Source organism: Amphibalanus amphitrite, unplaced genomic scaffold (assembly GCF_019059575.1).
Source record: "Amphibalanus amphitrite isolate SeventyFive unplaced genomic scaffold, NRLGWU_Aamphi_draft 001789F_arrow, whole genome shotgun sequence".
In the NCBI taxonomy this organism is placed as follows: Eukaryota; Metazoa; Arthropoda; class Thecostraca; order Balanomorpha; family Balanidae; genus Amphibalanus; species Amphibalanus amphitrite.
In genome coordinates this window covers 17,229-89,317 of record NW_024883282.1, presented here as the reverse complement: position 1 = coordinate 89,317, position 72,089 = coordinate 17,229, and the positions used below count along the sequence as shown (strand labels likewise).

The 72,089-nt window shown below is 47.7% G+C and overlaps 1 protein-coding gene across 3 annotated transcripts; it reads left to right on the top strand.

Moving 5' to 3' along the window:
• Positions 1–12,346: 12,346 nt before the first annotated feature.
• Positions 12,347–68,950, top strand: LOC122375172 (ras-GEF domain-containing family member 1B-like). Of its 3 annotated transcripts, none has more exons than XM_043354413.1 (15): positions 12,347–12,655; positions 13,213–13,359; positions 41,834–41,953; positions 52,073–52,194; positions 53,971–54,064; positions 54,550–54,673; positions 56,225–56,352; positions 57,001–57,117; positions 62,110–62,223; positions 63,201–63,344; positions 65,377–65,466; positions 66,327–66,448; positions 66,955–67,106; positions 67,626–67,698; positions 68,154–68,950. In XM_043354413.1, exons 1-15 carry the CDS (start codon positions 12,590–12,592, stop codon positions 68,173–68,175), a joined length of 1,635 nt encoding a protein of 544 aa, XP_043210348.1. In that variant the 5' UTR covers positions 12,347–12,589; the 3' UTR covers positions 68,176–68,950. The 3 variants fall into 3 exon arrangements, with proteins under 3 accessions (XP_043210348.1, XP_043210347.1, XP_043210350.1); XM_043354412.1 differs by having other exon boundaries at positions 12,369–12,655; positions 52,070–52,194; XM_043354415.1 differs by having other exon boundaries at positions 12,518–12,655; positions 41,834–41,941; positions 52,070–52,194.
• The last annotated feature ends 3,139 nt before the right edge of the window (positions 68,951–72,089 follow it).

Sequence of the window (72,089 nt, the reverse complement as noted above, 5' to 3'; positions counted from 1 at the left end):
GCTTGGTCAAAAACTCAACACAGGTCAGGGAACTCTCGAGCCCACGTGAGTAAGCGCATGGGTCTTGGCAACGTGGGAGGGATGAAGTTATGTCATGGTTTACACCATAACGCTGCCAAACTGTCCGTCAAACTTGGCAGCTCAGTGATTGGACAGGTTAACGGGTCTGCTAGCAGGAACATCGAGCATGATTTTTGGTGATTTCCTTGAAAGTGAGATGTTGGTGTAAGAACAACATCCTTCTTGCGCTCAAACTTCGGCAACGATGTTTCAGGCACGTTTTTGTGAACTTGCACCGAGCATGACGCATTTGTGCGGAGCGTCATTTTGAATGTGAAATCAGCAACTCTGCTGTATCCAAAACATACAAGTTCTGAGTGAAAACTGACTGCACGACGGATATAACATGAGTAAACACAGAAATCCTTCAACACGTACTCTCTCAGACAAGGAACATGGCATGTTGTATGTCAGCGTGCATTAGCGTGCACTGCTGATATGTTCAGTTACATCCGACGAATGTCCGTACTTCACGTTTTACAACATACATTCGTCTCGTCACGGCCTCAAAAGTCGCCACATCGTAGCAACAGAAGTACCGTGACATCCGCGACGATTGAGATGTCATAGCTTGACAAACCGTAACGATTATCACCGTGACGCGCCGTCACGTAGGTGACAGGAAGTCACGTAACTTTGTCACCAGCGCCCGCTATGTAGAGGGATAGCCTAGGGGTGACGCGATAGGGACAAATGCTGCGTCAGCTGTGCTGTCGCCAATTCATGTCTCCGCCGGATATGTAAACCTCGTGATGGCATGCTGCCAAACAAAACTACCGTGAGATATGTGATCTGGGGAGAACTGTACAGAACCTACCACCAAAGTCATATGTAGGCGCATTCCCATAAAATGCATTGCAGTCAGGCTAGCGTCAACATTCCTACTTCCGAGGCAACTTACTTCGAGCACCTTGTTTTTTCCTGTTGTCTTCCTATCGTACCTCATATTCCCTGTTGTAAAGTTCAGCTCCCTCCATCCTCGCATCGATTCTCCTTATACCCCACCTCAAGACACGCACAAAAACAGCCATCTCCGTCCCCGTCCCTGCTTTGGCTCCACCTGAAACCGCCACCAGACTCGTACCAAGTCCCCAATCGATCGTTTTGCTATCTTTATTGCCGTGTTCGGGCCGTTTTGGTGAGCGAGGTCAGCGACCAATCAGAGCGCTGGATATGGTTAATTTACAGCTGATTTTGGTGGCTGTTCAAGGGCCGGTAAAACGATACGACGTGATAGGAGGTGACATAGCGTTACGTGAGGGCGAAGTGCCAACTGGGGTAGCAAAAAGGGATCAGACAAAAAATGCAAGTGAGCTGAAGTTCAGACACTGCAAACTCGCAAGAATATAAGTCTGATAATGTATCATTTATAGGTATGATGTAAGGCTGAAGAGCTTAAGAAATAGTTTCAATATAAGAAGAAAAACGTGTCATTGTTATATCATAGAGACACTGTAAAATCATGGTCATCACACGTGTGAAATCCACAACATTAATGAGGCAAAAGCATCGACATCAAGAAAAATTGCAACCTTCTCAATGAAAATGGGCAGCTCAATCAAATTGATCAACAGACAACACCCACATTTTCTTCTCATACGTGGCATGGAAAGCCACAGTGAAATGTGCTCGCTCTGCTTTCCATCACCCTGCATGTCTGTCTGTCTGTCTATAAGCCTGCCTCTGTATGTGTGTCTGTCTGCGTGTGGTCTGCCGCTGCGTGAGCGTGTGAAGTCTGCCTTTTCTATAAACATACCCAGGGAGCGGCGATTTCACTTGATATCATTCAACACGTCCGAGCAGATAGCGCTGGTTTAGATGAAACTGATGTGACCTGGTTATCAATGATTGAAACTGCTCGTCAGATTTATGTATACAGCACCGGCAAAAGCGACTGTATGTTTGATTTTTTATCCATTACGGTATTGAAAATATGCAACTTGCAAGATTATTATTCAATGATTCGATGTTTACCTTAGTTTTGATGTTCGGATCTGAAGTTGCACTCATTATTGGCTCACTTACACCAATATCATGCATAACATTCCCTTGTTAGAAACTGTCCTAAGAAGACGACCTAAGAAACCGACCTAAGGGCCTCGGTGGCCGTCAATTGCCCTAGAGGGTGTTATACGATCACATGCGGTGAACAGCTGTATCGCTAACAGGATCCCTGGGGTCCTCAGAACTGATCAACATGACCTGGCGTGACCTCTAGACCCCTGGGAAGGGAAAGATGACGAGAGAGAAGGGTGAGGGAGGGAGGGGGAGAGAGGGAGGGGGAGAAAGAGAGAGAGAGAGAGAGAGAGAGAGAGAGAGAGAGAGAGAGAGAGAGAGAGAGAGAGAGAGAGAGAGAGAGAGAGAGAGAGAGAAGAGAGAGAGCGAGGGAGGGATGGGAAAAAGGGCGAGCTTGGCTGTCGATGGACTGTTGCCATATTTGTTTCACAGACTCGAACATGCTGCACTTGGCAGGGTTTTATTTGTGCATTTCTTGTCATGTTTTGACTGCGTTTTAGCACCATCCTGCCTGTTTTCTCACCGTCTCTTTTGCCGTCCAGCCAGGTGGCTTATTTCATATAGTTCGTGAGCATGGGAGGAAATCCTGGGTGGTCTGGGCTATTTGTAGTAGCACCTGGCTTTGAGCGTTGTTGACTTTTACTGAAAAAGCCTGTCTCTTTTAGCTGATTTGCTTAATAGATAACTTGATTGTAAATCAATGTTAACATACAAATATATAGTCTAGGATGTTTTTCCACGACAGATTTACGTGGAATAAACCCTGCTAATTGAACATGCTTTACCTTCACCAACCTCCCTCCAGACAAGCGTCATCTCCTTACGACACTTCCTCCTCCCTGTCTAGTGTCTATCGTCTGCGTCTCGTCTGTCTCATGTCTCTACCATGCCTCGCTATCCCAAGGTCACCGACCAGTAGTGTTTACTCGCGCAGCGCCTCTGAAGGACGAGCTGAACATGCTGTTTATGTTGCTGTCACGCCCTCCGCCGCGCTGTGGTGACACATGACATGTGTCTTCCTGAGAAATGTCAATCGATGGGGATTAGGGGGGATTTGGAGGGGGAGAAGTGATATGGCCCCGGAACAGCTGTCTATGTAGTCTAGGGTCTGTTTCGTGTCACCTGTTTTTGACGTGGGTGGTATCGGTCTGGATGTGAAGTTTTTTGTTTGGCTTTGATGTCAGGTTCGGTTGGTGTTATGCTGTGTTTATATAAGTGTTATGTCATATCCGTGAGTTCTGTGTTCTGTGGAATTGGTTGTATCGCGTTTTTTCCTGGTCTGTTGTGTTTTGGGGGCTGGATATACGTTTTGATATCTAGATTGTAATGAACAATACTCGTATGCCATTTATTGTCATCTCTAGATATGTATGTTTCCTACCGCTTCGTTTTCCGCCTTTTGTTTACTTGGGGTTCGCTATGATTATATTTTTCTCTCACAACAGCACATTTTCAAGTTCATGATAATGTTACAGTTTTGTCGTCTTACTAGCTTGAAGCATCTTGAAGTTTAGGAATGCCTGGGATGAATTGAGTGAATTACACTGATTTTTACACCTTCACAACACTTAGGGTGCCTTATAATCACCTTTACCTAGTTTTTAACACCAGTCTTCTTTTTCCTCCCTCAGGATGGACTCATCGGACGCCCAGGCGGCCGTTGACGGCATCTTCGGCGCCGGCAGAGCCCAAGTGGTCGACGTCCAGACCAGTACCGTGGTGCGCGAGGAGGAAGTCATATTCATCAACGGCGTACAGGTCAAACTGCTGGGAGACGAAGGAGCCGCTATACGACATGCTCTGACAACGGGGACGGTCCCAAATCCGAGCGTTCTCAGTCAGCTTCTCGTGAGAAATGGGATTCTGAACTTCCGTCCGGCGGCGTTTCAGTCGGCTACTGTTGAGACGGATCTGGATGTGAATTCGAGTGTGACCACGGCGGATTCACTCACTGTGCGGCAGAATGGACGCACAGTGGATCGGCGCACACAGCAGGCGCGCCATGAATGTCGCCATGCGGCAGGATCGGTGGATGTGTTGAAAGGCCGCGTGGCGCGACTGACGGTCGACGGTCGTGGTGCAGGTGATCTACGCGGCGTGAAAAACGAACGCAGTGGCGCAGACGCAAGACTCGCGCAGGCCTGTTGTGCGGGGACGAGTCGCGTGCCGCCTCCGCATGGGCCCCACACCACCCTGTACGGTAGAGTGGGGGAGAAAGGGGCCGCCGCCGCCGCCACCGCTAATGACTCGGGGTACATCAATGGTGACTCGGAGGGCAGCTCGTGTGGTGATGGAGGAGCCAGCGTCAGTGGGTCGTTCTGTGCGGATCATAAGGTAAGCTGGATGGTGTGCTGGATGTTCGAATTATGAACGCGTTTTAGGGGGAGGGTGCACCGTGCAGGCTCTTCGGGAGAATTGTCTGGTGAGTATGTGCCATGGTGCTGGTTGATTCTTGCATCAAAGAACTCCACGACTTGCTGATGTGAGGGGTTAACATCTGACCCATGCAAACACAAGCAACTCGTGCATTTCCGCGTAAAAAGACACCACAATATCCGCGTTGGGTCAGCAGATTTATTCGGCATACCTTTCTCAGGACTTGTGCTGACATGCCCGCTAGCTTATCCGTTGAAACATGGTCTAGCATTGGGCTCCTGACTCAGCAATACATCAGTCTACGAATGCATCGGTTGTCACCTGGATACCGTGTCATCTCGAATTCAGTGTCACGTATCGTGTCGTGACACTTGGCACGTGCCAATGTCATGACATCACCTAGGGTTGGGACGACAGCGATCAGATAGTGTCACTCAGGCAGACAGCTAGCTCGTATGTTTTTTTAACACCCATTTATATATTGAGTTTGATGTGGGCAGAAAACGAGAACTTCTCAAGTGCTACCACCGATTGATATTGTATTTACTGCTTACAAACAGGATCAGCTTCTAGCCTTATAACCTCCACTTAGTTCCTGCTTAACATCTTTTGAAGGAGGAAGGCTTGCCGAAGCATCCTACAGCATTGCTGTAATCAATTGGTGGCTCTATATTATTGGAATGTAACGTTGACATCTGAACATCGATTTATCAGCCCTGTCTCGAAACATCTCGGCATGGGCGCAAAATGACCTTGTAGTCGGCGCGCCCTTAAGCCCCAATAAGCAAACAAGAAACATCTCGGCGCTACACGTGGTACCTATACATACCCGTCTCAGCTGTCTGTCGGCCGAACGTGGGCCGAATATCACTGACTTCCGCCGGAAGCTGTCCGTTTCCGCCGGATGTGAGCATCATCTCCCGTCTGCTGCGAGAGATAACCAGTCGCTACCGGCCCCGAATTGCTCAGTGCCATCATAAAATTGATGGGTATTACGACCTCACATTCCTTGCAGTTACATTAAATGTATATTCTACTCAGGGATAAGCATTGAACACTCAGAACAGCCAAGGTTAGCTGCAAACTAAACCTCTCGTTTTGAAGGAAACATAAAATGGACGAATACGATGCTCGCAATCGAACTTGCAACAATTCATTTCAATTCTTTCTTCTTATTTCTTTTTATTCCTGTCTTCCGCAATGTGCACCAACCCTGGCCCATAGCACGACAGTTGCGCTTTGTATCCTCAGACTAGACATGTTTCTGTGGAGTGATGGAGGCCCGCCTAAGCATTGCATTGCATCACTCGTGCATGATAATAGTTCTGAGAAGCATTCGTGACGATCACTTTTGTCGGCTCACCAAAAGGTGTTGCCGTTGCCGACAAGCAAACAAGGTTCCGCTGTTCGAAGGAGCTTGCCCAAGCTTCTCATTGCTGTGATGTGTGTTTTATTCAGCGTATTTTATTCATTCGAATATTGAACAGAATGCAATCAGCAAACTAGATGCATATTTTCTCACTTTTTTATTACATATCCTGCCAGTTTCTCATTTTCGCTCTCCTCTCCTCTATTCCCCAACTCCTCGACCACCATCTAGCGGCTCTTGAGGCCTAACGAAGTTCAAATGACCGTTTATTGACCGTTTGTTGACCGTTTATTGACCGGTTGAAGACCAGTCAGTCCGACGAAAAGCTGACATCACCCAGATGGTATCGGGTTCACTCGTGTCATGCACATTGCACATTGCACGAGCTCCACTCCAGTGTCAGCTTGGCGTGGGGGGGGGGGGGGCGTTTTCCTCCCACTAATGTATCCTAGTGCTGAGATGTAAATCCCTACCGTACTGAGCCCAAACTAACTAGCTAAACAACTATGGGATGACACTTCGATTCCTCATTTCGTATTTACCCTACCAATCACCTGTAATCTCTCTGAGAAGTTCATTTACGAGTTTTGCAAATTGCAAGCCGCAAGGCTCTGTATTTTGCGTGACGTCGGTTGCAGAGACCACCGTGCACCTGGCCGCTCCTGTCTGATGTGGGAAACCGGGTCTGTCTGGCCACCTGGTGGATGCGCTGGAACTAGTACTTCATGTATGTCTGGCAGAGGACAGTACGGTGTAGTACGGCGAGACATGCTGTGATGGCGATGGAGGCGACCTCTATTCTTGTAGTACTGACAGATGGCACTAAAGGGCAGTGGTGATGTGGAACTGAGATGAAGCTATAGTAACCTTTGTCCGGCTGACAGTGGGAAGTGAAATCAAATATCCAGCGTCCATTGGGAATAGCAAATGCCATTGATTTAGATACTGGATAGCAGTCATTATGCTGTTCTCTCACTGAAGCACCCAGTCAAGCTTCTTACGTTACGCTCTCTTCTGCTACACTATAGTGTGTCTGAATTAATTACAATTTCTTCAAGTCCAAGCGAAAAGTGTTAAAAGTTTTTACATTTGCCGCTGAAATAAGACAATATTGTCTTTCCATCCTGTCATCCCCATGTGGCGTCTCCCTGTTAGGAAATATCCCAGTCCCGAATACGCCCCGCTCAGGAGTGGTCCAGCATCTGGGGTTGCGAGAAAACACGCCATTTTCATGCTAATCCGTTTCCGACCTAGCCCGTAATAAAGGCACCGCATTAACAGTGGCAGAGTCCTCGGCGGAAATGAGGCTATGGGGATGTCCCCCCCCCCGTCCGTCTTCCTGGGGAGGGCAAGGTCGTGTCTCACCATAGTGGGGTGCCGCGGAAGGACTTCCGGTGGGGAGAGGGGGAGCGGAGGGGAGTCGTTTACCTCCAAGGGGAGACATATTGTGTATGCTGACTGCTGTTGCTGAGCATTGTGCATTGCGCACCCGCTTTATTTATTTTGATATGCAATGCACCAGTTAATCCATATTTCATCACAGCACATACCTACGGTTAGCAATGTCTCCACTGGGAAATAAGGAGGAATTCCTGAAATTCTCGACGCCGGTTTGCATTGATCCAATCTGTAGCCAAGTTTAAGCCCGATCGGGGTCATGCCACTCGAGAGGTGCTCGCCAGAGCCTGAAGTGAGCTTTGCCGTGTGCTTGGGATTTTGTTCTGGCGACTGACCTGCGCAAAGTCTGCCTTTAAGTGGAAATGGATCCCTTCTCTACCTCAAGAGATCCTCAGAATTTCAGATAAGCGGTCTACTGTCTACAGGTTTATGGAGACATGAGAGAGGATAGGTTTTCGAGAGCTCCTTGTTATGTATATAGAGCCTTTGTTACCGGGTAAGCTGCATTTTGATTTTTTTCTTCTTCGTAACTCTGGAGCAAGTTACTGTAGTTTTTGAGTGAAGCAATAGGACGCAATTTGCTGGGCTCGCGGAACTATCAACTTAATACGATAATAAAAGCCACATACTAGCAGGCCAGCTCAATATCCTCCACTGATGGTAGGCCGCGAACCGTCAAATTACTGCACCCTTATGAAGCTGTTTGCCCTCCGCTGTGTACAAGACTCGATCTATTTACGAAAGTGGACCCAGGTGTGTTTTGTGAGTTACCATCCTGACTACCCTACATTTCCCGTAAATTAACACCCGTGCCGTGCGGTGCTACATGTGAAATGGCTTTCATCTAAATAATGGAGGCCCTCGGAGCCGATGCACTATAGAATGCATGGATCGACTGATTGGTAGTGATTACAGCCAGCCTCGCCGGCTACAATGTGAATTCAAGCCATTTCTGCTTGGGTGAACAGACTTGTAGCCGAGCCGAAGCCTTTGGGTTCGATGTTAGGGGCTGAAATCTGTGGAAGTGTTCATGGCTCTAGTCGTCTCATGTTTTTTTTTTATCTAGTTAGGGTTGGCAGATGATATAATTCTGCCGTTGTGGTGATTGAGATGCGTCTCATCTGTTATCTTACACTCTTCAGAATGATACAGCAATCATAACCAATCAGGATGTGATTGTTATATAGTTTGAGTTGGTAAATGTATTGCATTTTTACGATTTATGTTATCTGACCTATATTATTTATTTATTAAGTATAATTGGTAGACCGTTTCTTATTCCGGTTTCTTTTTTAGTAGAGATCGCTTGATAATGTTTCATCCTGCGATGATGCTGAAAATGCCCCTTGCACAGTTGGCACGTAGTAGCTTACTGATTAATGTTTGGGACACATTTATCCAGGTAAGGGGTAGAGCACTGCGTCTTTATTGAAAATTCTAATAAGCCCAGCACCTTCTTGAGTCCGCTATTTTCCTGCTTGTGTAAACGATCACGTGTAAGTTTTACGGGGAATGAATTGCATTTCCATTTCAAATGAAGCAACATTTGTCAAGTTGTACGACAACCAGTCATCGGTGTTCATTTTCGAAGTTTTGTTGGGTCCTTGTGGAGCCATTTTTAATGCTGAGACAATATTTCGCCTGTCACTTAGTGTCCGCGCAAACTATTCTTCATTTGCTATTTTGTCATTGGAAAGTTTTCGAGAAGCTGTGGCGAGTTAACGTATTTCAACTTGTGGTTATAAATGCTTTAGATCGGAGTCAATAGCTCTTATAAAATGCAATGATATAGGACGCGAATGATAGATACATCATTCACTTATTCGTGAATCGTGTCCATATTTTTCAGTTAACTTCATATGCTTCTTTACGGGGTGTAACTTGTGAGCTGTGGTATAACTTGTGTTATTCATAAATCGCCACCCTCCATTTTCTTGGCCTGTGATTGGCTCAAACGGTCATCACGACCAAAGTTTTCCTCAATAAGGACTCCAAAGCTGTAGGAATAGCTCCGTGAGACTCCCTTATGAACCGCAAACAGCTCATAACTGACATTCTGATTGCCCTATAAGGAGGAGTTTTTCACATTACGACCTGTGGTGAACACTACTATCTGTCTGGGGATCGTTTATCTCAGAAAATGGCCCAAGATAGTGGGTAAAATGTGTGTGCGCGAGAGGACGCGCTCAAACACATCAGTATAATGAACTCGGGAGCTGGGCAATAAGAGGTGTCGTATCTGGAAATGAGAATGCTTTCCGCAGTGATGTGGAGTAATGATACATCTCTCTGCAAGCTATGTTGAAGAATAACATTTTTTTTCGGAGAAGGTTCTCTTCGCTCTTTTTTTTACAGCTGAACGTGAGGTGGCACAATATGTTCATCTTTGATGTGTTGTTCAGAGCCGCTTTATTTTTATCTGAGCTCTTATTGCTGCGCAAATGGAGTAAGATAAGGCCTCTAAGATCCGATGGTATGATAAATGGATTGGTTACTGTGCTAAAAGTAGCGGGCTGAGTGAATTATCTACACATAATGCAAGTTTGCCGGATTTTGAGCATCTTTCCTTGCAAATGTGATACGTCTTTAGAAGAAATGTCGGGTATGCAAAGCTAGAACGTAAACCATGCAAACATGGAGCAGTATGCTTAATGCGCATGCATATGACACATAAAACTTCATTTGTTTTGAAGCATCGAGTGCGCATGCTGCCTTCCCAAAACAAAGTTGGCAATTATGGCAAGTTCATTAGTTTTTATATCGAACCTCTATTAATTGCTCCCAACGGACCTATGCCCAACAAATTCACCACCAAACACTCGTCACCATTTGCCTCCAATCGGCGCAACCCACCTGCACCGCTTTGATCAATCATTCAAAACATTTACCCCAGTCCGACAGTCTGGCGTGTCATTACGCCCGGACCCGGTGTCTGGCATTGCACCGGATAGGTGTAAACACGCGTCGCGTGGGTTTACACGGTCGGACGGTGTGCTTACACGGCGCGTTTGGCCGCGGGGTATTTCGGTCGCAGAGGCGGCGCCAGCACCCGGAAATGGGGAGGTCGGTGGGTGATGTGGAGAGGTGGGGTTAGGCGACATGTGGTTGGAGGTATTTTCGGGAAATTGGTAGGTATGATCAGACCTGAGAAACAGTGCATTATTTGACGATCTTGGCATTTCAACCTCAGGCGAATCCGAGGTCACAGAAAGCGTAACTCATGACCTCTCAGGGTTTACGATCCATTGAATAGTATCTTTTTATAATGGGCAGGTTTTCTGTTGGGAATGTATACCATAATGACTCCTACACATAGTTGTAGGACACATCAACTCTTGAGGCTCGTCAGTGTCGCTTGAAGGCCAAATCTCTCCTACCCTCAACCTCACCCACCTTGCACCCTGCCCACGCCTCTGCGATCGCCCAGCCGAAGCGGTTCATAGCCCAGTCGCTCCGACCGAGCTGACCTGACAGTGAGACAGGGGTGGTGTGGAGATCATCCCATGTGGAGAGATCATCCCATGAGACCCAGCGGTCACCCTCCCACGCACTATACCGGCATGAAGTGCGCGTGTGTGCGGTAGACAAGTGTGCTAAAGCGGGTACTCAAGTGCGTGCGTTGGGACGACAGCGTGTTTGTGGAAATGTGAAGAGGCGTGGAGGGTGTATAGCGGTGACATTGGAGGGTCCTTTCAGTGTCAGAGGCAGTGGTCCTCGTCCCTGATCTAAAGGACAATGGAAAGCTGACGTGTCTTTCCTGATGAGGTGGATGTGTTTTGATTCGAGGGAGCTTCCGAAACTGCGCTGTGCGTAAGAGAAATACCAATTATTCAAGAGGTGTTGGAACAACTCGAAGAGGAAATAAGCGTAGAAACAAGCTCTGATCACCACATTTACTCAGCACTGCGTTCATGTGCTCGCTGGGCTAGCTAAACTGAGATATGAGAAAGACTCGTTTCCTTGGATAAATAATCCTGTGTTTCTTTTGTCCATAACACGGTACCTCAAACTGTACTTATCTCGTTTGGTAATAGCCTGCCTCTCGTTCGGTACAGCAAAACAACTTTCACGGAGCAAACTATCTTTTTCACGAGGATCTCCCAAATGTTTGGAAAGTGGCCGCCGCAGCTGCCAGCATTATCCCATCCTTTTTCGGTGGTCCTCAATTCACGCAGCTGCTGTTGAGCGTTTTCTGATCAGGAGGAAGCGAGCTCAGCCTCAGATATTGGGCGGTATTTTATGTAAATCTCCCAGATCCACTCCTCAGATCTTCCCGGCCGTGCGCCGCCGATTTAGCCTGTTGCTCGGGTTTCCTCATACCGTTTGTTTTCCTCGGTGGAAGCCTCATCAGAGCTCGTGCTCTTTAGCCACTGATTGCCTCCGTGGCACGGGCAACATCCGTATTCGACGCAGTTTTCAGCTGGTTCTTAATGAGGCAATCAGCTAATTTGATCTCCGGCTCGACTGGTGGAATTAATTAGAGGTGTTTGCTTCGCTGGCTTTTGTTATATTTCTGTCCGAGATGCAGGAAAAAATGAGAGAAGGATCACAAATAAATGTCAGAGAAGCTTTAGGTAGAGTTCAGGAGATGCCGCCGTGTCGACGCATGGCTTAGAGTGCTCTTTGAAGTTTAATTTTTTATTACTCATATATCCGTTGCCTACATTTTTAGTCGCCTGGTAAACTTGAATCAAATAATTCCCAAGCTGTTCGCCATTTTCAGCGCTGCCTGGGCAAAATTGAGCTCGTGGATGAAACTGTGTCGTCGTCTTACTTCACCATACTCCTTTCTCGGTTCGCAAGAGTCTCCTGAAAAGCTGCAGCGTCAGTTTCGCTCTTGCCCAATATTCCTCGCTTGCTCAATCATGCGCATCCACTGCCGCACCGACATTACTGCGATTGCGCTTGCGAACTTAATTAGTAGCCTCCCTGGCTGGTGGCGCCGCTTGGGGAGCGAGGACCAACTCCCATTGCTCATCATTGGCGTGTCAGTTGTGTTACGCAGGGTGTCAATCTCGGTGGTGGGGGGGGGGGGGGGTCGGGATATGTTTAGCGGGTATTGATGTATAAGCACCCATGCTAGGTATTTGGAGATACAATGTCACATTTTGTTTATGTACAATCACTTATTTACGTCAGAAATTGCAAGAATGTTGGGTACAGGAAGAGAGGAAGATACGAAAACCATGGAACCCGTGGATACCATCCTGGACAGTGTTGACGCCAGTCAATGATGTTTCTATGTTCAGTACCTATTCCACATTTTATGATAACATACCCTCACCAAAAAAAGCACGAATTGGATCTTCAGCTGGAAGTGCAGCTCTGCAAAGTGAAATATGAGTGAAACCGTGAAGCTACAAACCTGATATGGCCTTCTGGCTTTTAGCAATATGTTCGCTACTTCTTGGTTTCTACTGGTACACAAGAAAACTGGTGGGTATCCGTAATGCGCTTGCATCAAAGCATATGAAGCAAACACTTGCCGCACATTGTGTAGCTACTTTATTTATGCCACGATATCGATTTTTTCATTGAACTAATACATGGGAAATGTCTATCCCCTCTCTTCCAATGTCGGGTGCTTCCGTCATTTGTTTAATTATACCTATACCTACAGCATTATCATTTTGTAGGTTTTTGGGGACCTCCCTTCATTGCAAAATGCAATCACTCGCATTCTAAACCCAGCCGTTTCTTATTCTCGTATAATTTAAACACATTCTTTCAGCCCAATCAATCTTCGTCCCGACCCGTATGCATTAACCACAGCGCTCTGACTTTTTAAAGACATATCTAACTTGTACCACGTAACCAGTCGACTCTTTTTCTTCGCAGCCATCCATCTGTCACGTGACCAATCGCTTGCGTTCTCTTCACAGCATTTACACATTTATTCATTACGTGACCAACAGTCTGTCTTTTTCTTCCCGCATCCCTCCACATTTTTTATCACGTGACTAAACTGCTGTCTTTCTTCTTCTTTTCCGCAGCCCTCCATCTTCGGCACTGTGACAGGAGACGACTGTCACCTCACCAACGGAGCTGTCACTCCTGACAGGCACACCAATGGATCCGTCAGTCCTGACCGGCGCACCAACGGCTCTGCCAGCCCCGACTGTCAACAAACTGTCAATGAGGTGAGTGACAGCTCGGCTGGTCCGAATGTCAGCTGTCATTGAGAAAGTGACAGCAGGTGTGACTGTCAGTTGTCAACGAAATGATGACAGTTGGGGGATAATGGACGGGATTGTGGATTGTAGAGATTGGCTGCGAGGAAAGTCGAAGACTTGCGAGGAAGATGTGAAAGGCATTAAATAAAAATAAATGTTACTTAGAAAGCAAACAGTCGTAGAGTGAACTTTCAAGATCGGTGGTATAAAGGGAGATAAATGTTGTCTCAGCTCGACAACACATGCTATCTTTACGGAGCGAGCGAAGCGAGCGTAGTCTTTCCTTAGATTAAAGGTAGTGTGCCACCTTTGAAAGATTTCCCATTTTATTTTTCCTAGGATAAGAAGCTTCTGTTTTTACCTAATATCGCAAAAAAAAAAATCAAAAATGGGCCTGGAATAGTGCCTTTTTCGCCTAAAAGTTTTTCGGTTTTTAGATATGTATAACAACTGTAGTGGGCTCACCTGCAAACAGGCGTCGGGCAACAATCGCGAATGCGGCGCACTTGTGACAATAAGCAAAGGTCATTATAGTGTTACGACCATACGACGTACGGGAATGAGTTATCAGCTGTCTAATCGTAGACAACACAATGTCGAGCCTTAAACTGTAAGCCCGTATTGGTATTGTTTCTTTTATTTGGCTGTCGAACATTATTTATGGTTTGAAATATGATTTTATGTAAAATAATTGATATGAAAAAGCCGTCTTATAAGTTATGACCCCATTTCACCACACGCAAGTGGCAGAAATGACAATGATCAGCTGACGCATTTTTCTTGGCCGAAGTCAGAGCGCGCGGCCCGACGCACCACGCGTATTTGGAAATTCCGACCTCGACGAGCATCAGAAGCCACCTAACAGGCGTGTTCGAAACCGCAGGAGATGATGATGAACGGGTTTATCGAAACTTGATTGGATGAGCATATCGGTAATAGCGATTTCAGTGTGTGCATTTATTGTTTATAGTGGTGTGAAATGTGGTTGGGGTACGACCGACAACCCGTCGGGGCGAATTTCGCACTGGGGTACTCAAAATTTGAAGAATTTAAGACGTTTCCATGAGTTTTGAAGGTATGGATAAGTTCTAAAAATCCGGTTCTCCTTATCTGGGCCATTAACTCCATACGGTCCAAGAAAGCTGGCACACTACCTTTAACGGAAATTTCTGAGTATGAGCGGCCGGCCGGCCGGCCGGCCGTGGTCACGGTTTTGCGAAGCCTATATCTCAGCAACCACTTGACCGATTTACATGCGGTAATTTTTGTAGGGTAGCTTCATTCCTTCTGCCAAGTATTGGACTATTCCCGATGCATGTGGGTGACCCCTTATGCACGTGCCACGTGCAAAACGTAGAGGTGTCACTTTTGTAATTGTTGCAATATCTCGGTAACTACTGGGCCGATTGCGCTGAAAGTTGGCATGTAGGTAGGCACCCACTAGGCAATGCATGTTCATGTGCCAGAGTTGGGGTGCTGCTGCACGTGCGCACGTGCAGGGGTCGATTCCAGATCTCGAGAACGGCTGAACCGATTGCGCTCAAATTTGGTACACGGTTACGGAGCAGTTAGTAGGGTGCCGTGCACAAGTCAGTTGGGACCCATTTTGCACGTGCGCACGTGCAGGGTGCCGCTTCCAGATCTCGAGAATGGCTGGGCCGATTGTGCTCAAATTTGGCACATCGCTAGAGACCGGTTAGTAGGGTGCCGTGCACAAGTCAGTTGGCGGTACCCCTCGAAATTTCGCACGTGCAAGGCTCACCCTCTCGCTCGCTCCGTTAGTCGCCCCAAAAGGCGTTATACTGGTTGAGTAAATACAGTTTAATGAACTAATTTCACCAATAGGCAGCTTCGGGCAAGTTTTAACTTGCATTTTCAGAAGCTACTGTAACCGACTTCGTTATGAATTGTTACTGAGGAGCGTTTTGTTCATCACATAATAAAGCACTTGAGATAATTGAAACTCATAGAGCTTCCAAGTGCCAGCGCCAACTTTTCCGCATTCACCTTCATTGCCAACTTGGATTTACATATTTCCAACCGTGCTCATCAGTTTATCAACTTTGTCTATTGATCACCCCACAAATGCCTTCAGTTCGGTTTATCGATTTTCATTGTTGTGAGTTGGTAGAACCCTCATTCACCTTCACTCGTACCTATCTCCACTTCCTCACTTTATAGCGAAACGGTAGTTCAGCGAAGCTATCTTCTAACCAACGGGGAGTACTTCAAACACATTTAAATGTGCTTCCTAGACACCGAACCGCCGAAATTGCCCCAAAGTGGGCAGGAGAGTGCACAACATTTGTCGACAAGCGGTATATTCGACAAGTTTTGACGCAATCGCATTATGCAGCCTGTCGGAATGAGGTTGAGTTGAGTGAGCTTTTATCGGTGGAAATGGATGACCTGATCAGCTAAAACGCTTTTGATTGATTGCCCCCGCTACGGCGAAGGCCCGACTGAGTGCGAAGTGCATTGGTGTGTGGTAATGCATGTTCTTGGTGTTGCTACTAAGTGGTAAAATTTCGGCGAAATTGTGATATGATTTTGTTTCGAATGGCAAAATCAATGGTTACTTATCAACTAGCGCGTAACTCCGCCGTTTTTTTGGGTATTGGGGACTGCCTTATGTATCCACGTAATGTTGCTTGAGGTATGTTTTGTCATGACATCTGCAAAATGTTATAACGGGGAAATTTTTAATTTATGTTTATGATCGTGCTTGCTCTACTATTATTAGGTAACAATTTTTTTTGCTCAATCAAATGAAAAAAAGTCATTTGTTTCCATGACGTGCCTCCCCAGTAATAACCAGCGCACATTAGCACTAAACCCATTACCCTTCTTCCTTCTTCTTCCCTCTCAGACAACTACCGTCCATTTCCTCGCTCGCCACTGTTGACAAAACATTGCCAGTCGCGCCCCGTATATCGGCACCCAGCGCTCAGTCTAACGGCGTCCTATACCGGGGCGCCACTAATGCATGCCAAGTGCCCTGGAAGACAGGTCACGTGCACCGGTCTGTTCTCATCAGTCTGCCGACAGCAGGTGTCGGAGAGATTGTGTTAACGATAGCACCGGAACTGCCAATGGGGTGTCGGTGATGGGGCGGTGTTGATAAGGGGGAGGGTAGGGGACAGGTGGGGTAGGACGGGATTCTGTATGCATGGCTTCCTGGTGTATGATAAGGAAGGCACACGACGCTATCGCTAACCTAAATAATGCAATCCTATAAGTCACCATGGAGGCATGTGAATCAAATTCATGTAGGTGAAGGAATATTATACAATTTTAGCATATTCCTATCCGAATCCGGATGATCTATCAAAATTCAAATCGTTCATATCATAAGATAGCGTGGCTTTATAAAAGTGCCACTTCACACCTACACACTCTCCGTCAAGAACTTCAGGCTATCTTTGACGCTCCGCACTTGTAGAGCCTGCCTGACCTGTCACCACCCTGCCCACTGAATTAATGGGCGCCGCTCACAACAGTGACACGAAATGAGCAGTGAGCTCACCACACGAGGCAGGGTGTGTCGAGACGAAGGGAGGGAGGGAGGGGGAGAGAGAGAGAGAGAGAGAGAGAGAGAGAGAGAGAGAGAGAGAGAGAGAGAGAGAGAGAGAGAGAGAGAGAGAGAGAGAGAGAGAGAGAGAGAGAGAGAGAGAGAGAGAGAGAGAGAGAGAGAGAGAGAGAGAGAGAGAGAGAGAGAACTCTGTAATATTTCATTTTCTTTGTTTTTTTGAACAGTGAAACTTATTTTGCATCTGTTATTCCGTCTCTCCACCATCTATGTTTGTCTCCGTATTTTGTATCATGTGTCTCTGTCCTCTGTCTCTCTGGCTTTCTTTTTTTCTCTCTCTCCCCTCTCTCTCTCTCTCTCTCTGCCTCCATCCCCGCTCTCCTCTCTCTCCCCCTCTCTCCGTCGTTGCCGATGCGACTCGGCCGCGATAGTCACCGTCGGACGGCCGTCCGCGACGCGCCCATTGTGTGACGGCACACGTCCCCGACGCGGGGGTAATCCCTCCCCTCTCCCTCCCCCTCCCCCCTGTCCAGACCCTCCCCAGTCGACTTGCGCCGCCCCCTGATACAGACGTTGGCCGAGAGATAGGCGGCCACAACAGAAGGCGGAGAGGAGAGACGGGGATAGATGTCGATACGGTGATGCTGATGGATGCAGGGAGCAGGATACTGTGCGCGACAATACACGAAGATGGATCCGATGATGGCGTTGTAGTGGTATTATATGCATTACTGTGCTGGAGTTCTTTGCTGCTTTTGTACAGATGAATGAAGCTGAAGCATTAGGCGATATTACTGCTCATGATGTGAGATCAGAGCAATGCTTTTTCTTCTTCAGAATATAATCATCGTTTGTAAAACATTGACACAACTGTCAGGCGAGCACGTGCTAGAGAAAGGAACTTCATTCCATCTAACTGAAACTAATTTATCTTTTGAGGCGCAGATGCAACTTTTTTCGGTGTCCGTTCAGAGGTGTAGACATTGGATGGTGACTGGTTTCTTTCTTTTTAGTTAAATATTTCATTCTATTTATTGCTAAAGTTTCATCAAAGACTTGGAAAAAAAACGGCAAACGATTCGCTCGGGAGAGAACTGGACACCAAACTGCCGGAATTGTTTTGATAATTGAGCCAGTTCTTCACGCAAGCCAAGTTTGGAGCTTCCACAACTGCAATTTTTCCATAGGAGTACGACTATGATTCTATGACTTATATTGCCCAGTGTCCTGAGCACTGTTTGCGCAGGATATGTATTTTCTCCCTTGTTTACCTTCCTCATATAAAAGTATGTTTGGACACCTATCTGTACTGCCGATCTATCCAAGCAGAGGTCACTAACCACGTTTATCCCCCCTCCATCCACTACCCTCCCCCTCCCCCCGTGATGGAAGAGAAGCAATAAGGACGGACCGGCGGGGACATACATACAGCCGTCCACTGCCGCAGGTCTCCGAGAGCTCGTATGTTGTGTGCTGTCTCTGTTAGAATCTGAGCGGGTTGGAACGAGGGCTGGCGCGCGGTCAAAGGGAAACATGTGGGAACTCGCATTAGGGTCACTGTGAAAGATGACTGGAATGAGTGAAAAAAAGATTGAAGTGTTTATCATATGGGTGTGAGGCTATACATATGTATATAGTACGAATGCCGTCAGTCCTTTTCTTCCGCAAAACATTTCTATGAAAGTGTTCTCATCGAATTGCCAAAGATTTCTGGTTTCCAACATTTTGAAAGTTGGAGCTACACTTGCATCCCTTAAGTGCATATTCCTTCACCCCATCCTCCCATATAGGTACTAAAAATATGTCACGCGCATGTAGATAAAGTGACACAAGTCGATTCGGCGTATCACCATCGACCCAAAAGTTCATGACCTAGCGTGACAGCCATTACCTTGAAAGGTAGAAAAGTTTCACAAGCTGCGGCATCCTGTAACTCAGCATGCCGTTCGTGGTGGAACACCAAGCAGTGCAAATATCGCCATCGCTTATTCTCGAAAGAGATGGCCATTGTACGATATCATCAGCGAATGCACTGCCATCACTCGCTGTCTGTACACAAATCTCGCAGATCATTTGCACCCGCGACTTCCGTTTTTGCACCCGATACTAACATTGCGGCTCTCAGACAATACCGGTTAAAACCAGACATTTGCACTTTTGAAGACGAGCAACACCTGTAGACTCGACGCCGGAACGCCAGGGACGTCAAGCATCATAAAAGACCCGTCACTCCGCGCTCGGTCCGTTCACATCTGCTTATGTCAAACGCTGTATCGCACCTCCGCACCATGACGGCAGTTTTGGGGATAAATTCACGGTAAGACAGATATGGCAGAAAAATCGTGATAGACAGTCCAACAAGTGTTCTATTGGCGGTTACTCAAAGGTCTTTGTTCTTTGACAGCCAGTGCATGGTCTCATGAAAGGTGCTGAGGCACGCGGTGCTCATATTTCGCTATAAAAGCGCAGACCGGCAGTGGCACTCTCACACAGGGCCCTCAAAGGTTGCAGGATGAAGCTAAGCGTCGTGCTTCTTATTGCGTTTGCGCTTGCCGCTCCGGCACTGGCCGCAGTGCACCGTGGCAGACCAAGACCATCTACTACTACCACTACCACTACTACCACCACTACTACTACGACTACAGCGAGCACTACCACGGAGAGCGCGCTGAGCTCGTACGCCCAGGAGGTGCTGGCCGCCGCCCAGTCGGCAATGGCCTCCGGTACGTGCGGCGGGCGAACCACCGAGTGTAGCACGAGCTGCTACGGCGACACCGAATCTGTCTACATCGAGTACACGGACGACCAGTACCGGTACATCATCGTCAACGGCATCCCCGACCACACCGCCAACGAGGGCGCCGAAAGGCCCAACCCCAACGACGCTTGTGAGGTTCGGAGCTACATGCAGGTGCCGCTTAATGTCACCATCACCAGCTATACCAGCAGCAGCATGGGCTCTGTCGGTCTCGCTGTTTCCGGAGCGTACATTTACAACCCTCTCAGCAATCCCGATGGCGTCGATGACGTTGCCGTTCTCAATGAGGGCGAGGGCTTCGATAGCTGCGATGGCCACGCCGATGAGGTCTGTTCGTACCACTACCACGAGACCATCGGCTGTGTGTCGGACGGCACCGACTGCCCCATGGTAGGTTACATGCGGGACGGCGTTCCCGTCTACGGTCTCTGTACCATCGATGGTACCCAACTGAAGTCCTGCTACTCTCAGACGTCCGGCGACGGCTACTCGACAAGCGATTACGAGTGGGTTGACAGCAGCGACTGTCACTTGGACGTCAACAACGGCTACACCTTCTCCGATGGCAGCTACGGCTACGTCCTCACTGATAGCTTCCCCTACACCCCGCCGGGCTACATGGCTGCTCCAGCTAACATCTGCACGTTCTAAAGCGAGTCTATACTCCGGGGCACCCAATTTTGAAGATAAATATCGGGGTACCATGTGGTTGTTGATGATGACTATGGTGACGCTTGGGTTTGCAACTCTGAAGCTTTTGTTTCGGTTCGACTCTCTCTTATATGATGTGTCATTGATACTGCATTTCTCCCTCTGGCACTGCATTATTGATCTGCTATGAATAATAAATATTGACCTGAAAACGGTGCACGTAAGAAAAGTGGACGAATTCGTGATGCCGCCACTGCCAGGCATTTTCTCAGCAATATCGTGTTGTGTGGAAAACGATGTTCATAGCATAGGTTTTGCTTAAAATAAACGGAATATTAGCTAATGACAAAAACTTCATATAGTACTATTCCGTCCATTGTGGTGTTTTTTATTGCGTCTGATTAATTTCACTTCTTAATGGGACTGTCAACACTGGCTTGACGTTCAATGGACCTTGCTGTTGAAAATATTTCTCGGACCATTTTTCGAGACCACCGCTGTCACCGTGTAACGACCGCTTGGGTCATTGTTGCATGTGTTCATATACATCATGTTTATGAGACCACATTGCCGGAGTAGCGTCTCTCTTCTTCATGACACCCATCGTTTATCGTAAGACTAACGAGGTCAGATTGGGCTGAGAAATGACCCTGGTATCAGACTTCCTTTCGGGTTCGTCGGATCGACATGCTTCACTGACCGGCCGCTAAGAGGTCATCGTCTTCATTGCGGTGAAGCTGGACTCTCTCTCTCTCTCTCTCTCTCTCTCTCTCTCTCTCTCTCTCTCTCTCTCTCTCTCTCTCTCTCTCTCTCTCTCTCTCTCTCTCTCTCTCTCTCTCTCTCTCTCTCTCTCTCTCTCTCTCTCTCTCTCTCTCTCTCTCTCTCTCTCTCTCTCTCTCTCTCTCTCTCTCTCTCTCTCTCTCTCTCTCTCCCCCTCTTTCCTCTCTCCCTCTCTCCCTCTCTCCCTCTCTCTCTCTCTCTCTCTCTCTCTCTCTCCGTCCTGCTCTGACTTTTCTTTCCGTACATAATCACCCCTTTCTTTTCCTTATACAATCACATCCTCTCACTATTTCCTCTTCTCTCACTCCTTTCATTCTATTCCGCTCTCACTTCTCCGCCGTTCTGTTTTTTATCTCTCTCTCTCTCTCTCTCTCTCTCTCTCTCTCTCTCTCTCTCTCTCTCTCTCTCTCTCTCTCTCTCTCTCTCTCTCTCTCTCTCTCTCTCTCTCTCTCTCTCTCTCTCTCTCTCTCTCTCTCTCTCTCTCTCTATCTATCTCTATCTCTATCTCTCTCTCTCTCTCTCCCTCTCTCTCTCTCTCTCTCTCTCTCTCTCTCTCTCTCTCTCTTCTTTTTCATTTTTGTTTTACCGTCCTTGATTCAGTCTTTAGCCCGGTCCCGATCTGAGGTCCTACGCGGCGTTTTGACTCGCCACTCCACCGCTCAAATTTCACTCTCAATATTATGAGGCCGAGGCTGAATTGCACCCTTCGAGTGCCCTGTTTGTGTTCGTGAATCAAAATCTCCATCTATTTGGGGGAGTGGCACGAGGAGTAATCGTAGAGTTCAGACTGGGCGGATCGGAATGATCTATACCTTCTTGAATGAAAAAAATGCAGTAGATATCAGAGGCTGGCTGAGTTTTGCTATCGAGCTTTTCAACTTTGAATTTGGTGTAGGTAAATGTAAGTTCTTAGCACAGCATCTCCTCACCACACCAGAAGAGACTGAACTTACGAGTATAGGTACATTCTGTTTTACGGTTCGGTTTTAACAAATTTACGCTATTACACACCACAGGCATGCCCGGAACGCATGACAGCACAACTAGCTCTACGTCAAACGCACAACCGAACGCATAGCCGCTCGCGCTAAACGCACAACCGAACGCATAAACGCCCGCGCTAAACGCACAGCCGAACGCACAGCCGCCTGCGCCGAACGAAGACAGGCTGGCGAGCTCCTCTCTGGCTTGTTTTCCGTCGGGAAAACGGATGGCCCGCCTGAAGAGGCAATGGCTCGTCCCAGGACGGAGGCCTGGCCTGGGGAACCGGCGATAAACCGAGCACACTGACGGCCCACTGGGGGGTGGGGGTGGGGTGGGGGTCCCTCCCTCCTCCTTCGCTGTATAGCAGTCACCCCTCCCCCAAGAATATGGGCGGATATTCTGCCTGAGCGTAGAAGAAAAATGGGTAGAAGTAATTAGTGACGAAAATAACTGGTTGCCGTATTTTTATATACTTTTTCGAAATATTTGGTTTGATTGTGTCTGGAATGGTGAAAAGTGATGTTTTGGGTTTAGCTCCGTGGTGTTTCTAATTCTCCTGATGGGCTGGGCGACAAAAGTAGCACTTTTGCTGTAGTTTCACCGTTGCTTGTGGGTTGATAGTGTACTCGTCTCAGAGGCCAAGATCGGTACTTGGCTCCGCTGTTTTGTCGTCGACTTGTCGTAAATGTGTGTTAGTTGTAGTGTTGTAGCACCAACAGAAAGTGATGATAGGAAAAAGCGGAAAAGTATGCGTATAAAACTTCGATTTTTTCTCGTTGTACCGTGCTTTCTAAGCAGACAGTGTGTAGCTGTTTGGTACTCCGGTGGTTACTTTACAGTGAGATTCAAGTAAAGCTATATTTATCGAAATTACTAGCGGAATTATGTACTGTGCTGGAATAGAAAAAGTCAACAATTCCATAGGAGTTCCCATGACGAGCTCTTTTGTCAATAATTCCTCGTCTTTTTCTTCGATCTCTTAGCAGCCATCTAATGCATTTGCGAACCTGTAACATTTATAGATTTAAAATGTCCCTTACTTACTTCTGCAAGGGTCTATTCCTGTACCACTTTTTTGTCTTTTACCTCACTATAAGGCACTTACGTACTCACGGCGTTGTCGATATTTCCAATTCCTGAGTGGCCTTCCAATTATGCTAAAACGCCTCTGTTTGAGCGTCGCAGAAACGGCGTCTGTTGATCGAACAATTACCAGGCGCCGATGTCGTTCTGTTTGCTCGCTAAAATGCAAAGCGTGACGAATCTGATGAACGCATTCAGAGGCATTCACTTAAAATGGTGATAAGATGCAGACGTGTCTTTCGGACAAAGGATTTTGCTATCTGTTGAAGATTTTTGAGTTTTGAAAGCAGTATTAAGCTCACAATCTCAACAGATACGTTGTAAGCGTTGTAATCTTACATAATTCAGCGTCGCAGAAACATCCTCAAAGGCACCACATGGCTGACTTTTGTTTGATGATCACTCTTCATGACTGATGTGGGATATTTCCATATTTCACACCGACATTGTGGTTGCCCAATTATCGATTGTCCCCCACTGTCGGCCCTCATCCAGCGCCGGCGCTCGGCGGCGGCGTACAAACGTTCGTCGGCAGCGACGCGGAACAGTCGTCTCGACGACGGCGCGTGACGACGGCAGAGGTCGCGGACGGAGCGGCGGGGTCGGGCGGACGCTGTGGCTACCGTGGATCGGGATCAGTGGTGACCAAAGAGTGGTGTTTTAAGTGTGGTATTCTCAGCTGTCTTGAAGGGCAAAGTGTTCTTCGTCTATCTGTGAGCGACAACAGGCCGGTGGATTGTTTGGAGAGGACTTAGAAACACTTTCGGAGTTTTGAGTGCACAGCGGTGGCTGTGGACTGGAATTGTGAGCCCACCGTCCACACAAGTAGAACTTTGTTGATGCTTGGACAACTGGATGAGTGGAAAGAAGCTGGGTCTGGTTAAATCACCTGGCAGCAGGGTACAATTGCCAGAGTGTCAAAGAAACAGCGAAGCGACCGATAGAGATACAATTTTGGAAGAACTGTTGACCTTGGATTTGATTTCAACACGAACATGTTTTTTTTTTGTCCCACGGAAGAACTTTCTCCTGAAAAGATGTCCCGGCAGTAAAGTCATTTAACAAGAGACAAACCTTTTATGCTTATCTGCCTTTGATCTGTATCTTCGCTGAAAAGTACCTTTAAGCCGACCATTTTCTGGTCGGTCGACTGGACGACACTCAACGTTTGATCTGAAACGCTTTAGACACCGATGTAACCGGAAGTGTCCGATTTCCTGCGCAAAGTGGGGTCAAAAGTGACAAACGGCAGAGCGTGCCGGTTTCGGTCGGACAAATCGCTTGCGGACGCGAGGTTCTGAGACGCCTCAGTAAGGAAACTGGTGGTACGTGTGGAGAGAAAGCCACGTGAAGTTCGTGGATTCTGAACTGCAGCTTGCCACGATGGCGATGTACTTTTACGCCAAGAAACTGGGAGACAGCAAGGCTGCGTTCAATAGACAAAAGGTCAGTTGGACTGGGTTAAAAAGAAAATTTAATTGTTCATAAATTTATTGTTCATGGAATGATTTGCATGTGCAATGTGAAGTGACTGATAGTATAGAATATTGTTCAGCGGCCCCAACAAAGATTTAGTACCAGGGATGAAGAGCGGTTTTATATCTGTTATTTAGGTAGGCATTCACCCTAATTCAGTGAGGTGAAGGCCTCTGTTTTCAGTATTGGTTGCTTTCAAGCAAGTTGGCATAATATTCCATTCGTAAATCTCCTTTCATCAGTGTAAGTGACAATATCTCTCAACCTGCACGCCCAATGTAGAATCCCCGCCTCCAATTCCGATTTCAGACGCTGGCTTTCTCTGCTATAATCCCCATAACCCCGCAGCCATGACTTCAGACCCGGGCTAATCAGAGCCCGTCCGATGCTCCGGCGCCAGTAAATAGGCCCTATATCGTCTGACCCCTGTTGACCTGGCGCTATAGCCCCAGGGCACGTTCAGAGCGATGGACAAGAGTCAAGGGGGAGGGATGGGAATTTGTTCAGCGCGGCTGTAAAGGTCACGGTTGGATTCAAAACGTATTGAACATTAGCCTGATTGCTGGTCGTAAGTTGTAAGTGTTCTCAATTGGTTTTCTTCTGGTTGTGTCTCAATTGGTTTTCTTCTGGTTGTGTAAGTGGTTCAATAGTTAATTGTAGAGTTTCATTGCTCTTATTTTTCGCTATTAATTGGATAAAAATAACTATAGTCTGGCAAACCTAAGAAAGAACGGAGTTAAAGCGCCTGAATTACTTTGCGCGTGTTTTGAGCACTTGAAAATGAAATGTATGACTTGGAGAAATTTGTGTGAAAAGTTGTGAGAGAAAATATGGTCTCACAATATAAATGCACATGCATCAATGACCGAAGCACTTTAAATTCATTCTTCTTAGGTTTGCCAGACTGTAATAGCCATGGATGAGATAATAATGGATTGGTGTCTTCGCAGTTTTTGGCGACATTGAGCTCAGGCCTGCCATCTAGCGGGGGAATTATCATAAGTTAGGAGCAAGCCGAGTGAACGCCGCTGATTAGCATTGTGACACACGGGAGTGTTTTGTAGTAGCAGGCTTGATGTGCAATTTTTCAAAAGGTTATGTCTTAATATGTCAGCAAAAGCGAAGAAATTAATAAATTTATGTGCAGGGTCAGTAATAATATCTAGCGGTTCCCTGTTATTTCCTCTTTAAATCGTGAAACAGGGAGTTATTGGAGACTTCGCCAGCACGTGTCGTTTGCGCTATTTTTCACATGAGTCCTTACTTGGCCTAAATCAAACAAATTGTTCGATCAAAGAACAAAACGAACTTCAGTACTAATCTATAAGTCTAATGAAAAAGTAAAACGGAATTGCTAACGTCATTGCCGCTCAATATGTCATTCAAGACGCTCTATGAAAAGGACCCAACCAGTGCCGCGTAGTCGATGAAATTTCAGTGACTTTGGCTCCAACTCCGATTCCGGTATTCAAATATCGACTCCGACTCCTCCGGGCAGAACTGTCGATTCACGCAGACTTTGACTCTGACTCCGACTCTGCAGCCCTGGTAAGTCTGTGGAGTCGATGACTTTTCGGTGACGTTCGACTCATACTCCGACTATAGCTTTTAAAAATCAACCGACTCCGAGTCGGAACAGAACCGCTGGCTCTGACTACAACTCCGCAGCCCTGGCCCAAGATAGCCGCCTAAAACAACTTTGATGTGTGATCTTCTTCGTACATTGTTAATGTTATTTTAAACAAGGAGTGGAAACGGGAGTCGAAGCCTTCACAAACAAGGATCTCCAGTTGCGGATCAATCAACTGCTGGAACAGAAAGGCATAAACACCACGCATCTCATTTAATCGTTTTCCTAACGACTCACCAATGTAAGTACTGATCAATGCAGTGCGAGCATCGATGTGACATTTGTGTGCCAAGTTTGAGTGTTATCCGCCCAGCCGTTCTTGAGATATGGAAGCAGCACCCCGCACGTGCGCACGTGCAGTAGCACCCCATGGTGACACATGGAAATGCATTGGCCACTGGGTGCCTAACTATTGACGAAGTTTTACTGTAATCATTACGGAGTTACTTTATGTGGAACAGTTTCGACACCCCTAAGTTGGCACGTGACACGTGCCGTAACATTAACTAAGATGAAGAAAATCGGGCGAAATTCGGAGAAGAAGGAATAAGCCTACCAAATATGTATGACATATAGTCAAACTGCTGTACCATTGTGAGTAAATGACCATATAAAAGGTCGTACCTACAAGCCGATGGGACTGGGCATTTCAATATACACCGTCTTACGCATTTTATTTTCGTTATTATCTAAAGGCTGCTTGACGTTTTTGGCTTTCAAGCATTTAAGACATTTTTTCTCGTCTCAGGTCCAGTAAGATTACCTCCAACTTGTGGGAATATGCACTTCAAGCCAACTAACACACCACACCCACGTGTGTCATAATGCTGAGAGATGGCGTTCACTCGGCTTGCTCCTAACTTACGATAATTCTCTCGCTAGATGGCAGGCCTGATCCCAATGTCGCGGATCCCAATTTCCACGAGACACCAATCCAGTGTTATATCATCCATGGTAATAGCTTTTCTTATTTTCTTTCTTGCCATTTTTTGTTTTTCTGGGAACGTTTTTTTCTTGCAATCAGTTACAGGCATTTCCTCTCCATTATGAAGCGATAATTTGTATTTATTCTGTCACGCTTGTATAATATAATCCATGCCTCGCCTGTGACCCCTGCCCTCCCTCCGACCTCTACCCTGCCCCGCTAATGGGATGCCCAGCTAGCGTGACCCTGTGGTCGGTGCCAGGCACCAATCTCACCGTGTCCGGACCACCTGTCAACGTGTGTGATTCCTCGGGCGGGTGTGATTTGGTTACGTCTGAAGTCCACTTCGAGCTGACTTTGTTATTAAATTAGTTCGGATTGTTGAGAGATTGATGGGTTATGATTAGACTCGTGATATTCGAAAAAGAACATTTTCTTTCAGTACCATTTTATTTCCATGTAAGTGTACAAGTGTACTCGCTTTATCTGTAGCGGCATAACACCGACATTTTAAGTCTTTTTTTTTAAATAACTTCTGCCTTTGTTGCGTGAAACAGGAAACTGGTGTATTATTATGCCAGTTTACCTGTTTTCTAATATTTTTTTGCCTGTGTAGTTTATGCCCGTAACTTTCCGGTGTTAAATGAGGCGTAATACGAAATAAAGCTAGACAACCGGACGAACAAATGTGCTTCCCAATGAGTTTATGTCTTTTACCGCTCGAGTGGGCTTTCCAGTAGCTTGGGAATTTTATTTTTCTCCAGTCGCTGTGCTTGATATATTGTTATGGACATCGTTATAAATCAGTGGGGCATTATTTACCCTTCAAGTTGTGATGCTAGTCTCCAAAGATTTCGCCCGCTGTTACAATTGCAAGTTCATTATAACTGTCGTAAAAATGTCAAGCTGTAATCAGTACAAATTGTTTCAGGCGGATGACTCATCCGTTACCAGCAAAAAAAAAAAAAAAAACTCGGAGCGATTGGTGATGACTTTATATTTCACATCTGTTAGAATACAATGTAATATTGACAGTATTTTCCCCCAAAGTGTATTAAATATCTTGCCTATGCATACCTATATTCGAATCTTCCCTGCCGTATGCATTCTGATTTTCTGTAGACCATGTCTCCGTCTCCAGGATATTGCGAAGATCGATGGCAAATACCGCGGGCTGTCTGTGCACTACATCCGTGATGCCTTCTGGAAATGTGGCGCTAATGACACAGGCGCAGTTGTGGTTCCTAGAACAGTCAATCATTGATCTTGACAGTTAGATGACAGCGCGTCGCTCACTGGCGGTCCCAGGGGGGGGGGGGGCACGGGGGCCATGGCCCCCCCTTTGGTGCTGAAAGGTGGGGCCATACTATCTTTTGGCCCCACCTTTCAGATCGAACAAAAGTCCTAGAAAGCTTTTTGTATGTTTCATTTTCTTTCTTGCGCCATCAAAGGACGTAAATTTCACTCATGGAGTGGGCTCAGTTTCGCATTCTGTCAATTTGGCGGTCAGCGTCGCTGACACCGATTCACGAGTATGGCCGGATCTTATATGGAATATCAGCGTGGGTTTACTTGAGGCTCTCGTAGGCCCAGCAATGGCTGGCATGAGACCCTCTTCGGCAGTGCCGGGTGGGCCCTGCCAAATGAGCGTGGCTCTTCGACATGCTAAAGTAAGACCTCATGGGTTGATGCTGTGCACCTCAGAAGCCCGGTGGTGACGCCGTATGCTGGCTTGGTTTCTTAAGGATTAGCGTGGGACCTCCGGGGCCTGCATAGAGTTTGCATGAGCTAGTAGGTATGCAATCTCAGAGGCCTGTGTGTAATGTGTACACAGTGGCGGTCGCGGGGGGGGGGACATCAGGGCCATGCCCCCCAAAGGCTAATAAAGGGGGCTATCATATCATTTGCCCCCCTCAAACAACCGATGGGCCCCCATAGGTGTATGGGGCCCTGGCCCTTATTCGATCGTCACGAGGCCTAAAAAAAAACACTCCCAGCTATCAATATAGCTCCCACACCGGTCTTTGAGTGACCTCTGAGGGAACTTCAGTGGCGGTCAAGCGCCCATGTTGGCCGCTTAGAGCCCACATCGACCTCTGAAGCCCCACATCTGGCCTATGATGGCCCCTAACCGTCCTCAGGGGCCCCAACCGGCGTCTGAGCGTCTCACACCGGTCTCTGGTGGCCTTATTTCTGTCTCTGGCGTCCCAAGACGAACCTTTAGGTGCCAATGAGGCCCCGCACTGGCTGCTAAAGACCTGATGCCGGCCTCTAAGGGCCTGCATTGGCCTCTGAGGAAGGCCCATCTTGGCCTTTGAGGGCCCTCTGCTAGCCTCTGGGGTCCAACGACGGCTCATGCCGGTCTTTTAGAGCCCCACGCTGACCTCTGAGGGCCCCATGTTGGCCTGTAATGAGTAAGGGCCCACATTAGCCTCTGAGAGCCCAACTCGGTATCTGATGGTCTCAAACTACTGGCCTTTGCAGTTTGCAGGCCCTGTACTGGTCTCTGAGGGCCTTAAACTGGCCTCTAAGTGAAAACATACATATGCATGGGCTTCTGAAGCTCAGAGGGCTTACGCAGACTCCTGCACAGCCTTACGTTGGTCCTGATCGAGATCACTTTACGTCCTGATGGTCCCGCGTAGATTCCCTCATATTTCGACGTCAGGACCCCATGAGCCGTTGTGGGTCCTGGGGCTGGCAGAGACTGATGAAGTCCTCAGGGCTCAGGGCCAGTCTTCTTAGCATGAGGACTAGGCATTTGAGTGAGCCCCAATAGAGCCGTTGCGAAGCCCACAGGAGTCGCGCGCGGCCCTCAGATGCCAATTTTGAAAGCCAGGAACCTTTGGTCACCAGAGGTCGGTGTACCTAGCTTCTCTCTCCCGCCGCCACACAACTACTCGTATATGGGTAAATGTCATAGTCTGAAAATGCTCTCTGGGTTTCACATGCTTGTTCAAAGCAAGAGGTAGGTATCTGTACTTTTCCGAATTGTTTTATACTGGTAAGGTAAGGTCATGAATCCGCGTGCCCGACCTTCCAGTATATGCTACACCGATCCGTCGCCATGGTGCAGTGGCCCGACCGGTGGAAACACCGTGGGACGAGAAATGGTAGGTACTGGTGATTTTGCCTTAAATTGAGCTTAAAGATTCCACGCAAGAACGAGATGAATGAAGCATAAGTATGGCCAACTGCGCGGCGCCTCGCGGGCGTAAAAAATGAGCCGATCACCCTCCGGTGACGGATAAATGTTATGTCCCGCGAGTGTGAGTTTGGCCCCCCCTTTTCCTAGCGGCTGCGACCGCCAGTGGCGTCGCTGTTTTCGCTACGGTTTGCTAGAAAAAAAGGAAGGCTCAGGCAATTTGCATTTAACTTTCACGGTTTATATGTAAGATCCTTTGCAACATGCCGATCATATGTGCAGGTATTAATTTATTGATTCTCAAAACTATTATTAATCTGGACGGCGCGGACGACGCGTAGCCTAAACATTGGTTTACCATTTTGTTCATAGATGGCGGGATAGGTCGGGCGCCTGCGGCATGCTGCACCGCATTGCGCACTGCCTAGTTTCTACTCTGCCCAGAAGATGGCAGCAGGAATCGTGCGCCTGAAGCATGCTGTACCGCATCGCTCGTTTCGTAGTTACTGCTACGCCCAATAGGTGGCAGCAGAAGTCGTGCGCCTGAAACATGCTGTACCGCAATGCTTGCTGCTTAGTTTCTACTCTGCCCAGAAGATGGCAGCAGGAGTCGTGCGTCTGGAGCATGCTGTACCGCATCGCTCGCTTAGTAGATACTGCTACGCCCAATAGGTGGCAGCAGGAGTCGTGCGCCTGGAGCATGCTGTACCGCATTGCTTACTGTATAGTTACTGTTACGCCCAATAGATGGCAGCAGGAGTCGTGCGCCTGGAACATGCTGTACCGTATTGTTCCCATGAAGGTTTCTCATGCGCCCATTTATGGACAAGGTAATGCAATGAGCATTGATTGGGTGTGATGCTGCGTGGTTTTACATCAGCATTGGTGACATTGGCATTTCCAACTACTGTCCAATTGACTCGGAATAATTTCTGAAGCAAATATAGTCAATTCATATTTGTGTAGATATATCAAGTCCATGCACCCAAAGATAGCGTGCCAGCTTTATTTTGAAGACAATCATACACTGAACTTTCTTGAATTTTCACATTTCTAAATCCTATTTATTCAAATTAATAGATGTAAAGTTACGTGAACATGTGCATTGTGCATTACGCGGCGAAAATACCTGGTCAGGTTTGGAATAAATGCATAATGCAAGCAATGCATAAAACATCAACGTAGCTGTTTGCATTACTATTTTAATATGTCTCTCTTTGTGCTAATTTTGCGGACGAATACCCTTCAAGTGGCTTCTCGTTACACCGGCCCGTGTGCATGTTCTAAGAGCCTTTTAACGACTCTCACCGAGCTTTACACTTTGTGGCATCAAAGGATTTATAGCAATGAACACCGGGGCTGCTTCACATGCCGTCAGCTTCAAGTGTGTTCAAACGTAACAGGTGTCAGAGCACCGCTGGCAACTGAACAAGAGGGAGAGGGAAGCAGGGAAGGCAGGTGAACCACGCTATTCTGTGCCGTGCTTCAAATAATATATATATATATATATATATATATATATATATATATATATATATATATATATATATATATATATATATATATATATATATATATATATATAAATGCAAGAGCCGAATAAAGTAAATGCATAGGAAAACGAAGAGCATTGCAAGTTGGCAAGCTCATTGTTGCATGGTTTCTGTTCTTTTTGCCTATTTGGTGGCGATCGACTGTAAAAAACGCAGTATACCGTCATTCACCGAATTTTATCCCAGTCTCTTTTTCTCTTTCTTTTTCCCCACCCCTCTCTCCGCCTCCCCCCCCCCCCCGCGTGGACCGCGAGCCTCTGCGACTTTCTTCTGACTCCCATCTGTGAGTTTCTCGTGTCGAGTGACCAAGTTGAGTTGTGTTTGGGTACAAGTTTACGGATTAGTTGGAGCCGCCAGAGAAACGCGGCCAGCCGACAGCGAATGATTGCAGGGGGTCTGCAAGACACTTGAATTAGATGTTGGGTTTGGTGGCGAGTTCGTGGGTGTTCTGCCAGGCCGCTCAGCTGGAGTTGGGTGTGGTCTGTGTTACTAGGAATTCTGAAGCTATTAAAAGCTGGAACTTCATAGAACCGATTAATCGTTTTGACTTTATTGCTTAGTACCTCTCTGGCTTTTATTAGGAGAATTAAATTTTCAGTAAGCTCCCCTTCAATGGGCGTTTCTTTCTGCTCGCCTCCTTATCATCAAAGACCGACAGGTGTGCTAGTTAGCCACCCAGTCCCTACCGTTCCGTCCGTCGCCGGACTCTACGGCTGACCCGCCGCCGCCCCGCCGCGGGCGCCTCCCGGGGCGGGGCAGGGGCGGGGGCGGGGGTGGTTCATTATGGTTACTCTGTGCTCCCCGCGGGGTCTGCGCAGAGCCACTGCCCTCCGGCGCCGTCCCCTGGGAGACCGTCAGGCCTGTTTTGCCGTTGGCGAGACCATCGGAAACTGGTAATGTGTCGACGCTGAGCTCCTATCTCGTTCCTCTGTTCTCGCTCTTTGTTTTGTGCTATTTACTCTCTTTCTCCTCTCTCTCTCTCTCTCTCTCTCTCTCTCTCTCTCTCTCTCTCTCTCTCTCTCTCTCTCTCTCTCTCTCTCTCCCTCTCTCTCCCGTGTTTTGCCTCAGTGCTAATTGTGTTGTATGCCTCGCCTGTCAGCTTATTGACTTCCGCTGCTTCCGCGGTGGATGCGTTATGTTCAGTGCGGAATTCTTGGGGAGAGGGGGCAAGTGAGCACCATGGACCATATTGTTTGTGATATTGAAGAACGGGAATAACGCTTTCTGAGGAACAGTTCATATGCTTGTTGTTGTGGGCTTGCACAGCTTTGTTTCAGAAAGCTATTGCAATATCTTCAAAGTAAACAGCAATATCTATGGCGTCATATTTTTGTTTTGCGCGCTGATAATTCCTTGGGATGCATATTTTTAGCAACAAAGGAGATTGCTATGTTGTATGAGGTCTTGGCAGCATACAGCCATATAGCCACCACCCAGGTAACATTAACTATTCATCAGGCTTACGGTGAAATTATAAACGTTTAAACTTTATTTTGATGTCGCCAATGCTGAGATGACCCATTTGAGTTATTGGGGCACTGTCCACGTATCTGGAACAGGTTTCCATGGGCACAGGTTGCCTGAAGGCGAATAGGGATTTATCATGTCTCAAGTTCTAGTCGAAGCTTTGCTTCAGCTTTGTTACTGCTAACATAATATAATTATCTAACAAAGGTATCAATGCCACTCTGATAATTGATATTCATCAAAGATGGGGTTGCTCCTAGGTCAATCTATCTAGGAGTGTTGGGTTGAGGTCTTGATGTTGACCTTTCGTCGAGAAATAATGCAGCAGAAAAATGGCTGCAGCATTGGAAGTGGAACGTCGCAGATAGGGCCTCTCTCTCTCTATTTCTCTCTCTCTCTCTCTCTCTCTCTCTCTCTCTCTCTCTCTCTCTCTCTCTCTCTCTCTCTCTCTCTCTCTCTCTCTCTCTCTCTCTCTCTCTCTCTCTCTCTCTTTCTCTGCCCCCTCCCTCCCTCTCCTTTTCCTCTCCCTCTCCATCTCCCTCTTTCTCTCTGTCTTTCTCTTTCTCTTTCTCTTTCTTTTTCTCTTTCTCTTTTACTCTCTCCTTCCTTCCCTCCCCGTCTTCGGTCTTTTTTCTGTGCCTCAATATTTCTATCTCCGTACGCGCTCCCCCACGCGCAGCAGATATGCGTATTTGCATATCTGCAATATACTTTGTTTCCGTCCCAGGCGGGTACCACCCCACCGGTAATGCGTCCCTGTCTCTTTCTGTCCGTGTAAAATGGATCGCTGACTTTTCCTGATGGTGATTGCGTGTTGGCATCAGAGGTCGGTGATGCTTGGTATTGGTGGCATATGGGGGCCTAGAGATGTAAGGAGAGATTGAGACGTAAGGAGACATAGGAAGACGTATAGAGACTTACAGAGACGTAGGGGGACATAGAATGGCACAGTTCGGATGCCAGATGAAAAGGATGGGTGCTGGATAAAAAAAAAAACGGCGCAACAAGGCAGGAAAGATGTCCAGAATTTAGTTAGGTGCAATGAATTGAAGCATAGAAATTTCGATAGCAATAACATTGGTCCCTCCTCTGTCTACCCCAAAGACTTCCATTCGGCCCGTGCGACCTCTGAGCTAGATCGCTTTCTAAACTCCATGATAGTGCTTGTCGTCTTTGCCGTCGGCAGGTCGATGAAAAGACGCGCTGGTCCGGCCGGTGAGCCATGGCGCCGTTTGTCTTTTTACCGTCCCTCGGGCGGTATTGGGGCTGATAGGGTAACCGCCTGGAGTCCGTGTGTGGTCTGGTCGAGTCGTCACAGAGGTCAAAGGAGGTCAAGTGAGGTTTTGGGAGGTCAGCGAGGTCAAGGGAGGTCCTGGAGCTGGTAAAGGTGGCGGATGCCCGCGAAGCTCACACGGTGTTGTTTAAAAGTTATAAAAAGGTCAGACATGCCGATAAAGGTCGTAGTTTGTCGATTGGGGTCAGTTCCGTGGGGAAGTTGTCTGCACTTGAACTGCATCCGTAAGGTCAGGTGACAAAGTTTTGTTACATTTGTAGCTCACTGTATGGCATGGTTCCAAACCAAGAAGGTTGAATAGACATTATTCGAATCGACAGGTTCACGCGAAGGCCAGCCAATAACCTTGAAAGTCAGCTTTGAGAAGATCATCTTCATAAAGCTTGCACAACGCACACGTTTTAAAATTGAAGACAGTAAAGATAAAAGGATTTCCAGAAATTTGCATTAGCAAAATTGAATGTCTCCTCATGCACCTACTGGAAAGCAGCTCATCTGCTTTGCCATTTCCGCATTGCTTTCTAAGCCTCCTATTAGGCGCTTTGGCAGCGCGAGCCATGCCCGGGTCCCATTCTATCTATCTGAAGGTGATTGCGGGGACACACACCATGAGGCGCCCGACACTTTTAGCCGATGCCTTTGGGAAACTAGATTTGATCTTGGAGATGGTGTAGTCCAGAAGGAAGGCTGGTAGGATTGAGAGTAATTCGTATATGATGTAAGATAAAAACACCAAAACCACCCAACGTTTCGTGTTATTCACTTTTTCAAGGGTGATATGACACATTTTACCTACCGAGTCAAGTACGTTTTTTCGGATGCGTAAAAAAGGAAACAGTTTCGCAACAGAGACAGCGTAGTTTACAAAATTCCATGTGGTGGGTGCCCGCGGGTGTACTACGGGGAAACTGTTAGGGGTCTCAAAACACGGGTCCGTGAACACAGGGGGGATTTACGTAATCACAGACTTTCTAATGCATTTGTTCTTCACGCTGAGAAAGAAGGGCATTTACCTGATTGGACGCGGGCTACACATGTAGATCAAAACTTCTAAAACCCAACGGAGAATTATAGAAGCAGCGTTTATTGCGAAAGGTGATGTTTTGAACACTTCGAGTGGATTCTTCAGACTAGCTTCGGTGTCTGCTCTGTTGGCTAGGAAAGACGTAGTATGTTAATTTGTAGTATGTGTGTATGTATGTGTCAATATGTCATGCAAGGCAGAGGAAATTTGTGAAAAAGTGCCCGCGCTATATTCGAACGAAACCGAAAAAAAACGTACTTGACTCGGTAGGTAAAATGTGTCATATCACCCTTGAAAAAGTGAATAACACGAAACGTTGGGTGGTTTTGGTGTTTTTATCTTACATCATATACGAATTAATTTGTCCAATTCAAATAATCAGGATTGAGAGTATTTTCTATTCTTTTTTTGTTATTGCTAGATCACTGTCACGCTAATGTCAAAATGTGACGAATTCCTGGTATCCCATTTTCATACACTACCTTCTGAATAAACATGAAAGCTACCCTAGCGTGTTTTTTATTATGCCGTTACCTTTCCGAATGACATTCCTCTATTCCACATATTGAGACAATACCTGAAATGCCATCATCCCTCTCCTTTTAGCTGGGCTCAGCTCGGCTAGCATGTGCGATATTTTTCTGCACAACTACCAGCCAGTTTTAGCTAACGTTGACTTGATCGTGACGCCACAAAGCCCACGCTTCGCTCCAAGATGCCATAGTACCCCAGCAACCCCGTGGTTGCTTGGTCGGTGACTTTTGTAATATAAAAAGACAGTTGTCATTTTGTAGACCTGTCCTTCCCCGTCTGATATCTGGGGCGAATTGCCCTATCAGCTTTGTAATTCTTCATGTGATTTTCATCGCTGATATCTGTCACCGAAATCGATATTTCATGCAGCCTGTCGGCAATATTTCTATCATCCCGTCCCAGCCAGCAATCCCACTCCGTTCCCAATCGGGATTTTCGGACTCAGCCCGCACCACCCCGATCGGGACCGGAGTGGGACGGGATTGGGAAATGAGACACTTTGTACGGGCTGGAACGGTCCGGATATCCCAACCTACCCCGCACGGCCGGTTGGGAGATCCCGCACGTATCCTGACCGCCTTATGACGTTTTAACAAGCGCTGAACTCTGATCCCGATCGGGATTCCCTAAATCTCCCCGTACAACCGGTTCGGAAATCCCGCACGCATCCGGACCGCCTTATGGCATTTTAACAAGCGATGAACTCCGATCCCGATCGGGATGTCCCAACTCGGCCCGCACGGCCGGTTTGGGAATACCGCAGGCATCTGACATATTAACCGCAGTCTTATAACCGCAGATTGCTGTTATGCAGATGCGACCACTTTGCTTGCGCCACCGCAACCCCCTCGCCTCTTCATTATCTCCAACTCAACCTTTATTATGCCTGCACGACAAAATGAATTGCATTGGACACTGAAATATATTCACAAATTTACTGGTTGCACACAGGTCAAATTTTCACAAATTCACAGCCTGGCCAGCACATTCGTGGCGTCGGCCATCATCTTAGCGCCGCTGCAAGGCGCTGGCACAGCGGACTCACTTCCGGTGTTCACAGTCATTATAGCAGGCCTGCGCCTTGTTCGTGTCGGCTCCTCTGCGGACAGTGTGTCCGTCTGCTGTCACGAACTTCAGAGAGCCACCGCGAAACTAGACGGCTGGCATCTGGTCGGGCGGTTCACCACTGTGCAAAGAGAGCATCTGAAAATGACCAAGAGGTAATTAATCAAAGTCTGGGACACACTAAAAATCACTAAGAAATAACTCACATCTGACATTTCACGTGCAATGCCAGGTAATTCAGGTTTCAAACCTACAATGCAACCATTAACGACACTTGACAATGAGACCAAACATCTTCTGTCCATGATAACTGATCAAACATGCGACAGCACGAGTGTAAATCACATGCCGTACAACCACAACGAACATAACAATTTCTATTACCTATAGCTTTCCCGCTCCCTACATCACGGATGAAGTGTGCACTATACTCACCCTGTTCTCAAAGACGGACTGATTTCCCTGCAACGACAACAGTTGAACCGACCGCTTGCTAGAGCCAGTTCAAAAGCAATATCCTGAGGCAGCAGCTCAAAGGAGGGATCGACACTTGACCAACGCGGCAGCTAGACTGGCCGCTGCGCTCAGAGGACGCGTCTGCCTGCACGCGGCCCATCTGATTGCTTTTCCAGGCCTTCTGGGCCACCGGATATGGTGCCCGAAGCGCCTTCTCAGATCGGTTGGGATAACAACGTAAATCACAAGCCTGTCTAAACATGGGATTCGATTGGGCTATCCGTACCGCGTCCCAACCGATTAAGCATGCGGTCCGGAAATCCCGAGTCGCCCCTACCGCCGGCCATCGAGGTCCGGTATCGATTGGGACAACCCAAGCCTACCCAACCCGGTAGGGACAAGTCGGGACATCCGGAGCCTATCCCGACCGTCCCCAACCGCATCCCGGACGAATTGCTGGCTGGGGTCCCTCAAGCCGCTCGCCAACGTGACGTGATGTGACGTCACGTGTCCTGCTGACGTCATGTATGACGTGCCCAGAATACCGGTCGTTGATTGGCCTGGCTGGTGTGTTATATATTTGGCCGTCTGCAACAGAGTTTGGCCTGGTCTCGGGTGGTCATGAGAATTTATCCGATCTGTCCAATATCCGCTGGTCAGAAGAGCATTTGGATTGCGACGGGATCATGCTGCTCTGTAAGGTTGAGATGCACGATGGGACTAGTTATCCCAAACTCTAACTAAAGCTGTCTGTTCTATTAATCCCCTTTGTCAGCCATCGATCAACGTTTGCTAGGGGCTCGTTAGGCGGCACGGGCGGACATCGATAGCAGCGCCTCTATCGGCCACTAGGGAAAGCTGGGCTGTAGGCGACGATATACCGGCTGAGTTGTCACACGTTGAATAGGTTTATAGCCATCCGTCTTGTGAAAAAGTTGAACTTTTGCCTTTAATATTTCTACATGCAATTTTAGAAGTATCTTCACATGGATTACAAAACCGTTTAGATTATTGTATTCACTTCAAGCCTTCCCTATTGTTCTTGATGATGCGGGAACTATTTATAATTAGTGTTTCTAGCTTAGTAAAAGAACATACTGTGCAAACGATGAAAAAAGCATAATGGAAGATTTTAAATGCAATTTTCTCTAACAATTAATGGTAAATTCTTTACATATCAAGGAAAAGGTGCATGCTAACTGATAATTTTAAGTTCTTGGGGCCAGTTGTTTTCTTCTTTTCTTACGTCGCCCCAATGGCCGCGAATACACTTGTGATAACGCCTATCGTAATGAGGTCGCCGGCGAGGCCACTCAAGTCAAGTTTGCGCTCAAGAGGTGAGAAACGTTTAACTAAACTGCGCGCTGAAGTTGTTCGATGATTCCCCGAGCGGTTTGACTATGCTCTCCAAAGCTCATCGGTAGTTGAGTTCAGTCGTATTGTCGCCGGGGAGTTGGAGTCAGTTCGAGCTTTGAGTTGCTAATCGCAGGCTGTTTTGGTAGTAAAGAGCGCGGCGATAGTGGCTGGAAAGGGCAGAGAATGCCCGGGCAACGGTGGCGAATTTCGCTTTAGCTCGTTTGGAGAGTCGTTCAACCCTTCTCAAGAGACTACTTTGTCTAGGAGAATCGGCATTTTGCCGGGTAACATCAAACGATCTAAAAGCTGTCGTAAGAGTGACTTTGTGCGTTCACCCTGGCGGCACAATGCCTTTTTCTTTGTAAGCCGCTTCTTCGTAAATTGCATGAAACCTTCTGATCTCTTTCATTGGCATCCAGCCTATCATCTGTTTTCGACCCATCCAGGTCAATTATCGGAACTTTTTTCTACTTTCGGACCAGCAATCAGGAAACTGAAACATTGTTTGACTGGGACCCCTGACTGTTGAAATACGTCCCTTCACCGGCCGCTGACGGTCTGTATTGATTGGATTGTTTTTGCCGGGGGGATTGGAAGTCCGGTGGATTGGACCGGCTGTCCGGGGTTCCCGCGATGGATGGGTGAACCGTGGTCTGAGAGAGCTCCCTGAAACCGAGGCTCTCTGGAAGGATGATCGGCAGGCATTGTTGGAGCTGGGCTTACTCCCCAGCGCTTAGTGCTCAGCTCTCAGCCTTCGTTTTGAGATCGCATCGACTAGCTGTCAGTGTTATAGACGCTCAGGTCTAAGGCCCAGACTCTTTATATTGACATAAGGCGCATATTGATGTGAGGCGCATATTAGGAGCTGCAAGAACATGCTCAATGCTCATATCGGTATTGTTTATGAAGCACCTGCTCCGTATTTTACCTCACTTGCAAATAATCGATGCCATACCACGTTTCATATCTTCCGATGTTTTGTACGTTACATTAGACGTTGCGACGATGAGTCCTTGAAATTGCACTGATAGTAGGTCGCTCTAGCCATTTTTTCCTGGTAGGATGTTCATGGATTTCTGTTTCTGATCAAATACTGATCATGATGGTCCGTGATTGATTCGGCGAATATCTGGCTTGCACTTGGAACGGAATATTGCTTACGAATCTTATGCATATTTACAGTAGATTATATATTCAAATCAATAATAAATAACTTTGCATTAAATGTCACATTGTCACAGTTTCCAGACTTGAGAACCCAGCAATTCCCTTTTATCGTTAGTCGCACTTGCCTTCTAGTCGCCATGCGAAGACCCTAGAGTCTGAGTTAAAAGTAGCGAAATTATGGAGCTCGATTGCCTCTCACACCACCATCAGTGTATAGAAGCCACTCAAACTCCGCTCAGATAATCTGTGCAACTTTTTCAGCCGTTTTTTATACTGTTTCATACCGTCGAGTGGGAGCACATTTCTGGAAAATCGCCAGCTGAGGGCTCCGTCCGGGTCCGACTGAAGTTGTCCCAAGTTTGGGGCAGTCTTGGCTCTGTCTGCTGGGGGCCACCCGCTCCGGCCAGCCATGTTGTACAAGTTGGATCGGGAGACGGATGTGAAGGGCACCAATTTGGGCCGGTTTCGCCGCAGAGTTATCTATGGATCGGAGTTGATGCCAGTCTGGTGATCCGGCGCCATCGCGGCGACAGATTCTGATAAATGTTTGAGCTAATTATTATGTCGCTCAGCGGTTTGCTAGGTTGGCGTGTGGAAAAAAGAAAAGGAGATAAAAGTACTGGAGAATAGATATAAAATCGCTTTAGTGCCGATCGCAAGTAACAAATGAAAGGCGAAATAATCTTCTTGCGATAATGTTGCTGGATGAATTGATCTCCCTTTGCATGGTGATATGAAGCTGCTGAGATTTTACGGAACAAATTTTAAGGAAAAGGGATTATTTGATATTGCAATGCAAAGTACGAACTACGACATTCCCCTTTCATCATTTCAGTGAACTAGCGATATGTTTGGAAGAATTAAAAAACAAACTTTGCACGCCCATGCGCTCATGTCTATCGAGACGAGCTTGTGTCCTTCAAAATAGTCACCGTGTTCTCGGCTTCCAATTTATCCCACTGGTGGCCCACACTCCATGAATGATAATCTGCCCTCGTGCGACACTGGCCCGGATAACCTCTGACCTTTAGAGGCTGACCGTGTGAATGAGACCAGTTGTCTGGGCACTTGGAGCCGATGCTCTGCAATAATGCCTTCTCTGACTGGTTTAAACGGGACATTTCCAAACACTGGGTACCACGTGTGCCTAAATGACCGTTTGGAGTCATAGTTAACGTCGGGGTTGTTAACGAGTGTTGGTGCTTTCATCTCGTGTCGCCTGTGACCTTTGATTCTGTGACCTCTGACCGAAAACATGTTGAAATCTCCCATTTCTATGGATTCTTGATACACGATGCATGCGACTTCCATTCACAAACTTCACTACCTTTTCTTTTGTAACTATAATCCCATGGCATATCTGACCCCCTTTCAGATATCTGACCGTGTTTTGATCTCTGGCCTTCGAGCTTTCTAGCTTATACCCAACACCCTTGACTTCTAGGTTTTTTACTTACGCCCTACTCTCTTGACCTCTGGTCCTATTATTTCTTTCCTATGACCTGAGACCCTATGAGCCCCGCACTGTGACCTCGGCTGACCGGTGTCCCCTTTTCTCCGACAGAACGGGGTGCGTCGTGGCCGATCGGCACCTCTGCACCTGGGCAGCGGAAGTCCGAGGTCCTCTTCTTCAGAGCACTCATCTGACCGTGTCACTCCGCACTCCCCTGAGGTAACGGCCAAGGTGGGTGTCTGACATTGACACTCTGACACTGACACTCTGACACTGACACTCTGACACTGACACTCTGACACTGACACTCTGACACTGAGTAAATGACATGCCGATGACACTTTTTACACTGACGGACATTGGCACAATAAGACTAAAGGACTGACCGTTGACACTGACAGAATAACATGCTAAGACTGACATTGGTACTGACACGATGACACTGACACAATGAAATACGGACACCATTATTAGGCAAATAATGGTAACTTGATAGTTAGATTTCAATCGGATTTTAAGTTACATGTAATTGAACAACATTTCAGGAAAAGGTTAAATTATTTATTTGACGCTGTTATCCAGCTTTTCGCCGTATTCTGTTGAACTTTTATTGAGTTTTTGGCTAATGCACCATTCAGTTCTTTTTAACTTAATTTTAAATGGACTACAAAACCGTTAGGTGGGCTCGGGCTAGTTGGTTCCAGTAATCTACTTCAGCCCATAAAATTACAAAGAAACATAAAACTTCGAACGGCACGGTCTAGAGCCATAAAACCACGAGCACAGGCCTATTTGAACTGCAATAAATCCACTGGTTAGTTAAGCTCCCATAAGCAGCATCCTTCCCCATGTCTATTAAATGAAGCAAACATATTCTGCAGCAGCAATTGCAGAATACAACTTGAAGCACCTCGCAACATTTCCGACAAGTTCACCAAAACTCCACAAGTGTTGTGAGAATCCTCAGTGGAATCATTTCATTCGAGAACCGTTCCTCGTCGCGTCCGACGAGCCAGTCCATAAATCTAACCGCGAATAATTGACGCGTGGCGTGGCTTTGTTGGCGGCGCGCCTCCGTCGCGGACGATTTCGACGCCCGCCGCCGTCGCCGTCGACGCCTTCTGTCGGCGTCGATTTGGATGTCTCCGGCGGCCCCCATCGCGTCGTCTGCGACGGAACCATTTCGACCTCCTGCCGGATGGGTTTGTCCGTCGCTGACGGCGTCGATGTCGACGTTTCATCGTCGTTGACGATGCGACGTTTTGGTGGGAGCGTTGATGACGTAGCCTGTCGACAGAGACGCACTGGTATTTATGTTTGTGTGCGTGTTTGTCTGCGTCTGTTAGTTGGTTGGTCGGGCTTCTGTCATTCTAAAGAACATCTTTGTTGTGTTGACGTCTGGCGGGGAGACAGACGGCAGAGGGGGAGGTGGATGGCAGAGGATAGGAGGGTAGAGGGACAGAGGACGGGAGGGGAGAGAGCGGCCACTGTCGTTGAGCGGGCGATCCGTCTCCCTCTCGACCCAGGCCGAGTAGCGAGCCAGATGGGCTGTGGCGACCGCGGCAGAGGCAGGGACCCGAACATATCTATCAACGGGGAGGGAGGACAGGGCCTGCCCTAAAGATCGGGTAACCGTGCTTAATGCTTACTAATCGTTCAGCATTTTGTTGCTGTAGGCTCGTCTGTACAAAAGCATATTTGTACATAATATTACCCAGACGGATAAGAATAGGTAAGATGTTCAGTCTTTTCGAGACTTTTCTTGAAGCAAAATGCAACCGAAATATGAAATGAAGAAAGGAGCCAATATCATATCTTTCTTGAACTGCATGTCTCCAAAACTGGCTGTGTCCAAGATTGTGTCTCTGTCCAAAGCTTTCTCTGTCTAAAGCCTTGTCTGAGCGTTCGGTACCGTGTCTCCGACCAAAGCCGTTCGTTCGACCCGACCATGGGCTGTCTGCTGGCGCGTTAATTAACGCTGCAGATCTGGGAACGGAGCGGCTGGTCTGAGGTAATGACCTCTCGTGGAGGGGGTCCTCCGTTACCCGTCCTCCATTACTGGTCTTTCATTAATGGTCCTCCATTACCGTGAGCCGGCTCATTAGCTGGTGACAGTGGACAGGCTGTGGAGATCTCACTGTCCACAGTGGTTAGTACGTGTGGAAGGATAATTGTGGATAGACTGTGGAGGGAGTGTCCGCTGGCGCTGTCAACAGTGGGTAAAAAATGTGGAATGAGACCTGGGGACAGACTGTGGAGGGTTCACTGTCCACAGTGGATAATATGTGGAATGATAACCGTGGATGACTGTCGACGGGTTGTGGAATGTCTGAGGACAGTGGATGATGGATACGGACTATGATTGCTGATCAAATTTTGGATTTGTCAGGCGGTGGATTTTTGGAACTTGGGTCTGTATAGCAGTGCTCGCCACGGGCCGCAAAATCCCAGTCCAGCCCAGCCCAGGTCCATGGGTTTACAGCCCGGCCCAGCCCAAGCCCATTCATGGTAAAATCGTAAAAGCCCAGCCCGACCCAGTCCGTCAAAAATGAATGGATTGAACATTATTGATGTTACAGGGAGTTTGAGAAATCCGTGAGTTTGCAAACTCCCTAGTGAGTTTGCAAACTCCCTGACCCATCAGTGACTTTGCAAACTCACTAGGAAGTTTGCAAATTCACTAGGGAGTTTGCAAACTCACTGACCGGTCAGGGAGTTTGAGAAATTCCAGAGCGATTGGGCCAAATAAAATCAAATGTGTAAGATGAGGCTGGCATACGTGCCGGCCGTGATGTTAAAACAAAAGCGACTAGTGGTACGGCCTATATAACCGTCGCACGCTGACAAAAAGCTTACAGATCCTTCATTGTTTTACCGAAAAAAATGCTACTCGCGGCTATCTAAAGGGGAGGTTCGGAGCAACGTGCTCCTCCGTTCCGTCGTTTCCATCCTCAGGAATCAGGATACTGAAATCCTTCTCATCCACGCCGAAACCCCCACTCCGGGCTGGACAGGCACCTTTATCTCATGCGGGCTGCTCCCTTGGAGCGGCACCGCTGCTTCCGAGGGAGCGCACCCCGTAGCCGGGTGCAAAGAGTGCTTGGGGGGCTGGTCGGTCTGTCAATTCGGACGGGCTCAGCCCCGGCGACTCTGCATATAGGGTGTCTGCCCAGACCAATGTCTCCCCCTACGATTTCTATCATTCGTCCGACTCTGAAATGGTCTTGTCAGACCGAAAGGGCCTAACCCAACAAAACAAAAACAAACAAGCAGCGTGCGCCAGTCGCAGCTGGGCTGGCTGCCAGCAGCGCCGGCTCTCGATGACACGTCTATGGCGGAGTGGGAATGGGCGTGAATTGATGCGTGTGCCTGTACTTTAGCATAGGTGACCAACAGTGAGCTGTTTCTACTTTGATATATTGAGCCTGACTCTGGAATAGCCACACTTGAGTGGAACGGGCCTAATTGGGACGTGAACTAAATAAATGTATAACTAAATAAAGCGGCGGTACATGCATGGGTAAATCACTGAGCAGCTTAAAATAAAAAAGGTATTTATGGTGTGCATACTCGTATGATTGTGGTATTTCCGACAAAAGTCCGAGTTGGTCTAGTCTTCTATTTCCATTCCATTCCAACGCCACCAACACCACACACGGACCCGTCCTCTCGCCTGCGCCCTCTCTGCCTCACTGCCGCCTCTCACCCCGTCCACACATGGCCAGCAGGCGGCTTCCGCCCATGAACAACGTCGCCCTTCTTCCGTCCCTCCACGTGTCTCTGTCGCTAACGAAACAGTACTAATTCAGGCCCACTCGCCGACGCACAACTAAGCTAGAATGACACATTCGAAACACATTCCCCCCTGTTCCTAAAGGAACACATTCACTCAACCGTCTCGCTCGGGATGGGGTCACCGTACAGCTGTGTCGCCCGTCTCCAGCGCGCACTCCTTCTCAGTGTCTCACTATCGTTACACGGTCCACCCCCACCTTCCGCCGGTCCCTCAGCCTCATCCCTGCGGTCACTTTGCCTTTCATTTTCCAAAGCCGAACCTTGGCCTTCGGTGTCCGTTTCCAGTTTCACGTCACCTCCCGTCTCAGTCTGCGGGTCCCCGGCAGGGTCGTTAGTCGGCGCGACCGTCGGGGCCGTCGCCGGGGCCTCAATGGCCAGCCGCCCGGGCGCCCGGACGGTCGGAACCGGACAAGGGACGTCATTGTCCATCTGCCCGTGCTCGTCCTCTGTCGCAATCACTGTCGCGTCATCGACCAGACGATGCCGCACGTTTCGGACGTGCCACGGCACACCGTCCACCTCTATCGTCTGCGGTGAGACGATTTTAGTGACCGTGCCTTCCCTGGACACCGCGGTGCACCGATCACCCCGTTTCCGAATCCACACCGCGTCTCCGAGCTGAAATACTCCAGGCTGGCGGGCAGTAGGAACAGATGTGCCTCCATGTGACTGTACACACAAGTCCCTACCAGCCTGACGGTACACGCCGTGTACGGGGGCCGACGCGATATCACAGCCGTCCTTGGGCGTGACATTATAACGATGCACAGCCTCCGGCACGGTGCAGCCCTGACGGGTGGCCATCACTTTGATGGTGCGGTGGTGGCGCTCGATGATACCATTCCCGCCAGGCTCATATGCTGCGCGGTAACTCAAGTTCACGTCCCATCGCGCCGCGAACGCCTTCAACTCTCGTCCTTTGAACTCCGTCGCGTTATCCATCAAAAGCTCGGCCGGCGCCCCTCGCTCTAAAAAGATGCTTTCTAGCTGCCCGACGATCTCGCTGCCGTCAGAGCGGCGAATTTCGCGCCACATTGCGTACCGCGACGGTCCGCAGTCGATCACGGTCAGGTAGGTCTTGCCACGAAAATGTGTGACGTCCATCGCCAGCCGCTCCCAGGTACGGTCGACCTCCAGGGTGCCGTGCTTCCACCGCGACGGGGCAGGATCGATGGACGCACACACCTGGCACGATTTGACGACCGCCCGGACCGCCGACTTCGTCACGGCCCCGCTGCCCAGCTCTCGGCGCGCGTACCACCAAGTACGGCGCACCCCCTGGTGGCCCACGCTCTCATGCACCGCCTGTATGTCCTCTGCACGCGCTGTCCTCACGGCGGCCACCACGCCCACGGCCTCTGGCGGTTTGACCTTCAGCCACTCCCCTGGCACTCTTGTCAGTTCATCGGCTCGGTTATTCGCTGACGGCACAAGTTCTACCGACACGGCAAGACCGTACTCCGTCACCAGCTGCATGAACACTGCCACCCGCCGCCGTATCAGCATTTCAGACTGCGCCTTGGTGCGTAGCCTGGCTCGGCCTGTCAGCGCGTCGGTAAGCCAGCGCTGAACGGTCACGGAGTCCGTGCGCAGGTCCAGCCGTCTGAAACCCCACGCCACGGCCATGTTGACACCGTTCAACGCAGCATCTAGCTCAGACAAGTTGATGTGCATGTCGGTGTCCACCTCGGTGCGCAGCCACGCGGCGTCTTCGATCACCTCGCCCGTGTCAGGGTCACTTAGGACCACGCCGCGGGCGATAGCACTGGCGTCAGTCCACACGGTGACAGATTCGCCGGAGACGCACCACTGTCCCCGTGCTGGATCGCGCTCCGTCACCCGCCGGGCCACGTCAGTGACCTGTTTGAGCAAGTCATTGTCACCGATCGGTGAGTCCCAGTCGTCACTCGCTTTGTTCGCCGTCCTTTTTAGCCAGGCAGCGGCTGGTCGCAGCCACCCGGCAACAGGCATGTGTGACCTCAGCTGACCTGCCCAAGCGAAGACCGCGCGCCTGGTCAACACCTCAGGTGGCTTTGACGGTGTCACGTCGTCCCGCGTCCATCGCAGTGCGCCGTCGAAGCCCTGTTTCACGCGCAGTCCCAGCATTCTCGCCCCCGCTTCATTTGTCACGCGCTCCGGCGGCTTGCACTCCAGTCCGTAGCTGGCAAAATGCTGCGCTACCTGCTGGGACGAGACATACGTCTCGTTCACCAGCAGGTCATCAGCGTAGGGTAGCACAGCCTTTGCCATATCGGGGTCCTGATCTAATACCTCCCTGACCACTGCTCGCATGACGTCACTTGCAATGCACAGACCGAACCCGACGCGCGTCAAAGCATATCTCTGGCCACCAACAATCACTGTCTGGAATGGCCACAGCTCTGGAGCCACGTGTAGCTGCAGAAAGGCCTTTTTCAGATCAATCACAGCAACATTGGCTCCATGACGGCGCCACTTGCGGAGCTGGTCACGGCAAACATCGGCTTCAGCCGTATGGGGCACCAGATGCTCATTTAACTCTCTGTAGTCGAGCACCGGTCTGACCTTGTTCTTGGCCTCCTGAATCGCCACCATGAGCGGGATCAAACCGCGCACCGGTCCGTGCTCTCGTTCGTCGTATGGCTGCAGCCAACCTTCATCTATCCACAACTGCAATTCGTCATCGAACTGTCCCTGCGCCTCGGCCGGCACGCGATACTGCGGCACAGTATTTGCGAGCCTCACGGGCTCCTTGCCGTTGGCCCACTTCCACCACACTGTCCACTTCCCTGCACTGAACTTTGCCAGAAAGTCCGCCGTCTCGATCCGTCTGTCCCCCGGACCGCGCGCCTTAACCACAGCGGCAGATGAACCACTCGATTCAGGCCGAACACCTGCATATTCCGAGCGCTCCTTTCCCGTCACACTGCCGTCCCCGAGCCCCGGGCCGCGCGCCTGAACCACAGCGACAGACATATCACTCGACTCGGCCCTAACACCGGCACACCCCGATCGCTCTTCTCTCGTCACACCGCCGCCCCCGAGTCGCACCTCTCCTGCCCGAACAAACACACCGCCCAGCGCCTCCAATCCGGTCATTCCCAGCAACACATCGACACCCATCAGCCTTTCCGCTACCACCACAGCACGTACCGCAGCTCGGCGGCCTTGTGCTTCCAGACTCACATCTGCCCTCCCACAGCATCGCACCGCACTACCATTCACCGCCGTCATATTTATCTCACACTGATCCCAGTTGTTCAAACACCCAACAAACACCACGGTTTCCTCGCAGCCCGTGTCCACCAGCGCGTGACACGGCCGTCCGTTGAGTAGCATGATGATCACCGGCGCTCTGCTGCCGGCGCGGTGGGCGGCGGAGGAGACGCTTGCGCTGATGCAGCTCCCCCGCCGCAGCCGTTTGGGCACATCCGGGCGACATGACCCAGCCGGCCACAGGTCCAGCAGCGGATCGGACCCAGCCGGCGAGCCGACCTTGAGATGTCACTGTGATGGGGCGACGGGCCGCCCGCCGCCGTCGCCGCTGCCGCCGCCGCCGCCGGCCCCGCCGCAGTGACCGTCGCCCTGGAGAGCACTGCTCTCGCCCGGTCCAGGACATACTCCAGCGTGAAGCTCTCCCCGAGCCCGTCACGGACCGAGGCCTGCACAGTCTCCGGCAGTCCGTTGACGAAGACGATCGCGATGGCCCTTTCGGGGAGACCACCCATCAGCTCAGCGAGCTGCTGCAGCGCCGCCAGATAGACGTCTGCTGTTTCTCCGGGACGAAGGTGGCGTCTGGTCATCTCGGCCTGTGCTGTGAATGGGTCCATGGCGAAGGCCCTCAGTAGCTTGGCCTTCACACTGGACAGGTGATGGCGAGTCTCCGGAGGCATTCGCGACCACACCGCGAAAGCACCACCGCGCAGCCGAGTCGGCAGCACCGCCATCAACGATACCGCGCGTAGCTCGCACAGGAGAGCAGCCTGCTCCAGCCATTCCACGACGTTCCCAGTTCCGTCAAATTCCGGAATGGTTCTGGCGTCGAACGCCGGCGTCGCCTCCATCACTGCTCTTCCGGTGCCTCCGTCACCAGGCTCAGAGCTCTCACCTGGCATCTTCTCACCGCTTGAACCAGAGAAATGCCGAAATAGCTTGTGGTATTTCCGACAAAAGTCCGAGTTGGTCTAGTCTTCTATTTCCATTCCATTCCAACGCCACCAACACCACACACGGACCCGTCCTCTCGCCTGCGCCCTCTCTGCCTCACTGCCGCCTCTCACCCCGTCCACACATGGCCAGCAGGCGGCTTCCGCCCATGAACAACGTCGCCCTTCTTCCGTCCCTCCACGTGTCTCTGTCGCTAACGAAACAGTACTAATTCAGGCCCACTCGCCGACGCACAACTAAGCTAGAATGACACATTCGAAACACAATGATCTATAAGCTTTTTGTCAGCGTGCGAGGCCTTAGAGCTAGCCTCCTTTGTTTTAACATCACGGATGGCACGTATGCCACCCACATGTTGCACACTTGTTTTTATTTGGCCCAATCACTCTGAAATTTCTATAACTCCCTGACCGGTCAGTGAGTTTGCAAACTCCCTAGTGAATTTGTAAACTTCCTAGTGAGTTTGCAAAGTCACTGATGGGTCAGGGAGTTTGCAAACTCACTAGGGAGTTTGCAAACTCACGGATTTCTCAAACTCCCTGTAACATTGACACCACACAGGTATCCAAAGAGAGCAAATCAACAATCTTTTGCGAGCAACATGCACAATGCACATTACATGTGTGCTTCATAAACTCGTTTTTGAGTCTTGCACAGTAATAAGCTATGTAGTTATGGTTGTTGTCTCAGTCGCAAACCCCTGACTCCACTTTGCAGTTCTTGGTCCAGCCCATCCACAGCCCATCGATCTTTCATATTTGAGGGCCCACCCCAGCCCGTAGCCCAGCCCAGCCCATGGCCCATTGGGCTGGCCCGGCCCATGGCGAACACTGCTGTATAGTTGGAACGTGGACAGATTGTGGACGTGTGGAGTGTGGTCGTGCAGTGGGAGGTGGAGCGATGCGGATATGTTTCAGGGCAGCAAACTAACACGGCACATCACGGACCTAGGAGCTAAGCTGCTTTGACAAGCTTTGACGGTATAAATGTCAATCTTTGACATTTATACCTTTGAATCTTTGAGCAATGATGGATAATTAAATAATAATGTAAGGCACATGCTACGGCGTTCACGCGTGTTTTCATGTAACAGTAATGCTTACAAAATAACTCATATCGTCTGGGAATGATCTTCATGTTTTTCATAAATATGCAAGATATTGCAACAAACATTACCCGACGTTTCGTTTATTGTAACCTTTTCAAGGGCTATAAACGAAACGTCGGGTAATTTTTGTTGCAATATCTTGCATATTTATGAAATAATTGTCGCATTACCACTCACTGATCTTCATGTTTTTCAGTGTATCTACCAAGGACTTATTGTGTCATTGGGTTTCAGTAGTGATCGACAGTTACACTTAAAAAATGTGTAGCTTCAGTGTCTGGTTTTCGTTTTTTGATAAAATATCCTCTTTAACACTGAGCTGATGTTAACTTCGTTTTTAGCCCTTCTCACTATTTGCTATGTATGGAATAATTTATTCGTTGTTGACGTGCACAAGATGAATTCTTGAGCGATTTCGTTTGCCCTGTTTTTTTCGTGTTTGGTATCCGCTTTAAAAGGTCGTTCTCATGAATTTCCAGTACATGCATCATGCAGTGCGTATTTTGTTAGCTTTTTCCCCATTTAGTTTGTCTTTATCACTTCCATGATATGTTTTGCTTTCTTCTGCACAACATTTTTTTTCTGTCATTTCCTGTCCGAGATCACCTGCCGGCCATTTATATCCATTAGTGTGTATGGGTCCAATGCCATTTGCATTATCCTGGAATTACCTTCTCGTGGGTGTGCCATGACTTATGAGGGAAAACCCTCGCTCGCAATGCGCTCTCTATACCTTCAGAAAAATTACATCAAACACTGAGCGGCAAATGTTTCGCCAGAGCTCAATATGATGTATTGTGGTCTGAGTCATACAGTATTTTTATTATCAAGCTCTCCTAATGCAGTGCGAAGGAGGGTTTGATGCCTTGATGTGTTCTTAACTCATGGCGGATCCTTTAGAAAATGCGACTTTGCGTTGACACGCCTATTTACGTTGGACCTGTGGTTCCGTTACGAGGATCATGTGGGATTTTCGGCGGTGGAAAATACGGGCATCGGATGCTGGTCGAGTGTTGTTTGTTTCACGTCGTTTAGGTTATTGATTGGAAGGGTCGGCTCCACGTGGGTTCGATGGTTTCATGCAGGCTGATGCAAATTCAGGTTTGGTTTTATGCTAAAACCAAAGACAAGTTTTGATGTTGATCTGAGTTGTATTGATACTGTGAGCTCCTAAATGTGACCTATGTATCCAAACTCTACACCGAAGCCTAGCATCCCCACATGTATTGCTATGTGCTGTAAGCAAGCACCTATCTTTTTCACGCAAAATAACAACTTTTCTACCTTCTCTTTCACAGCAGCTGCACTATAAGAACGGTGACCTGATCTCGGGCTCTCTGGAGGAGCTGATCAGACACCTGATCCCGACCGCCAATCACTACCCCGACCGGGCCTACATCTTCGCCTTCCTACTCTCCGCCAGGTGAGATGACGATGACGACGATGATGACGACGACAATGATTGTGTTGATGTTGCTGGTGAAGTCGTTGATGCCATCATTGACGTTGATAGGATGAAAAATGGTGTACCTCTGAAAGGTTTGTGTTTATGTTAACGAGCAGCAAGGTCCAGGTTTGTGGTTTAATATACCGTAAAATGGGGTGTTAAGGGACAGTGGGGTGTTAGGGGACAGTTGCATGGGAAAAACTTTGAGTCATATTAACTTCCTAATTTGAGAAGGTTCAATAAAAACTTCAGTGTGGTAGTTGACACTGTTTTGCTCTTGACCATAGGACAAAATGGTATGGTTTTTCATGTAAGTGATTTGGTTCAAAAATAGATTTGAAAATCATGCTACATTTTCACAAAATTGAAACATCTCCAAAACTCTGTGTGTACCACATAAACTAGTGGGTGTACAGGGAAAATGAATGCATAAGTGTATTGTCACATGTATTGCACATGTTTCCTGAAAAACTTTTGCATATCCACCCATTCATTCATTATCCTCTTCCTCTTTTCCGGATACATGCATATTTTGAGGTGGATGTGGGGTGCTAAGGGACAGGGAAGAAAAAATAAAAAATAATATCTAAATATAATTTCATTAAGTTTTCTTTCAGTAGGCATGGAAAACACCAAATTCCACATAAAATGCTGGCAAGTTCATGCTTTTATCTCTAACACATCTTAAGTTATGTAAAAAAAAAACATCTCAACACTCTCTTTTACAATGATGGGTCAATGGAGACTGATGTAGGTAAATGTGATGTCATCATAGAAAGGCTAAAACAAAGAGGGCAACATAATGACAAGTGACTAGCTTCAACATGGGTTTTTATTGATGACAGAAGATTACTTTTTGGTTCTGTTTACCTTATAATTAGCACATTTTCCACAAGCGTAAACTGCATTACACGTAATTGGTTAGAAAGGTCATTAGTGGTGAATGAACCTGACTTGTTTTGTGACAGAATATGCAAAACATTTCAATAAATAAATTGTGTGCCCTTCCACACCCCAATTGTGGGCATTTGATGACCATTTCTTGGAATAATATAGGTGTCCCTTAACACCCCACATTGGGGTGCTAAGGGACAGTGATGAAAAATATTAAAAAATAATATGCAGGTATAAATCTTAAAAAGTTTAATGTGGCAGGCATGTAAAGCACCAAATTCCACATAAAATGCTGACAATTTGATGCTTCTATCTCCAACCCTTCTTGAGTTATATAACAAAACACCTCAAAACTGTCCCTTAACACCCCGTTTTACGGTATTGATAATGACTTCTGCATCTATCTTAATTCCTCCACACAAATTTTAAAACGCGATGTGCGATATTCAGACGTCATTAAAAGTAATATTTTTACTAATTAGCGTTCGCGACTGTCAAAAGAGGTGCACTTTCCACATCAGCGAAATGTGTTCGACAGAACAATTTCTGGCTGTAACGTCGATGCTAAAAGTGACGTGATTGGTGCTGAGACCTTTTGCCATCTGTCACCGCTCATCAAAAAAAAATTATCTGAGGAATTCATAAAATGATGAGCACTGAACTTTACATAGAGCGTTGATTTAAAACGTCAAAGGCAATGCTAATTAAAGCCGTTTTCGAGTCATTTGCCAACCTTGTGCTCTCGTGTTTTTTCTCTCTTGTTTTCACTTCCACAGTACCCACTTTCATTGTCACTATAAGTATGTATGCGGTAAATATCGGTATGTATTTTCTGACGTCTGATTTGTTTGTTTCCAGGCTCTACATTCGGCCCCACGAGCTTCTTCAGAGGCTGGCCAATGTGACCAAAACGGAGGGAACAACTCACCAGCAGCGGACAAACAACGCCAAGGTGGGTCCCCGACTGTGATCGTGACGTCATATGATGCAGTGACGTCATATAGCAAACGAAAGTTTATGTACGCTTATTTGTTTCGGCGTATTGTGCTAGGTGACAGTCAACGTAAATATATGAGACTTTGCTAACACCGTTGCGTTTCTGTGAAGTCTTCTGGTAAGTTGCGCTTTTCCCTTGGGTGAAATAACCGTTTATTTCTCCAGATAGCAAGATTGCATTGTTTCATCCCAGTATCTCGCTGAGGCACACATTTGTTATATTTTTTCATGATGACACGTACAAGTGTCTTGCAATTTCTTATGCCCCAACCTCTCATGTTGGCTGTTTTCTGGCTTACCATGGCTCCGTGCCCTAATTGTGGGTGTATCCGTGCCCAAAATATCTGTTTGCCCGTGTTCCAAGAATCCGCTGTCCGCTCAATATGTTTTGTCCTGTTCTATCACGCACCCGTGTTCTGTCTAACTGTCAACCATCTCCAGGTGGCCACGGGCGTGCTTCAGCTGCTCTCGGAATGGTCGGACACATTCCCGTACGACTTCCGTGATGAGCGAGTGATGGCTCAGGTGCGGGTCATCTCACAGCGCTGCATCCAGGCCAACCAAGGTCAGTGCAGGTCAACAGAGGTCAACAGGGGTCAGGAGAGGTCAAAATGATGTCAGGGTTCAGGAGAGGTCAACGTGTTCAACAGACTCAGTAGAGGTCAAATGTGGTAGGCAGAGGTCAACAGAGGTCAACAAAGGTTAACAAAGGGCAACAGGGTTCAGGAAGGTCAGATGGGGTAGTCAGAGGAAGGATGAAGGTGGGCTCAATGACACTAGCACATGATGGGCAAGATCAGAATGGAATTAGCAGAGGCCAGGGTCAGAATAGGCAGAGGTCAGGGTCGTAATCAACGGAGGGCGAAGGTGATCTAAAAATGATGGCATGCGAAATTAATACCAGTGAGCAAAATTAGAGACGGGACCGAATTTAACGACATGCTCATTTTCCCGTTGATTCACGGTCCTCAAATTATGCTACTTCCTGAAATCAGATCATCATGTTTCATTTCACTGATCGATCCAGGAATCTATCCTATCCCGCAGTGCAGAATATGGCAGCGCCGTTTTGTTTTGCTCTGTTCTACGCCGAAGCCATTTAGCTGGAGCGTTCTCTTCCATTCTTCTGACAGACCCAATGTATCTTACTGGCACAAACTTACACGCCTCCTCCTTTGGCTGTGATTTTCCGGGTGAAACTGACTGGCGCACTTAGCTACCAGGCCTCTGCCGGACAGGGGCAATATTTTATGCCATCGAACCGCACATAAAAAACGCTTTATAGATAAACGTACAACTTACAAGTTTGCCTGGTGTTGCTTTTTCATAAACCTTGTCGCTTTGTTCAGCATGCGGGAGACTCATTACGATATGGATTTACCCAAGGATGACCTGACATTTAATATGTACGAACACGCCACACACAAAACTTAATGTTTGGGGAGGGCATCCCAATTGGACCCTGAAACACAGGCTGGATTGGTGAGACTTTTTCTTAGTGTTGTTTCCTAGCCGTGTTGCGTCTTTATTACAGACATCTGCTTTCTCTGCGCCGTCGCCGCCCCGCGTGGCTTTCGCCATCATTTCACTATCGCTACCCTATCTCACTGGCAGGCACCGGGTTACGACGGACACTAGCGAGGGGTGGAGTCTGGGGAGTGTGTTTTTGTCTGCTGAGCGCTGTCTTGTTTTGATTGAGCGCCGCGGGATCGCAGTTTGAATGCGGCGTGGTGTTTGCGCTGTGGAGGGAGGAGTGTTGTTTCGGACCGTGGCAAACTGAGCTGGTGTAACTCAGATGGGTGCGTCCCACGTTTGATGCGAGATCATCTCAGTGTTTTGCACGGTTCATCGCCTCAGAAATGCAGATAGTATTGCATGCTTTCGTGGTGTTCGTTGTAAGAATGCCTGGGTGGGAAGCGAGCTCGGAAAGTTTATGTGATTACGTGGAAACATCTGGCGTTGGAAGGTGTGATTATGTTGTCTTTTTTATGCCGAAACGCATAAATTTTTGCATACTTCCCTGCAGTCTAGTTTCTTCAGGAAACTTCGTACGACAAATTTGGACTTAATGAGTGTGTTTCAGCAATTCTTAACGGGATAATCTTTTCTTCCTCAGCCCTGCAAGGCGAGGTGAGAACAGTTCTGGAGAGTTTGCTCGACAAACTCACGTGCCTGGAGAAATACGAAGATTACGTGGAGAAGCTCAACATTGAGGCGGTCAAGTCCCAAAACAGCACCAATGTGGTAAGTAGCGTCACTTTATGTAACACCGGCAGTATGTATCTTTGTAGATAGTGTCTCGTTCCATGGAAAGATGGAATTTATGTTGCCATGCAATGACGGGTTTAGTGATGAACGACATTGAATACTGAGTCTGGACATGCTCGTATAATATATGGTTTTGGCTGCATATGAGCGGAGACATGAACTGTCGTGGCGGCGGTGTTATGTATCTTTGAACCCGGTACTGCAATGGTACAGGGTACGAATATGCATCCATGCTGGCTGACTTTGTCATTGCTACTATGAAACCAACGAGACTTGAGGTATGAAACAGAGCACAATTAACATTCCAAGTTTGCATTCTAGTGATAATGGTCCTCAGTTTTGGCATCGTGCTTTCCTTATCTTTATTTGACGTTTTCAGCCTAGGGTTGTCCCTGCTTTCACCATCCCTTCACCTTTGTTGCCTCCCATTCATTATCTCTGGTCTTCGGTGTGTCCGGTTTTACCATCTTCTCTCTTGTCTACTATAACCTGCCTTTTCTTCCTTATCTTTCGCCATTACGACTTGACTAGGACCTAATCAGTGCTTACCTGACCTGAGCGACCCGACCTGGCCATTCTGACCTAACCTGTGACTGTTACTGACCTCGACCTGACTTTTCACAGACGGATATCAGCGAGGTATGCCCGTCGCCGGCGGTGCTGTCTCAGCAGCTGACACATATCGAGCTGCAGCGACTCTCCTACATCGGACCGGAGGAGTTTGTTCAGGCATTTGCAAAGGTGAGGAAACTGTGGAGAGAGAGAGAGGGGGGAGGGAGAGAGAGAGAGAGAGAGAGAGAGAGAGAGAGAGAGAGAGAGAGAGAGAGAGAGAGAGAGAGAGAGAGGGAGAAAAGATAGAGGGAGAGAAAGGGAGGGAGGGAGAGAAGTAGACGGTAGAACGGGTAGATGCAAAGGAGATAAAGATGATAGGATGCTTGACGTGATGACTTATGAACGGTGGAGGGATATGAGAGGAAATGGCTTACGCATAGATTCCCGAGTTTTAAGCTAACTATAAGCTAAATTTTAAGCTAGAGACAGAAAGGATTGCTAGACATTGAACAGATAAAAATATGAAAAAGCTTCTTACCGAGTGATCAGGTATTGAGGCTGTGGTTAGCTGTAGTTTTGGCGGCTGGCTGTAGCTGGCATTGGGCGTTCAGGAGGCTCTGGGATTTCATTCCTGCACACATAGTTGTTACCATCGTTGGGGTCTATTTTGATATGATCGATATTTTTGTCAAGCCCCTTTATGGCATCAGATGGCAGACATGATGAAACTCAGCATGTACGAATTCGACCTGCTCAGACGATTGCGCTACTTTGCTAGGTAATAGTGCAGTGTGGATCTGGCGCTCTTTCCCTTACGTGTAAGAAAACACCGCCACTTTAAAACGACTCACTTTTTTAATTATGGTCGGAAGATGCGTTCTGTCATAATACAGTTGTGGAAATGAAGTAAAAAGTTAAAATAGCTTTCCCCGTGAAAACACAATTTTGTGCCGAATCTCAACTTAAGCAATTATTCATTGTCGAGTACCGTGTCGACTTTTCCTCGCAGAGGGTTGAATTGTGCAAAGTTAGTGGGGCTTTCTACTCACACTTGCTACTAGAGTATTTTGGCAGCATAGAAGTTATTGTGGCGTCTTCCGACTTCTTGCTAAACTTATAAGCAACTTTGCCTGATATGAATCTCGCTTAGCTCTCAAACATAAAACGGCATGTCTAGGAAGTCGTCCGGTTTACTTTTGTAACCACTTCCAGGTAGCTTGGGCTTCAAGACGATTTCAGATTCATTGTGCATGTGTGCAGCCTATTCGTCTGACTGACTAAAGGAGGATAAACATCAGATAGTTACTCTCATAGGAACTTACGAGTAGTTTCTCGAATGACACTGAGGAACATTCCGATGAAGTTTAGAATTGCTATGTTCTTGGATGATGGCTTCGGCTTATCAATTTACGTAAGAATGACGAATGAACAACTCGCTTCAAAGAGGTTTGAATAGCGTAAAGCTAGTGAAGCACCCGACTAGTTTACTTGCCTTTATAGTCACCTCGACACTGAAGTTGAATCTTCAAGTAACTGCAAAATTGAAGCGTCAAATTTGTACTAAACGAAGGCATGTTGCATTGCTTTAGGTAATGTTTCATAGTTAGCTTTTGAGTGCAGGTGGTTTCAAATATCCCGATTCCCGAGGTAATGGATGCCGGGTAATTGCTTGCAATGGCTGGCATCTTCAGTAAGGTAGCATGGGAGAGAAAATAGTAAAAAGTATATACTGAATTTTAACGAGTTAATTTTTCACTTCCTCTCTTATTCTCAACCCATCCAAGCATGCATTGCATATATATCTAGCTTTTCCTCCCTTCGTGCCTCTTTTCTTTACTATCTAAGAGTTTCATCCATTTCGCTCAAGTTTGTATCTCCACCCCACCCCTTCCACAGCATAACACCGGGTCAGTGGACACTGATCTACTAGCTCGGAGCTACTGATACCCGGTATTAAAACTGACACTTTTCTAACACTTTTTGACACCTCCCTGACACCTAGCTTACACCTCATTGACACCTCATTGACACTCGGGCCGCGAGGTGCTGACACCCCACCGCGCCACACTCAGAAAACTTTGACAGCCTGTCATCGTCCAATGTCAGAGATCGTGTCGGGAGTATCGGGAGTGTCAGATATGTCGGCTGCAGCGTCAAAAAATGGCTCGGAGGGAGCGATCGCAACAGCTAAGGTGGCAATGTTTGCTCGACGTGACTGTCGGAGGCAGGCTGCAGAGGCTAGCCCCGAGTGGCAGTGATGGTGGAGAGTATTGTTTCCGAGGTGATGAGATCGTCAGGAACCAATCTAGAAAGTGGTTCAGTGAGGCTTCTCTCCTCTGGCGAAGGCGCACGTTCTGGCTGTGGTAATGGCTGATGTGACGTCGACAATGGAGATATTTTGGTGCGTAGATGCCATTGAGGGAAATTGAGTTACTAAAGAGAGTCCCTGACGGCATTGCTGTACGTTTTTATCGTGCTGATATTCTCGATTGAGCGTTCAAAATGCTTGAAAATCCCCATTCAATGTACTTTTCTCGTACCTATCAAACAATAAAACAATAAAAAGGTAGCTTTGCAAATACAGTGGCAGCTTAACCCTCGCCCGTAAACGGCGATCTGCCACCTTCGCCCATGCAGGGGGGGGGGGGGGTTGGTGCGACCCCCCCTTGGCGTTTGAAAATGGAGCGTCGTAGAGCTTAGCGGAAAAGACCAACGGATTGCTCTCGCCGAGATCTCGCGATTGGTGGTATATTTTTTGGTCCTAGGTCAACATTTGACCTACTTTTGACCGGTCAAAGGTCAAATTTTCGGAAAAATAGACTTATTTCAACTTTCCGCGGCGATTGCGGCAAAACGGTGGGAGATATCGACTTGAAACCTTCACTATCGTGTTCCTTGATCAATTCTCTATCGTTTGGTATGTATTTCGTTTCCCTAGCTCTAAAAATGGCGCGTTGGGAGCGCCGGAAGTCGGCAAGGTCACAGTCGGCGGCAGAAATTCGAAAAATCAAAATTTAAATTTTTGAAATCTGATTGTATTTTTGGATTTGGGAGGTCCATTTGCTCCCTATAGAAGCTAATATTGCTGCATATTCCCATTGAGGTGACAAGAATTAGCAAAATAGTGGTTCGGGCGCTTTTCAAAAATAGTACCGGACGCTGTTCCTCTTGTGACGTCATAGCTCCGTGACCTGACCTGACCCGGTCAAGTTTCTTATGCCATATGATAGCCAATACTTGTCCTAACATGCATGGGAAGTTTCATCACGATCCATCAACCGATGTCCGTACCACCGGCAGGAAACCTCGGGCGTTGGCACTCAGTTTGTGAAAATCCGGCCGGAGGCTGTTCCCTTTGTGACGTCATAACTCCGTGACCTGACATGACCCGGTCAATTTTTTTATCAAAAGATGCGCAAGGTTTGCCCCATAAGGTACCCAAAATTTGGCCGCCGTTTTTGCACTATTTCCGAAAAGCCTCAGGGGGGGGGGTTGCACCAACCCCCCCCCCCCTACATGGGCGAGGGTTAATTTTGATTACCGATTTTTTGGTGATATTTTCTATGACCGTTGCTTGGCGTTGCTGTTTTCGCTCCCGGTCGCCGGACTGGCTGGGTCTCCCTTCGTTTTTTCGCTACCTCTAGCTGTATCTTCTCCCGCCGACCATTCCTTCCTATTCTGTTGCCTGCCTGTCATCGCCACCTGTTCGAGGGAAACGTGCAGCGCCTTCCCAGGGCCCAGAATATGAATAATCTGGCGTCGAGCGAATCCAACTGAGAGAGAGAGAGAATCAACAGTGTAGAAATAGCGCAGTGCGAAAATCAAACGGTCACCGTTTTGAAGCGCCGAGATAACGCCTCCGTCGCTCCTATTGGACGACGCGGCTGTCTCCGTTAGCGTCAACAGCAGCTATCGAACAGACACCCAATCCGCCAGCCGGGCTTTATTGGCCGAATGTGAGTCGCCTGAATATCTCCTGATTTGGAGGCGTTACTGGGCGGAACGACAGCGTTCAGACAGCGTTCTGACTGGACAGAAATGTGTCCGCTGGTGCGTGCTATCCGGTCTGAAAGCTCCTCAACGGTGCAGAGATGCCGTTCTCAGATGGAGTGTTGTGTTGTGGGGAGAAGGTGGGAAAGCGGAACAACATGCTTTCTTGGAAGGGACTCAGCCGGTCGCTTTTGTGGCGGAGGAAAGCCGTCGAAGGTATTTTGGTATTTGGTGAGGGATTTGAGGTAAGGAGACTGGATGGAAAAGGCGGATATGCCTAAGGTATGAGCATGAGAGAAAAGACGGATACGATATCAGTAGAATAGAAAAGGTGGACAAGGATGCAATAGGAGTAAGATTGCGTAGAAATGAGTCCGTGATGATACCGTTCCGGCGCATGTACCACGATTATAATCCATTATCGCTGATTGGATTGCTAAGATTAGAGAGAGAGAGAGAGAGAGAGAGAGAGAGAGAGAGAGAGAGAGAGAGAGAGAGAGAGAGAGAGAGAGAGAGAGGGAAAGAGAGAGAGAGAGAGAGAGAGAGAGAGAGAGAGAGAGAGAGAGAGAGAGAGAGAGAGAGAGAGAGAGAGAGAGAGAGAGGCGAGAGAGATACATTGTTCGTCATAATCCCTTTTCTTATTTGCGTTATCAGCTTTTTTCGCACTGAGAAGTCTAATGTTAATGCGATAAATTGACGTGCGTGGATTATGAAATGACATCCTTTATTCCTAATGGATGGTTTTTGTAATCTTTCATAAAGGCTTGTGCTAACTGGCGCTCCGCCTTCAGTTAAGCCATAAACCGGCTTGTGTCGAACATGTAAGCTTGGTGTATGGGCCGTCTGTCTTCGGTAGTGTCACTTTACATGATAATGGTGGTCATTCTGAACGTCTGGGCGGCATTTTGTCACGGGACCAGTGCCACTTTTGGTATCCCTGGATGGTCTGGTGTTCTTAATGGGCAAAAGTGTAAATGCCGTTTATTTGAGCATTTGTCTGTATGCTTCTCACATTTCCTCTTATTTTTACATTATCATTGGCTACTTCATGGCTACTTTATCAGTGTTGTTACTCTGAAAATGTTCTTCGTGATTAACTTACCTTTGGAGAAAGTGATGGCGTAGAAATCCTGTTGTCTTTTGTCATTCGCCTTATCGGTGACCTAACGTTTTTTTTTTCGTTTGCCTCAGGAGTCTCCTCGAATTGACACAGCCTACAAGGACCTGAAGACGACCAAGAACCTGGAGAACTACATCCAGTGGTTCAACAGGCTCAGCTACATGGTGGCCACAGAAGTCTGCATGGTAAGTATGAGACGAAGTTTTGAATAGTTAGATATTTCATTCACAGTCACCAGCAAGAACAGTGGGTATTTTGAATAGTGAAATCACTCATGGGGTGTTTTTGACACTACCCGAAACGACAATAGTGCTTTTCGGCGAGGTTTACGTGAGTGTCATAACGTTTTGCCACATTCACAGCGTTAAAAGTGGAGCTACACCTACTTCCATCACAAATGACAATTTTGAGACTGAGCTCTTCGCTGAGTCCCCTCTATATCCTGTCAATTTCCAAGTGTAATCATCCTTTAGATGATCGATTCATCTCGTCAACGATAAGCGATGTGGCTAATTGCAAGACCAAAGGGATCGGGCGCTTCCCACCACTCGAAATCCGACCTAGATATGTAGAGTGGCTGTGGATGATGAGCACTCGAATTACGCAGAAATGTGAGGGTGTTTGATTAATGCAAACCAAACATCATTTGATGGGTCGCGAAAGAGAGAAATGTGGTTCATTTTTAGCGTTGAAAGGCATAAGTGCCGAGAACGGAAAGAGATGACATTTTATCATTTTTACTAGACAAAAAGATGGCATGTGGATGGAATCTTCCTGAAATGGATTCGCGTTGATTGCACTAGGTTTTTTGTTTTGACTTTTGAAGCTGTTAAGTTGTCTTTCGTACACAGAAAACACTAAGTAAAGATGGCTAAAGTCATACTAAAGGCTATGAAGAATGCTACTAAAGACAGACGACTCTAAAACTTTTTGTAATCACTAGCTAGAGCATTAGCGCTGGACATATCACCGGCTAGATCACCCGTCGTTATATGTTTAGATGTCCACTTTCGCTGATGTTCTGGATGCACAGCCACCTGTGTGTAACATTGCAACCTATCTATTCCCCCTCAGCACGTGAAAAAGAAGCAACAGAAGCCTGATCGAATAGTGGATAGAGGTGGAACGCGAGTGTTATAACCCATCTCTTTTTTACCCTCAGCACGTGAAGAAGAAGCAGCGGGTCCGCCTGATCGAGTACTGGATAGAGGTGGGACGCGAGTGCTTCAACACGGGCAACTTCAACTCTCTCATGGCCATCATCGCCGGACTGAACATGTCGCCTGTCGCCCGGCTCAAGAAGACGGTGAGATTGACGTCCTGGGGTCGCTTTGGATTGGTGAAGTTGAATGATTTATTTGGCTAGTAGGTTGTTGTGAGAAGTGTGAGTGTGACTGGGGTGAGTGATAATCGTATCGTGTTAAATTGACTTCAGTATTATGAGCATCCTGATTTTGATTACGAGCGAGCGAGCGCAGCGAGCGAAGCGAAGTCTTTTCAATATAACGGAAAAATCTCAGTATGAGCGGCCCGGCCCGGCCTGTAACGCTTTTGAGAGGCTTATATCTCAGCAACCGCTGGACCGAATGGCCTGCGGTCTTTTTTGCTGGGTAGCCCCATCCCTTCTACCCCGTAATTGACTACTTTTGATACATCTCAGTGACCGCCGTGGCACGTGCCACGTGGAAAGTCAAGGGTGTTCAAGCAGTTTTGCAAAAGTAATGATTTTGAGAGGCCCATATCTCAGCAGCGGCTTGAGCGATTGTCTTGCGGTCATTTTTATAGGGTAGCTGCATTCCTTCTACCAAAGGTCGGATACTCTTGATCTATGTGAGTGACCCCCACTGCACGTGCAAAATACAACAATAAGAGGTGCCAAATTTGTTCCCATTTCAGTAACTCGGTATTTACTTGGGCGATTTTGCTGAAACTTGGCATACAGGTAGGCACCCACCAGACAATGCATTCCCATGTGTTGCGGTTAGGGTGCTACTGCAAGTGCGCACGTGCAGGGGGCGTTTCCAGATCTCGAGAACGGCTGGGTCGATTGCGCTCAAATTTGCTACACGGTTGGGAACCGGTTAGTAGGGTGCCGTGCAAAAGTCATTTTGGACCCCGTTTGCACGTGCGCACGTGCAGAATGCCGCTTCCAGATCTCAGGAACGGCTGGGCCGATTGCGTTCAAATTTGGTACACCGCTAGCGACCGGTTAGAAGGGTGCTTTGCACAAGCCCGTTGGAAGTACCCTCTCGCCTTCTGCACGTGCAGGGCTCACTCTCTCGTTGATATGAATCATACTTGTCGCACGTGTCTTGTGTAGTCGCGTGGCTTCCAAAACATCTCCTTGACTTGCCGCTCAGAAACATTTCAACTCCCAAATCATATTATGACAATCTGTTCCAGCCCAGCTGTGATCTATTCCATCTCATATGTATACATAATCAGACATTATTCCCATGCCTTCGGTTTAATATTCTGCGAGCCGTAGATATCCCAACAATGTAGTGTCGCCATCTTGAAACGAAAATAAATCATGACTGCTCTGTGTCAGGACTCAGGAAACCCTAGTGTGACTCGAATTCAGCAAGCGTAGCAGATCGCGAGTAGCCACCGCTCGTGATACGATAGACCAGGGAACGCGGCTGCTAAAATATTCATGATGCTATACCTTGGGATGTCCCATGCGATATGCCGCGATATTATATTTTCTTGTCACGTTTCATGGAAATCAGATAGTAATATTGTTAGCTGGAGCTTTTGACTTTCAAGGTGTTGCACGGAAAAGCACTTGTCGATTCGCGGAATAGTATGCTTTGCATTGCTTTGATGCTTAAGTTGTTTTTATAGTCACGTAGGTACAATAGTGTGAGCTATTTTGCTTTATCATGTTTTGAGTGACAACGCACTATCTACGTTCTTTTCTAAGGGATGGCATATGTCTGTTGGCCTTATCTGTGCGCCAATAGATTTTGATTTATGCCTGTTTGTGATTACGTATTCCTTGTGTCTTCTGTCTGACATTCGAATATATGATTTCTTCCGTGTTTGGCGCTGTCTGATAGTCTGATCCCTTTTCACCACTTGTCTAATCTTACCGATCACATGTCTGGTCCCGTGTCTACCTGTCAGACATTGTCTGACCTTTGACTTGTCTGAAGTTGTATGATGCTCTTTGCCCCGTATCCTATATGGCGTAGTCTGTTGTCTGACCCTGCCTCTCCCATTTGTCAGACATCTGATCCCGCGTCTGTCCTGCGTCATATGTTGTCTTCCCATGTATCTGGTGTGTTTCTGATGTTGTCTGTTGTCTGATTTCCGCTTTCTTCCTATGTCTGCAGTGGTCTCGAGTGGACAGCGCTCAGTTGTCTGTTCTCGAGCAACAGATGTCACCGTCCTCAAACTTCCTCAGCTACAGGAGGACACTGCAGGTGAGAGGATAGTGAAAGGAGAGAGGGTGGTGGGAGGACAGCGGAGGACAGAGGATGGTAGGAGTAAAGATAGAAGGTGGATTGGGGAGATGAATGACAAAGAGAAGCGCAGATATAGAGGATAGAAGGGGATGGGAGAGAGTGTCCTAGGGACGAGAGAGTCTAAGATCGTAGGTGGAGGGTAGAAAGACGAAGAATGGGAGGGCGATACATGAAAGACGAAACAGAAGCGAATAAGAGAAAGAGGGCGAGAGGGAGGGGGAGTAGGTGAGGGCCGTATGGACGAAAAGGCTCCGAACGATGGGAGTTTGCTATGAAACAAAAGCTCCACGTGCGGAAAGGAATTCAGAATCGTCTGCCACAATTCCCGGTGTCTTTTGTGGCTCGACTAAGGTTACGCACGAACTCCATAAGTGTTCGACGCATTTGCCTGCAGGTCGAGTTTTCCTAGGTTTTAAATTCTGCTAAAAAGAATTGCCTATTGAGTGTCCTGTTGACAACTTTATGCCAACTTTGAAAGTAGATAAGTGATACCGTAGAATCGTTGAATAAGATATAATTTCCGTCCGAAATCATACCACTGAAACAACTGCTGCATATAGCTAAGTTAAGTTACGTAAGTTGCATTAGTTGTAGCTTACACGTCCGCTAGTGGATCGAACTATGCAGTAAGTGAAAATCTGGGAGTTCTCTGGCATTTGAATAATGCAGATTATCTGTGCGACTGCCACCACTATGATGTATCAATATCAAAACGTGCTGCACCACCCATCCCACTCACGTATCTGTATAACCTACAAACCTGTCAGCCACTTGTTCGACTCACACACACGTGTTTTCGCGCTCGTGTGTTCCCCCAGGCTGCGATGTGGCGTTCTTCCAACTCTGACACGGGCTCCGATGGCAGACAGAGGATTGTCATACCGTTCTTCTCACTACTCGTCAAGGATCTGTACTTCCTCAACGAGGGATGCGCCAACAGGTCAGTGGCAAGGATGAGTGGAAGGATGAGTGTGAAGGATGGTAAATTATTGATTGATCGATTGATTGATTGATTGATTGATTGATTGACTGACCGATTGATTGATTGCTTCATTGATTCATTCGTTCATTCATTCATTCATTCATTCATTCATTCATTCATTCATTCATTCATTCATTCATTTATTCATTCATTGGCGACGATTGAATGCATATTGACGGTTGCCGAAATGTTTTAGTGGGGAATGATGGGCTATCTGTCAGTTTTTGTTTTCCTGATGTTGCAGAAACTTTGGTGTGTGATTGACAAACTACAGCCAGCTCCAAATTGACTCGTTTGGCAATTTAGTATGGCTGGAGGGATCGGTTTTCTCGGCTTTTACATGTTTGTTTTGTGAAGTAGGTGGTGCTTTTATGGAAGAGGTACGTCTCAGCTTTTCCCCTTATATCACGCGTCTTTAAATCCGTCCCTAGCCGCCTATATAATCGTCGTTTTCCTCCTTCCAGGCTGGTGGACGGCCACATCAACTTTGAAAAGTTCTGGCAGCTGGCCAAGCAGGTGACTGAGTTCATAGCCTGGAAACAGGTGACCTGTCCGTTTGTGAAGGAGAACAAGGTCATTCAGTACCTGATGACCGGTCCCGTCTATGACGAACATGGTAAGTGAGGAGGGGGAGGGAGAGAGAGAAAGAGAGGGAGAGGGAGAGGGAGAGAGATAGAGAAAGAAAGAGAGGGAGAGAGAGATAGAGAAAGAAAGAGAGAGGAGAGAGAGAGAGAAAGAGAGAGAGAGAGAGAGAGAGAGAGAGAGAGAGAGAGAGAGTGGGGAGGGAGAGAGGGGATGAGAAAGAGAAGGATAGAGCTAGGCTTTATCCGTCTATGCATCTGCTTCTACTTTGCCCGTTTTGTTTTTTGTTTTACGTGATGATCACATCCAAGTTCAAACCTTCGATGTACCGTTCTCCTTGTAATGCTACCATTCGAACCAGAATCAATCAGTTATGAATTAAGAAATAACGAAGCTAACATCCAGCATGACCCCGATTAGTGCACGGTGACGTCTGTATAGCTAACATGAACCAAGTCAATACCTGCTCGCACCGACTTTTACCAGGGATATAAGAAGGCATATAAGTTCAGGCTTAGGTCGGCCCTAACGTCCGTGTTATCCTTCTCTGCAGCTCTCTGGCTGGCCTCTTACGACTGCGAGCACCCGGAGAACAGCTTCGAGAAGGACCGGCTCAAGGTTCTCAAGTGAGTAGCGAGTAGGCTCTCGGTGAAAAGATCGGATTTTTCTCATACGTGATAGGTCGGTCTTGAGTACTTAGTCCCAGGATGTAGTTTTTTTCTTTGTGTAGGTCTTATGTAAATGTCACTTCAGTAGTTTGATGTGATCGGTGTTTTCAGTAGTAAATACGATTCCTGATTCTGGTAAGATTGCTGTCAGCTTGTCATAGCTGAGGTCTTGACGTGCTTTGCAGTGGCATTTGACTCGCTGTCAATGTTTTGAGCCTACCACAATATTTTTTTTAGCAGGCTGCAAGTTCTTGAAAACGAGTTTCCGCGATATTAGATGATGCATCAGCGTTTCGCTCTTTTCATTTTCGTTTTGTTTGTTTTTTTTTTTCTAAAAAAAAAACGTTTTATAACAGCTGCTTCTTTATGTTTCTGTAGCGCCTTTGCTAACAATCGGTTTCTTTTCTTCTTAGGTCCGAGAACGGAACTCCGTAGTGACATCATCACGTACCTGATGACGTCACACGCCGCCTTGAGGAGTGACGTCACACCCACCGCCGGACAGTGACGTCACATCAGTCGCCGGGCAGTACAAAACGACACAGACGCGGCGTTTGCAGCCAACTGACGTTGATGACGTCATATGTATGACGTCACAGGCGGCGGTGGTGGCTGTCGCTACTTGCTAGTCATCGGAAGTGTTCCTGCGAGTGATTACGAGTTTTTGTGAATGTTTGCGAGAGTGTGAGAGTGTAAAGTGTGTCCGGTGCAATACCGAAGTCCCAGCACCAGAATGTTGACGCCATCGACTCGCTGGTCCAATCCAGTGATGACTCGCCGCTAGGTGAACATGGCGACACTTTGACGTCAATGTGACGCCATACTGACGTCACTGAGTGTTGATGTTGTGCCGCACTGACGTGTCTCCGTATGATGTGATTGTCTTAGCCGTCGCTGTCTGCTACGATGGTTGTACCAAGAGATTCACAGTCACTGTATTGAGAGGTTGATTTGCGCGGCTGAGCCCATCCCACGTTGCTATGCGGATACCAATCTAAGCGATGCGGACTGTTCTTGTCATATATCCACCCCCTCCAAGGGTTGACCGAGGGCCGCTGATTTGACATTGACAGTGACTCGATCCTTCTTTGCTGCCAGTCAAGGCAGCCTTCCCAAGCTGCATTCTGACTGTTGCTGATGCCTGATACCGTGTTGAGTTGGGTGAAGTCTTCAATGAGGCAGCTATTGCGATCGTGTATTGTTTTTTTTTTTTTTAATGTTGCATTGTGTTAGTCATATGATTGGCCCGATTGTGTGATCATTCCTCGTGGATTTGTCGCTTTTCTATTGTTGTTTTTCGTTTTGTGAATATGCCGCTTTTTTATTGCATGTCGAGTAGCTGATTGATTTGCTGTCGATGTTTTTTTGTGTTACTTTTGTACATATATACTACGGAGAGAATACACGTCCCTGATTCCCAGCTATTAGAGGTGTTTGAGAGGGCAAAGTAGATAATATCTTTATGGTTTCGTCTTCGAATCTGTCACAATACATCGTGGTGGGCCACAATCTGAAGTCTCAACTCACCCCCAATTTAAATTGTGCATAACACAAGCAGTGGTTTGTGGACGCACCTTTTCGTTCCATTCAAACCAGCTCCTGGACTCATGGGTGGAGAATGTTCGAAAAAGTTACCCCGGCCGGCGACCGATAGTCGGAAAGACGAAATGCTCACGTTGTTGTCAACGATCGTCATAAACAGCCAGTGCTATTCTGAACAGGGCTGCGGAGTGCGGAATCGATAGATTTTAAGGTGACTCCGACTCCGACCCCGACTCCGGCTTCAAAAATCGACTCCATTTCCATCTCCGACTCCAGCTCCGACTCCGGGCATTGCTCATTAAAGGTAGACTGCCACCTTTTTTCCACAAAACGGTTTTCACTAGAGCTGAGCCACCTATGTCCCAGACTGAAGTCGGTTTTCCGAAATTCGAACCCGTTTGCGAGAAATCGGAGACCAAAGTTCAGTTTGATGCCATTTTTTTAGTCCAAGAAAACCGACATCTCTACTGTTTATCGATAACTTTGAAACATGAATTTTCTTATCTTATGGTAAATATATGCCAAAACTTTGATTGTTTCGAGATCAGAGAAGAATTTTGGAGTGTCAAAATAAAAGTTAAACTTATATATTCAGTAGATCATTTTTTTCCAAAAAAGTGTGGGAAATGGGGTTTAACATGGGCCAGACCCATTCCAAATGAGCCATGATTTTTTTAATGTTTTACGAACTTAAATGCAAAATAAATTAAACATGGCCAATTTCTCATGAAATCATATATTAGTAAATTATAAAATACCTTACTTTTTCAAATAAAATGTAATAATCTTATGACCTTGAAGTCTAGTGATGTGTAAACATTGTCGCTAGACATTAACCGATTGATAATTGTATGAAAATCGACAATTTTTTTCGCGATTCACGTGATGATACTTTGTCAGGTGAATTCTAAAATTTTGTTTTGTCCAGGGAATAAATCATAGGCCGATCTGAGAAAACTTTTTGAAGGTGGCAGTCTTCCTTTAACCCTATTAGTGGCAGGGGGGGGTTGTTTTTATCCACCCCTCAGGTTTTTCGGGAATATCTCCGAAACCGCTGAAGCTACGATGCTGAAATTTTCTGACTTTTCCTAAAACTAAATTGGGCACATTCCCTGAAAATTTCAAGTTCATAACTTTACCAGGGGCGGCTCCAGAGCACTGGGAATTGGGGGGTCCTATTCGTGAAGCGATTCATTTGGGCGAAGATCACGATGCTGCACCAGTTTTACGAACAGTGAATAAAAGGTATCATGTGATAACATATACAGTTATTGTGCATCCTCTTTTGACACGTTTTTGCTATAATAGGCGGATCCAGGCGTCCAAAAAGGGGGGTTATGTTTTACCTCCCAACATAGGTGCCCTGACACCGCCTATGCATTACCAATACAATTTTAGTCGTTCTCTCATAAGAAAATTATAACATAACAAGACCATTACCACCCTTTTTAGAAACAGTACCAACAAAAACCTTATTTACTATACTTTTTGTGTACCCCCAATCTCAATGATCTGTATCCGCCTATGATTTTTGAAAATGCATATTTTTAGGATCCATGTGAATTCCTGGTTCATTCTCTATCGATCGGCAAAAGTTGCGTTAAGATTGGTTCAGAAACCTGGCCGTGATAAACAGTCTAAAATGTATCTGCAATTTGCCTGTTTTTACCCCCCTCTACCCCCCCCTATTGACATTTTTTAATTTTTATTTTTTAGAAATGTAGATCACGTTGAGCGAAATCGAATGCCGTTTGCATTTTGAAAATCGGCCCGTTAGATCTCGAGATATCAAGGGGGGGTCGTAAACAGCCCCCCCTGCCACTAATAGGGGGTAGCCAGGAGCATGGATGAGAGATATATGGATGCGAGTCTCGGCGTCGGCCCCTTTGATGTCAGCGACCAGCGCGGCCACCTAGCGGCCAACAGATGAACTAAACCTAGCCACGACGCGCGGTGGGCCGCAGTGTAAAGCGTAATGACGGGGATATGTTCCGCGAATATTTTTAGGCGTTTTGGGTTGAAAAATGTTACAACATGGCATAAGTGATGCCCATATCTGTTTTCTGATCATTTACAAACCAAGTCCCAGTATAATACGGACGGGAGTCGGAAGAGGAATTGGATGGGCTTGGCTTGCATGCTCCCCCTCACCCGCCACTCAAAATCTGCAGTGGGCACAGAAAGCCCGAAAAGACGTTCAGTGATTGATCATGATCAATTAGTTTGTTCATTGTATCCTTTGACGATAATACACTTACGATACGCCAGTCAGCCCAGTCATTTGGACACGAGATTCGTCTCTCCGTCCGCGGAGAGCGCGCCTCACGCACCCACACACAGACACAAACGGCCCGAGCTCAGCCCACGCGCAGGACGGCGGACGCCCGATCCAGTGTGGAGTCCATACCGGTCCACGATCGTGCCACTCGGTTGCAGATGGTTCGCGAGACCGTCGCTGGGGCCTGGCGGAGTCCCGAATACAGCCACTGGAGCCGCGAGGCGCCGCAGTGCAGCCCAGCAACACGGGAGCGGTGCAGCACAGGGAAACCGGGAGCGGCTGGCTCCCGTTTCATCTCTAATCACTGTCATCTCGCCCGCACACGGCGACTCTCGACGGCAGCGCGCATCACCCCATTACGCCGCACATCAGCCCAAGACGCCGCACCCCGACCGATGACGTCAGAAATCATCCCATGACACACCACACACGTGGGGACTGACAGCGGAGGTCGAACCGCCAGCGACACCCTCAGTACACTCGCATCTACATATACACAAGCATACACGCGCGCGCACACGTGTCAGCC

What these genes read in the sequence shown, in the direction of transcription:
- LOC122375172 (XM_043354412.1), top strand. Translation starts at nt 12,590, where the DNA reads ATGGCCTTCTGGCTTTTAGCAATATGTTCGCTACTTCTTGGTTTCTAC. An exon ending in ACTGGTACACAAGAAAACTG is followed by an intron (nt 12,656 to 13,212) that starts GTGGGTATCCGT and finishes TCTTTTCCGCAG; the next exon opens with CCCTCCATCTTCGGCACTGT. An exon ending in GCTACAGGAGGACACTGCAG is followed by an intron (nt 65,467 to 66,326) that starts GTGAGAGGATAG and finishes GTGTTCCCCCAG; the next exon opens with GCTGCGATGTGGCGTTCTTC.